Below are 72,089 nucleotides of genomic sequence, written 5' to 3'. Positions count from 1 at the left end.
GAGGTTTGCAACAAAACAATGATACACTTGAGTGACAACATGATGAAGAAAGGCTTAAAGAAAAAATCTCTAGCCCCTTCTGAGGTATCACAATCGGCAATAGCATCTACTGTAGAAACAACTAAGGAAGTAGGCTCGACTTCCAAGGCCTTAAATATGGAAGAATTGGCCACTAACCTATTGAGTCAATTGGGCTAGTAGTTTAAGGGGGCCTCTAAGGAAGGTCTTAGCAACGCACACTTATTTCCATGATGAGATAATGTATAGTGTGGAGTATGCATGGGTAACCACCCGTCGAATGAGCGCCCTTACTTTAGGGCAAGGTAGGCAATCTATAGTGCTCATTCTGTCCGTTGGGGAAATCATGATTTGATATCCTAAGGTGGTTCCTCGCAGTTGGCTTTAATTGCCCCTCCCAACAAACTGACCTTACAAAGGAGCCCCTCCTACCAAACATGGGTAATATCACGTTCAAAGCATACTCTTACCCCACTAGTCCTAGGACTTGAACTCCCACCTCTAAGGATAACTCCAATGAGTCAAGTATTGGTGGAAGAGATAACTAATGATTGGGAAGGCTTAGAACCAATCCTACCTGGAGAGCACTACACCCTATACAAAGATCATGTGGGTTAGTAGGCTAGCACCCGAAGCCACTATGTGCTGCAAGATTACCAATATGTGCTAGTCTATTAGTCGACCCCATTGCTCAGAGAGGCAGGGAGATGAATACCTTCACCAAAAGACCACCAATGCAATGCTACACTTGCTAAGGTCTACATAGGGCTAGCAAATGCCCTTATAGAGGAGTGTTTAACCTGCTTGTCTTTTGCTTCAAGTGTCAAGGTCCTCACCTCTTGAAGGATTGCCCTTGCAAGGACCTAACTCTAGTGGTAAATTCCTCAAATGTACCAGTGCCATTGTGCTCAAGGTGTGGGGTGGAGCATTTATGCAGAGACTTCCTTATGCAAAGACCCATGGCCCTGGCTACAGCCTTAGTGGCATAGCCATGTGCATCTCTTAAGTTGCTCACTATTGAGAATGGTCAAATGACCTCCATGTCCTTAAATGTGATCACTAGTATGCAAGCCAAGGCCATGAATTTGGGATTTGTGAAAGAAAACTAAATGGGATAAGGCTAGTGCTTTGCAAGCTAGGCAATTGAGTCATCCTAAGGGCAAGGATATTAGAGTGGCTAACAAAGTTGGTAGAGGCAAGGATAGGGTGGTCATCCAAGATGTGTCGGATGAAGACAACCACATCGGCCTATGATGTATAGGCCCATATTAAAGCTAACAATATAAAGGCATGGAAGCCTAAAATACAACTCATAATGTCCTAAAAGGTTGTGGGTATACTTGAGCATATGAGCATAATATGAGATCCCAATAATGCTGAAAGAAAAGCACGAATAAGCTACCCTTTCTTGGGCAGTGTTCCTTTGGTAGGGCTATGACTACACTCTCCAACTCTTCCAAACTGAATGGGTCTATGAGGTTTCTGCCCATACTCTATGTGATCACACTCCTAGTGCTCCTCCGCATGTCTCTTTGGCTTTTACGTACCCCTCCCATCAAGAAGTTGTGCAAAGAACATGCCTATAAAAGCTTGTGGCCAATTGTCCCACCTCATGAGGTCTATCCACAAAAGAGCCATCTAGCCTACTCAAATGTTTGACCCTCTCTTGAGTGTCTAGGGCCTGTGGTTTGCAAGATTTCCTAGTGATTGTATCACTTGTCTAGGTCTAGAAAGATGCTCTAGAATGAAGACAAAACTTGGACCTAGCTGCTTGAATAGATTGTAGCTCTATTGAAGCAATCTTAGCTCTCTCTCAATCCATTGACTCCTAAGAGATATCTCTTGAATTCTTTGCATAGATGACAAGAAGCCATAAGTGGACCTCTCTACATCTGTAAGTGTTGCTATTCTAGCATCTACCTCCTCTAAAAAGAGGAGACTAATCTCATGTAAATTATAGAGTTAGCTAAGCCCCTTTGCAAACTCACGGAACTCCAAATCACCACAATGGCTCCTCAACGTCTCACTTATTGATAGAAGGATCAAGAATATTGATGATATATAGCTCTCCTCTATGCATCTCGAAGAGTAGGACAGTGATCCAAAAACTTGGTGATACAAATCTTGGTGCCTACTATGATACCTATCAACCCTCTCTTTCCATCAGGCCACTTGTCCATATAAAAATGATCAATTCTTGACAAGTTGATAACTCCAACTTGTCTCTTAGCCATATCTATCAAAGAAAGGAGGTGATAGTTCATTCTCTTCAATAGGCTCATTAGGTCTGACATAGGTCACACTCTTGGAGGTAGACCTTATCTAGACATATCTATCAAAGAAAGGAGGTGATAGTCCATTCTCTTCAATAGGCTCATTAGGACTAACATAGGTCACACCTTTGGAGGTAGACCTTACCTATTTTGGCTTCATGACAATAATGGCTAGGACAGTGGGAGAGTGGGTGACCTTTATGGGCTTGCCATTGTAGATCCAATGATAAAGAATGCAAGGACTCAGACACACTTAGATCATATTACAAGAGGCAAAGAGGTAAGCAAGACATTGTGCATACGCTCTAAGGTAGATGGGACATATTTCAAGGGGACTTCGATCACATGAGGAGAAGGAAAGAGGCCTTTGAATTTCAAGTCAAAAAGTAATGAATCTCATGATCAAGTGTTCGACCAACCATCACAAGTTTTTGTATAACCTCACATTATTTTTATGTACCTTATTTATTAGAATTGTGCATGTGCAAACACTTTCTTATAAATGCATTATGAAAAGATACAAAAGTGTACACAAAAAAGCTAAGTTTTAGTCTTCTTTGCATACATGTATTACATGAGAAGGAGCATAAAGGAGGGCCAAAGAAGGCAGAAAGGAGGGAGAAAGAAGGCACCAAAGGGCCAATGGGACTTACGTATATTGAGTGCATTGAAGGAGGTGGTGCAATGGCATAGAATGTGGGCTTAGAATCCAAGGAACAATGATGAGGGAGTTTAAAAGAGGGTCTTTAAAGGATGTGAAGTGAATAAGAGGTTTTTAAACGCACACCTGCTCACCCATCCTTTGGTGATATCAAGGGGCACCCACCCCTGATATCAAGGGGCACCCACCCCAAGCCTCGCTACTGGGACCTGGGAATCAGAGAGTTGGGTGAAGGGTTTTTTGGGTGAAGGGAAAGGGACTTGGAATTTTGGAGAAATGGCCTTGGGATGTGAGTACTACACATGTTTTTATGGCAAATGCAAAGAGTACTACAATGGAGTACCAAACTCTCCCTGAGTAGTACAAGTTGTACTATCTCTATTTGGGTTCGTTAAAAGGGGGCCACGAGGGGGAGTTCATAGAAGCTTGTTCTCTAATTTCTCCTTCTAGTTTTGATCAAGCTCCTCTGGCGTTTTGCTCTCACACCATGATGCACATGACCTTCTACTGGGGCACTAGTGCCACCATTCTCTTTGATGGATGGCACACCCAAACTTGGGCACAATACATGGTTGCCCTTGGCCTCCTCTTCTCCTTTGCTGTCTTTCAAGAGTTCATCCTCTCCCATCGCTCTTCTCTCAGCTTTGCATTCTACACCTGGTTTGCTTCCCACTCTCCACGACAACCCCTCTCCACCAAAGATATGGAGTTGCTGCAGCCTCAGCGGCTGCCCTCCAGCTACGCTTTCAAAGCGCTCGAAGCCTTCCTCTTTGGGCTCAACGCAGCCATGGGATACCTGCTCATGCTCGCTGTCATGTCTTTCAACGCAGGAATCTTCATCGCCGTTGTACTGGGTTTCGCTGTGGGCTATTTACTCTTCGGAGTTTCTTCCAGTGAATGGAACTCTTCATACTCAGAGCCCTGTTGTGTGTAGTGTATTAACGTTAATTCATGCGTGTACATATTATTCCAGATTGTAATTGAGCAGCACTTTTTTAGTGACAGCCATACAATTATGTATTGATTGCTCCAAGCTCACCTTGTTGAGGCCCATTGTTATGATCAAGTCTGGAATGTAGTAACTTGTCACCAGAATCGTACTAACTTGTTACCTGGATTTGTAATGGATTTCACCTCCATCATCCGCCATTCCGTCCAATGTTGACTAAAGAAATTAGAAGAGAATAATATCGAATGATCCAACTCTTGAGGGAGGTAGAATAAAATGGTGCCTCTCCTTTAAAATATTTCGTTATGGATGGAACCATTTAGTTTGCAAAATTGTTTGAGAGGGTTCTCATTCTAGAAATGATAGGCTTGTCTCCTCCACGTTAAATAAGCTTATGCAATCTAGATTCTCACTTCTTGCTTTCATTTAGAAGCACTAAATATGATAGGCCATGGAGAGACAATGTCTCTCATCACCTAATAGCCTTTAATTTAGATTCTCACTTCTTGCTTTCTTTTAGAAGCACTAAATATGATAGGCAACATCACCTTATGCAATCTAGATTCTCACTTCTTGCTTTCATTTAGAAGCACTAAATATGATAGGCCATGGAAAGACAATGTCTCTCATCACCTAATACCCTTTAATTTGCAATATCATTTTTCTTCTTGCTTGCTCTCTCTATATTTCCCTTCCATTGTGCATGCTTTAAAAAAAAAAAGGGAGTCACGTTGTGGATTTTATATATAAAGCCAAAAATTAGCTAGAATACAAAAAAGTTTTATCACGCCTTTTCCCAAAAAGGCAAGGGCTTTAATCCTTATGTAAAGGCTCTTCTAGAACCCTGACTAGCACTTTGGCATATTCTTCATCTTGCTCAAGTTTAACTATTATGAAAACTTGGCACTTACAGTTTAACTTCCTTTGTGGACTAGAATACCTTCTTGCATAATAGTGCATTCCCTCCCACATGTATATGTAGAGCAAAACCATTCTCCTAATGTATGCTTCTTTGTCAAAGATCAATAGCTTTTGCATCATCGAAAAATCCTAGAAAATGTGCTACCATAGTAGCCTCTTTCATTGCTCGGCACATCACACTTCTAACATCAATGCCCAACACCATCCCAATTTTACCCTAACGTAGAGTTAGTTATACATCACCTTTCATTGAATAAATTGAAAATGGAAAAGAGTATAATACCAATCCAACCATACTTGTGATCATCTCTCAAGTTTCAAATTATGTTAAGCCTTCTTTTCCTGTGCTCAAAGCCCAATATGTGGCAACTACTACTAACTTGTTTAGAGATAGAGACTTAACTAGCCTCCAATTTCTAGCTCTCATGTTCAAACTATTAAGTTACATGAGACTATCAAATCCATTATAAAAAATTTGGACTAAAAAAGACCTTATAAGAGAGCCCTCAACTAGTGATATGGAATGATAAGGTGAATAAAAGTATGTATATTTTTGGCTAGTGGAGGGCAACATAGTGTTGGAAGTTGCTTGAGCTTTCTATTTCTTTATTCAATGGCCCAAGGCTGATTTAAACCCCCCACTTATGGCCTCAAAACTCTCATGGCATTTTTGAACTGTAACCAAACTTGAAAATCAAGTTTCTCAACCAAACTTGCACCATTTGTCTTGAAACCAAATCCTCCATCCAGCTACCGCACTCCTCTTAGTCTTACGTTTTTCTTCCAGAAGCATCTTTGTTTGTCCTCCCTAGGCATGGGATGTATGTTCACGTCAAACTCTCATCATTTCCCTTCTCTACATGTGTTTGCCTCCCAATTCATTTACATTCTTTTAAAAATTTTAAGGTTTTTTAGTGAAATGCACCCTACCTTCTTCTTGCTTCAATTTGGATTCTTCTCTTTCAAATCGTACCACTTCTTCCCTCATCTAAGCTTCTATCTTGATTTCAAATTGTCGGCACAGTTAAAAATGCAAGGTTTGTTACACAATCAATGTGGCTAGATGAACCATGAAGGATGCAAGGCGTTTTGAGCTTGGATGGCTAGTGGGGATGAGATTTCTTGAGAAAGAAAGAAAAAGAATCAACTTTTAGGCACAATGCTTTCTTATATATGAAAATCAATCCTTCTTTCATCCATCCCTCGACAATCACACAAATTGGATCAATTTCCCTATTACTATCTCTAGAGGGACACAATTTTAAAAGATTTGTGAAGTTTCTTGTCTATCCAAGCAACTTTCATGGAGATCGAGGTGAAATAATTTCATCAAATTTTGTGATACAACTTTAAAGAAACAATCACTTTGTAATTTGTTTAATGTAGTAATGTTTGTTTTCTTTCAGTACATGATTTCAAAGAGGACTACTGATTTGAGCTGTCATGTAAAAACGCATAGGAATTTTTAAATATACTCAAAATCGCTTAGAGCATCAACTTTTTGCATGTAAAATATTGATACCTCATTCGCTTGAGGTTGGTTCCTTTTGTCATCAACTCTTGCATTGTGCACATATTCTACATATTGCCATTCTTACTTTTTTGGTCATCTTTACAATATTAATGGAGTTCCTCCAAAATTTGCTAGCTATACATTGCCTTCTAATATCTCCTCCTTGTATAGTGTGTATCTTGTGTAAGTATCTATCAAGTACAGCTTTCTTATTGTGGGCATCACTTTTGCATTCATACCAATGTATATTTCCATCCATGATACAACCATATGTCTAATAGGCCCTATAAGTTATGGATTCCTAAAACACCTTATAGCCAGTCATCCAATTTGTGGTGAAGGATTCACCTTCTATCTTTACACCCACTATAGAATTCATCTACTCCTTTAATTCATCGATTTGCAACAACTATGTTACTTTCTTTAGAGCAATACTAGCTTGACTGATAACAAATGACACAACCTTTATGCCAGTCACAACCTAAACATTACTACTAGCAACTTGGTCACAACTGAGCTCTCACAAGCTAGATCTAAACCTTAAATCGCAATCTTTTATGATAATGGAATCTAAATAAAAGTATTGCTATGATACCACTCCATATAGGAAAAATGAATCTATAACATCTCTAAAAGCCACACAATCCATGTTAAGAATGGTGTAAATTGTACCACAAAGATATGGCATAGGTATAAATCCTACCCTAGTGGAACATGAATCTACTATAAGGACTGTACATGAATATATTTTACTTTAATTGTAATACAACATAGTATATAGTTAGTGATCTCTTGTGCACTCCATTACCTCTCCTCTCGATCCTCCAACATGGTAGTACAATCTTAGGTGCTCTATCCTTTATAGACAATAGCAAGCCCTTGCTTTGTAAGGGTAAAAGCCCTTGCATCAATCAAGGAACAAGCCCTCTCCTTAAGGGATTTGATGTTTGTCAATATCATCTTGTAGACTCTTCTTTCTTTTCGATTTGCTTTAAAAAGCTCATAATTTTGACTATGGAGAGAGAGCTATGTTCATTTTAGTATTGATTCCTTTCTTGAGTTCTTTGTGAGTTTTTCTTTGCATGAAGGCACGTGCTATAAAAGTTGCAATGTGGAAACAATAAATAATAAATAAATTCTCTCTCTCTCTCTCTCTCTCTCTCTCTCTCTCTCTCTCTCTCTCTCTCTCTCTGTGTTTGTCTATCTATCTATGTGTGTGTGTGTGTGTGTGTGTGTGTGTGTAATCTTGTATTAGGAAACATGGGGAAATCCTGTGAAATTGGAACTCTCCAAATTGGTTACGAAGTAAGAAAATATAAACTTTTATATCTTTTTTGTTCAATGGAGATTTCTTGAAGCTTTGAACTTATGTTTCTTTTATGTTAGTGTCATTTTACATGTTTCTCATGAGTTTGTTAACATAGCTAAAATGCCCAACCGGATATGGGTAAAGTATGTATGATCCAAAAAGTTATAGGCATAAGGTTGTAACTTTTGGGATCAGCTGGTTGCTGAACATGTAATCCACACAAGGTGTAAGAAGGGGATCATCTTCAAAAAACAGAGAATGTATCTGAGTAAAAAATAGAGAATATATTTGAGTGAATATTTTCTCGAAAGTAAATGGAATCTGAATTACTGTCTTATCTTTCATGTCTATCGGATTATTGGATGTCTCTAATTATCTTTTCCTAAGTTTTCTAATCCAAAATGTGTGTGTGTGTGTGTGTGTGAGAGAGAGAGAGAGAGAGACACAGAGAGAGAGAGAGAGAGAGAAAGAGAGCTTCTTGAATATGTGTTACTTCTAAGTGAGGTGAGAGATCCACACGAAAACATCGGCTCTTTGATTTGCAACCTGTTCAACCCAAACTCAAATGCAGAGTACTCAACCCTACTAATAATGATGATCCTGCGGGTTCAAAACTCAATCAAGTTTTGTGATCGAAGGACTAGATGAATGCCAACCCCACGCTATCGCAATTGAAATGGGGAATGCTGTGCGATCTTGTGAGTAGCAATGTTTACACCTGCACAGATCGAGACCATGAATGAGGGTTTGCAACAAAAGAGATACAAATGCCAAGAAATGATCCATTCAGTGTTGACAAACCTGCAACACCCTGCAAATGGCGACCTTTGGTTTGTCAATATATTACTCAAGTGATTCGGTAGTTTTGGGAACAAATTTTGCACCTTTTGGAACAACAATACCAGTTGGTTCAAATCCTAAAAGGAACACTCATTTCAAGGAATGAGCAAGAGTTGATGCTATGATTCAACTACTTCCAAAAAGTCACGTGGATAAAGAAGCAAATACAATCAAGGAGGTGACACCAAAGTCCAAAAAGCTTACTGCTTGCCACCCACAAGGGAATGGGCAAGTGAAGACAGCGAAACAAAAGCTTTGGTGCACATCTTGTACAAATTTATCAAGAAGGTGATAGCGAAAGTGAGAGAGGGAGAGAAAGAGAGAGAGGAGTGCACACGATATAGCTACTTGTACACTACATTGTATTGAACACGAACATGAAGATATACATAGGGTTAGGGTTAGGGAAAAGCTATTAGTGGAGGATTATGATCAACAATTTCTTAATTTGAATGCAAGACTCGCTTCCACGAAAAGACCAACACCAAAAACAATTGCGGAATATCAGAAGAGTCATTGGTGAGATGGAACTTCTAATGGGCAATAATCGATTCAGCACTCTCATATAGGTAGCTAAACATGCAAAAAGGTGAATTGGAACAACAAAGAAGAAGAAGAAGACAAGCATGGGTTCGGAAGAAGATTCGGATGGATAGCAGTCTGGATGACTCCAAAAGTGAGTCCGACGACACAAGCAATGACGACTCCAACAACAATTCGAACAATGATGAAAAGAAGAAGAAACGAAAGAAGAAGAAGAAGAAGGTAGCAAAGAAAGGTAAAAAGGAAAAGGTAAAAGAAAAGAAAGAGAAGTCAAAGTCGAAAAAGACCTCAAAATCAGAAGAAATAGTAAAACTGGTGGAGCAGAAACTCCAGAGTCTTGGAATAACAAACAACTGCCCACAATTTCAGTGTGATATTTGTATGAAGAATCACCCCATAGAGGTGTGTTGATATAATCCCAATGCATGGACAAATCAAGGCCAATGGCCACTACGAATCCTCAAAAAAATGGGAGCTAATGCAATCTCCATTGGGATGAATGCTACAAAAGCAGCACAACAAATGCAACAAAAACCGCAACAAGCAATTGGAATCAACAAAAAATTGGGATCAACAAAGAAATTGGGATCTGAATTTCAAAGAATGTGGATATTGCTAGGCATCGAAAGAGCACATAGACCGGGATCAAACTACCCATTATGAATGAAGCATGAGTTGGAGAGGGGGTTGACAATCACAAGATTGTGGGGGTTAAAGGACACTATGTCTTAACCCCGGTTATGTACAATACTCAAATGCATATATATATGATGGGTGACATAGAAGATAGGGTGTCCTACATCCTAATATATATGGTGGATGACATAAAAGATTAGGATGTTTTGCACCCACCAAAGCTTATGTGGCTCTCTTCTGGCTCTCCCTCTCTCGCTCACCCTCTTCCGTTCTGATTCTATTGAGAGCACTCTCAATTGGTATCAGAGCGCAGGTGGTCTATCTAATGCTTGTGGGTGGTCTAGATGGACTGATGTGCGTGCCCGGAGCCTGAAGTCTGCTACTGCAACTTTGTGGGAAGCTCTGTGGGTGATTTTATATGTATTCTCGTGTGCAGAGACCTAGAAGTAACCTTTGGAAAAGTCGTTTGGTTTTTCTGAGTGGTTTTGGAGTAAAAAGACGTTTTTTGATAATTCCCTTGTTCCTTTCAACAACTGAGAGTCCAGAATGACTTGTAGAGGCAACCATTGCCTCCTTTTGGTATCCATTGCACTTTGGGAGTTGAAAAAACCCTTGATTCTTCAATTTGGGATCATTTCATTGGATTTCTGACTCACTGTCTCTGCTTCAACGTTTTTCTGCTAGTGTGTTGGAACTCAAGTTTGAAGCAACCATTCGTAGATCTGTCCGTTCCAGTGGGCTCAAGATGTCCTAAAACCTCTATAATGCTCATCATTCGCACTCTAGTGGTGTTTACAAATAGATAAATTTGCTAAAATGTTTTTCAATCTATGTGTTGGGACCTGGTGATTGAGACCATAGTTTTTAAAATTATCTATTCCATTGCATTCCAAAGACCTGAAAACTCCTATCTGTCAGCTCTTGCACGATTCCGTGGAGATATGGAGGAGTTCCATCTTTCTAAGACCTCGAATCACCTATTTCTCTGTCAAAAATCCATTCAAAGGTTCAAGACTTTGAATTTTTCCGCATATGGCACATTTTTAAGTGAACCTGAGGCTTCTAAGGTTTTATTTATAGGTCAATTGCAAGGGTTGACTCCCTGTTTTCCATTCATTGATTGGGATTTTAGAGTTCCAACAGGAAGAGAGATACTTGTAGATTGTCTTATTGAGTCCGATTATACAATGACACCTATGTTTTGAGGCCTATGTCTTATTTTCAGTAGCGGTCATTGCTATGGGGCCGTAATTTTTGGGACATACCTTATAGATGTTACTTTGGTTGTAGTATGAGCCGTGGGTGCTTATTCATGGTTTGCATTGGGTTGCTTTACAGGCCATTTGGATGCACTGCAATCCTTGTTGGATGCGTTGATAAGCCCATATTGCCTTGTGGGATGCTTTATTAATGGGCATTTAGCACACATATACTATTTTATGTTGAGGGACAGCTTTGACACATTGCAATTGATGCGCTAGATAGTGCTATGCTCTCTTGGATGAGACATTATTGATGTTTATGCCCATGGATGGTGTTTATTCTTGAGACATTTGGATCTTATTGGCATTGAGTTTGCCATTGTTTTGTCATTGCACGTTGGCATTTTCCTTTGGGCCAGATTTGCTCATATGGATGCATAGTATATGCACATGAATCAAACACATTTTGATGATTTGAGGTTTGAGTTTTGATTATATTACCCTCCATCGTGGCATACTATTTGGGTACACCTGGTATTTGGTGTGATTCTTTCTTGCAAGCACTAGCATTTGGGATTTTGCTTTATTTACATCATGGCATCCTCTTCCATGTTTGAAAAGGAGTTTTGCAGCATTAAAAAGTTTGATCGGACAAACTTTTCTCTATGAAAAGAACAGATAAGGGATGTGCTTATTCAAAAGAAGTAGATAAAACCCTTGAAAGGGATTGCAGCTAAGCCTGTAGTTATGTATGAGGATGATTGGAATGGATTGGATGCATTAGTAAAGTCTATTGTTAGACTTCATCTTGCACAGTCAGTTTATTTCATAGTAGTAAATGAGTAGACTACGAAAAATTTGTGAGAAATTATGTGCCACTTATGAGAAGGAAACTATCTCCAATAAAGTTTACCTCTTGAAGAGGTTATTTAAGCTATTTAGGCGGGGCTGAATACTATGTGACATTGATTGAGGATGCAACTAAGAAAGTATGGGGTTATGCCATGGCTCAGAAGAGCGATTCATTCCAAGTATTTCAAAAATGGCTGGCTTTGGTTGAAAACTATTCAGGTAGAATGTTTAAATGCCTATGGACTGACAATAGTGGAGAGTATCTCTTTCATGACTTTCAACATTTTTGTGATACTCGTGGGATCAAGAGGGAGCTCGCGTGCCCTCGTACTTCAGAGAAAAATATAGTTTTACAAAACTTGAACCGCACCATTTAGGAAAGGTTGCAATGTATGTTTCCAATGCAAGTCTTTCTAGTGGTTTTTGCGCTAAGGGAATGAAGACTGTAGTGCATGTGATCAATAGATCACCTATTTAGAGTTTGGATGGTGGTATTCCTGAAGAGGCATGGAGTGGCAAGCCTTACCTCTTACTCTCATTTGTGTATATTTGGGTGTGAGGCATATGCACATGTGCCAAAAGAGTTTTGAAAGAAGCTAGATCCTAAGTCTAGGAAATGCATCTTTCTAAGTTATGGTGAAAGTGGAGAGATGGATGATCATCTCTAGGATCCAAAAGCCAGATCATACAAAGCCATGATGTTGTCTTCAATGAGAAGAAGATGCATAAGACATCCATGAGGGATGTGGAAATGAGGAGAATCACTTTCTAGGATGTGAATCCGCCTGCATGTTGATAGATAGCAAGTTGTCCATGCATTGAATGTGTAGGAAATGGTGCCCCAGGTACTCCCACTGGTACACAATCAAGGGCAGATGATGGATCATGTATTAGTGAAAATGATGAGACAAACATAACTGATATGCAAGTGGGATAGCAAGCTGAAATGCCCTTGAGAAGATCAGCTAGGGGCAGACTATGTAATGCTTACTGATTGCAGGGAGCCTTCTTGCTATAGGGAGGCTATGGTGCCTGAGGATCAACACAAGTGGGAGTATGATGTGCAATTAGAGATGATTCACTCATGAAAAATAAGACTTGGGACTTGGTTTCTTTGCCACATGGAAAGAAAGCATTGCCATGTAAATGGGTCTACAAGATGAAGGTCACGGGTGATGATGTGCCTAAGTACAAGGCCCGTTTGATTGCTAAAGGGTTCAAGAAAGAGAAGGGTGTGGACTTAGATGAGATCTTCTCTGCGGTTGTGAAGATGACCACACTTAGATGCATACCTCGACTTGTGGTAGTAGAGGATATGGAGCTTATGTAGATGGATCTCAAGACAACCTTCTTGCATGGGGATCTGCATGAGGAAATTTGCATGATATAACCGGAAGGCTTTGAAGAAAAGGGCAAAGAGAATTTGGCTTGCAAGCTGAAAAAGAGTCTCTGTGACCTTAAGCAAGCACCTAGAGAATGGTATCAGAAGTTTGATGCTTTCATTCGGTCCTAGGGTTTCAAAAGTAAGATTGATCACTGCCTCTACACTAAAAGGGGTAAGGATAATGGCCTGATACTCATGGCCCCTAATCAGTGGCCACAATGGAACTGATATAGTTGGATAAAGAGAGCACAACACAATAGATTGGTTGTCATGTTAACCTACACGAGGATCACATATATTTTCTCCTTACTCTCTAACTTGGGGAGACAAACAATGGGAGTGACGATGGCACTGCTAGATGGCTAGCTACCTCTTGGAGACCACAGATGAGGATTGAGGGGCCTAGTCACCTAGGCAAGCTACCTGGGTTGTTGAGCATCTTCTCCTTGTTGAGGATGGTGTAAATTGCACCATACCTCTAAGGCATTAGGGGCAAACCCTAACCCTAACCCTAAGGGGTTCACATGTATATCTTCATGTTATGTTCAATACAACTTAGTTTACAGGTAGCTATATCATGTGCACTCCTCTCTGTCTCCCTCTCACTTCTGCTATCATGGTATCAAAGCATCATTCAATCCTCATCATTGAAACCACCTTCTGATGCATTGTAGCGTACCCAACCAGCACATAAAATGAATTAAGATAAAATTATTTTGCTGCATTTGATGCTTCGACGTGTAGTCGCTAGCATAGCCATAGACGAGATTCAACTCCACCAAGCCAAGTGAGCCATTGCCACATTTCTTGATTAGTTCCCACCAGCATCAGTCCCATTGGATCTATCATCAGTATACACTTTCACACATCTGTCAGTACTCTTGGCATTTGGTAGCTCATCACTCAGTGTGACACTTGGCAAAGTCATCTTTCTCAAATTCAAAATTGTTGCATTCATCTTGCACACATGCCACCCATGTAAAGTCACACATTATTGACTCTTTTTTGGCATTGGTTCCTACACATACACATCAGCCTTGTACAACCTCTTGGCTACGCCCGACACTCAGTTGTCATCTTCATTTTATAGACTTGATCCTTGGCACATAGTTTGTTTTCACATGACTTGGCTTTGACTGTTTAGCATAAGCCCCCTAGTGGCAGCTCTCACACAGTGTTCTCATGGGTCGACCCTCTCATCGATACACGGACCCTCTTGGACAGAGCACTGGACTGCCTCCAGCATGAAGTTATTCTCATCACACAATTGATGATACACCAGTCATGACTCTAGATGAGATCCATGAGTGGAAAGAGAACCTACTTTGACCATGTATTGCCACAGAGTATGAACCAGTCTATGATGCAAACTTGAGCCTCATTCGTCTTGAGCGATTGGACACAGATGTTCTAGATATTAGCATGGATCAACCTATAGTTTTTGATCATGCACATTTGTTGATAAGTCCTCAGCATGAGACACACTTGACGATAAGCCTCAGTAAAAGGTAGTCCCACTGACATCAACATAGACTGATTCTTATGATGCACAACCATCATTTTCATGCATGGATTTGACTCCATTTACTGTCACACCAGATGATGTAGATACAGTTATGATCATGCAATTATTCAGTAGGTAAGTCCTCAGTACAAGGCACTCACATCTCTAGCCGCATGCAGAGATATATGCCATAGTGCATCCAACTCTTCAAGTGATTCCATTCCATCATCCTTAATGCTTTCACCTCTGACACGAAGCATATCTTGTACACATATTACATGACCAGTATAGATCATCAGACCAGTCTCTAGGATAGTGTAGCATTAGCTCAATCATGTCGCATTGCACCACCCTTGGATCCAGTTATCACCACCTTTGATCAATAGATCATTCCTCAGCATGAGGTCATGTATGCATCAGTGTTGTCCTGTCCTAGTGTAGTGGACATCATCAGGTTCAGCCATAGTGCAACCTGGGGAGACTCAGTGTTTCAGCATGCACTTATGGCTATAGTATATAGTCCTTAATTGATGCAAATCAGTGGTCGGTTGGATCAACGATTTCAGATCAGTCCCTACAGTAGCATTTGGCACCGCATATGCCTCAAGGACATCTTATATTTTTTCGGTTGTATTTTAGGCGACTAGGCCTTTATACTATTCTCTCTTCTTGAAGAGCCTATGACAGATGCTACATCCCATGCTAATGGATGTTTAGCCATGCAGACATCAGATGACCTTCAGCTCATGACAGTTAAGCATACAAGTTTGACAGGTTGCTATACCTTGTCATTTGCACGGGCCTCTTCTTCAGTAGAGCAACATATCACACCTATACCTTTGGCCCCAGATTTTCAACCTTTGGATCATTCTGTCCACATCAACTATGCGGTCTTCTTTGACCCCGCATCATTCGACAGGGATTATAGCTCTACTACAGCATACTCCTACATTGTTGTTAGTTCTTTTGGGTTGGTGACACTCTCGTATGTCACAACCTACCGGATCACATCTTCACAGCTACAAGCTGTGACATGTTCAACACACAGCCATACACACCGTTCTTCATGCAATCTTTTGATCAACCAGTCTTTGATCCAAGTGGACTTTGCTTTTTGCATATTTCCTTCCTCTTCCCTTCTTCCTATCTTCTGGTTTTTATTCCCAAAGGCGAAGGATGATCCACAACATAAGAGGGGGAAATCCATGTTATGTATAAGATCTAGTAAGTTGTACTCATTGTATATGCTTCTGCCATGTAGTCACTGTGCTCACAGATGCACACTACTCTAATTTCTTTTCAGTTTTGGATGCTATCATATGCACCAAACAAAACACAAAAAGATATTGTACATGCACCCTCTACTTACCCAATGCAATTTAAGAGGGGGTGGTGAGGATGGTGTAAATTTCACCATGCCTCTAGGGCATTAGGGGCAAGCTCTAACCCTAACCCTAACCCTAAGGGGTTCACATGTATATCTTGATGTTAACTTCAATACAACTTAGTGTATAGGTAGTTTTATCATGTGTACTCCTCTCTCTCTCTCCCTCTCTCACTTCTGCTATCAGTCTTCCCGACACGAGCATTCACCAGAGCCATTGGTGGTTGAAATTATCTCTTTTATCCTTAGGGCGGCTAGCGAATTCGGTCCCCCAGATAGCATATAAAGGTTCAGAGTCCTTGGTGGACAGCTAACCTATCATTGCCCTTGCAAGGATCCCTCATGACCCATGGCTCTCATATCGATAGTTATGCCATGCCATTGTGCCCTTCCATAGGGACATCACGGTGTCCTTATCTACCTCTTCTTCCCATCATGATTTAGTGAGTCCAACCCATTGCCTTTATTGTATTTGACTTTCTTCAGTATCATAGTACCGTTGGTCTTTTCAAGACTTTAATAAGCCCCTCCCCCCCCAAAAAAAAGGAAAAAAAGTAAAATTAAGGAATGAGCACAAGAACAAGGTATAAAAGCTTTGTACAGCTTCTAAAATAAGTGCAAGAAGGAACGTATGTAACATTAGGAAATGAGAAAGTTTCAATAAACCATGCTTGTGCTCCTTTACAGATGTCCATCTTGGGCACCTTGGTTCTCTAGGACTAGGGATGGGCAAGAAGAGGGTTTTTCGAGTGAGTTGAGAAGCGAGTTTTTTTTGCAACCACCATTTTTTGCTTCACTTATTCCACTTGTGACACCTCTCTCTCTCTCTCTCTCTCTCCTATATATATATGTCTGTATCTATCTTTCTCTCTCCCAATTTGTATGTTTATTTTAATGATCCCCTACATGATGTGTATGCACTAATTTTTCCAATGCATTCATTGTCTCACAAATGTAGACAAAAAAATCATGCGCATGCTCATTTTGAAGCAACTATGGACAAAAGTCCATGCTACTTATATTGCAGTACTTGGAGGTGCATACAAAAAAATTTAATTCACAGTTCCAAACAACATTACAATTCTGTTTCTTCTTCCATGGGTTGCACATGAAAGGGATTTTGGGATACAAAATCCTGGAATGTTCTAGCATAGGTTGCTAACTCTCATAGATGGGGTAATAGGCTTGATAGGAGAACTATATCCATGGGGTCCCCCATAAAAGTGGGGGGGATTATGTACGTGTTTGTGGGATTTTGATCCATCTTCTCCACACTATCATCCACAAACAACGTTGCCAAAGAGTCAAAGTGTTGCCAGTCAATGTCAGTTAAGCGTTTCCAAAATTTGGGCTTCCATCCTTTTCCCTTCGCACGCCCCGCTCCTCTTGTTGCATCCATAGCCTGTGTGGTACATCTACTCTGGCTATACTCAAAGACAAAGAGGGGTGTGTGGCTGGTGGCTTGGCGACATTCTCTCTTTAGGATGCCCAACAATCTGTGCAGATTGCCCTACTCTACCGAGCTCTAAATAGCCACATCAAACTGCCTCCCCACCTCCTGTAGGAACTCGGCCACACTAGATCTCAAGAGGACTCAATGACTCCCCAGCTCTAACCCCTTGATCAATAAGGCACCCTAACTTTTCATCCTCCGGTGCAGCAGCACCCCATTCAAATAAAAAATAACCATCATCCTCAAAGTTGGGGGCAACTTTTCACGACCACAAGCTCAATGAGAATACAAAAGGGGAATATTGCATACTCAAATTTGAACAAAGATTCATGCACATGTCAATTTTGAATCCATACATTGCCCCTTAAAAATGGTGCCTCAACATGCGATCCGATGAGGCACAGACTCTTCGCCCCTCCTACACTATGGGTTTCGCCAAATCCTCACACCACACATTGAAATCAAGGATTGTGTCTCCATGTTCTGAGAAGGCCTGTAACAACCTCGTCCAAAACAAATGTCCATGTTGCATGCCACCTGCCAAAACACCAAAAATCATTTCAAGCCCGCTTGTTTGTTTTAAGCTATGGCAAAGTCACTACACAATTGCCAAGCAATACCTCGCATGGGCCTTTCGTCCCCATCACACACCCATTCCGCGGTGTTGATCTCATCCTCCATGAAGTCATCCAAGGAGGTGGCCCTATACTCCACATCCGCATGCATGTACACCAATACATGCATTACATGGACCTACATATAACACATACACAAACAAATCAGAACATCTGCAAGTAGCTAAGGTGCCACGGAAAGCTCTCTTGTAAAACCCTTTCATGATCAGAGCACATACCTCTGTTGTGCTCCACACATATTGTTGTCTTTGAGTGAACAAAACTATGAACAAGTTAATAACCGATTGAATTCAGCACATTCTCGCTCAGTCTTTACAGCCTTTCCTACCTCGAATGGATCGAATATGAGGCCCTGCCATTATGGCAGAATGTGGTCAATGGATGTCTCCACGTGCATAGTTAGCAGTGCTTTAGCAACAAATTCTTGATTTGCATGGATTTTTTTGCATGCAAACCATACTTATGCATGCATTTTATTGCCTCCAAGCCATACTTACAAGTGGATGGCTTGTGCTCTCTTTTAGCTCCTCCTCGTTCTCTTTACATCCACCTGATGCTTCTATGTCTTCAGTTGTGGCTACAGCGGCAACTCTTGAAAATTCCTTATTAGAATGTAGTTGTCTACAAGCAATAACAAACAGAGGATTATGGTACTTGCCTATTGGGATTGGATGGGTGGATTCAGTTGTACCCACCCCTACATTGGTGATTTGAGGCATGATTGACATCGATCCCATTGCACTACCAAAGGTCACCAATTCATGTAGTGCCTGAATTGTTGAGTCCAGCTTCTCTGCCACACAAAGCCCCCAACCTTGGTTGTGATGGGAGCAAGGAGCGGAAGCAAGAAGAAAGAAAGAATAAGGGTGGAGAGAGAGAGCTAAAAGAGAGCACAAGTTTTGTGGGAAGCAAAAGTCTCTAATGACTTCCCTTATTGCCTTTTTTATATAAAGAAGAGGATAAGGTGATGACATGGTATAGTGACATGGCAGTACCACTTATACAAGGGATAGCACATTGTGCCTTTATTCCCAACAATCTCCCACTTAAAGGCCAATGTGCCTAAAAGTAAAAGGGAGGAATGTACAAATATATATATAACAAGAGAAACTCAGCATGAGAATCTCAACCAACACCCATCTGTCCTCTTCAATGTGCAAAGCGTTGCAGATTAAGACTTTTGGTCAAAAGATCTACAGGATTGTCATCAGTGTGCACTTTGACAAGCTGAATGCGCTTATCATCAAGCACCTCTCTAATAAAATGATATTTCACCTCAATGTGTTTTGTCTTGGCATGAAACACATGATTACATGCTAGCTAAACAGCACTCTGGCTATCACAATGCAAAATAGGAACCTCTCTTGATAAACCAATATCTCCCACTAGATGAGATAACCATATGGCTTCTTTGCACGCCTCTGTGGCTACAACATATTCTACTTCTGTGGTAGATAAAGCAATGCATTTTTGCAACCGAGAGATCCATGAAATAGCACCACCCCCTAAGGTGAAGACATATCCAGTAGTAGACTTTCTTTTGTCTACACATCTTGCAAAGTCTGAGTCTGTGAATCCATAAAGAACCAAGTCTGTCTTCCCAAAACAAATGCACACATGCATTCTGCCCTTAAGATATCTCATGATACCTTTCACGGCTTCCCAATGCTTCTTGCCAAGTGTTGCCATGTATCTACTGAAAACTCCCACTGCAAAGGCAGTATCTGGACGTGTAGCCACCATTGCATACATGAGACTGCCAACCGCGGATGCATAAGGAATCTTGGCCATTTCAGCCCTTTCATCATCTGATTGTGGGCTGTCTTTCTCACTGAGTTTCACATATGGAGGCAATGGAGTACTAAGAATCTTGCCTCCCTCCATGTTGAAACGCTGCAAAACCTTGCCAATGTATTCCTTCTTAGACAAATAGAGCAATTTCTTATTTCTGTCCCATATAATACGCATCCCTAAGATGTGATTTGCATCACCAAGATCCTTCATATCAAAGGTCTTATGCAGTCCCATCTTCAATGCATCAATCTCATACCGAGATTTGCCCGCAATAAGCATGTCATCAACATAAATGATGAGCAAAATAAGGCTACCATCCTTTGCTTTCTTGGTATAGAGACAGTGATCAACATCACTTCTCCTAAATCCTTGAGATTGCATGAAAGTATGGAATTTGACGTACCACTCCCTTGGAGCCTGCTTCAACCCATATAAGCTCTTTTTCAGCCTGCATACAGACTTTTCTTTGCCTTCATTGACAAACCCTTCTGGTTGTACCATATAAATCTCCTCATGAAGATCGCCATGAGGAAATACAGTTTTGACATCCATCTGACACAAGTCCATGTCCTCATGTGCAACCAATGCCAAAACAGTCCTCAATGTTGTCATTTTCACCACAGGAGAAAAGATTTCATCAAAGTCAATGCCCTTCTGTTGCTTGAACCCCTTGGCAACCAATCTTGCCTTGTATTTGTTCTCAGCATTAGCAGTGACTTTGATCTTGTACACCCATTTGCATGGTAAGGCATTCTTACCAGTTGGTAGTTTTTGAAGATCTTCTCAGAAAAGGATATTCCACTAATATTATTGAAAGAAAGGCTTGCATGGCACACTTCCACTTGCAAGCTGATCTAATTGTCGGCTACGAGAAAGAGGTGGAACATAAGACGATTGGAGATGATGACATGGAAGATCTTGATGGCTCCCAAGATAAAGACGAAGGTGATGCACAGATGATTGCATGCAATGACATGGATGATCTTCCTGGCTCACAAGATTATGCAAAGAAATCATGGACATATATCCTGGTATGACCCTTTACTTTTCTTTTACAAGCATTACATTTACCTATAACCTATCAATCTCACAAGCTTTTGTATTTTTTACAGACGGCAAAGGGGAAGGAAGAAGAAATGAGTTCATGTGGATCTAAGGTCAGGAAGGCCACAATATTTCCTTCAAGTTTAATCAATATGATGATTGCTAGAAAAACTAAAAGTGAAATATTTATGACAATAAAAGGATCACCGAAAGACTTTCCTAACATAAAGAGTCAACTACATCGATTATATGGGAACTCAGAGCATAGGATGATGGTGCGGCTCACACTGAAGAATTCTGAAGATCTTTCTAAGCTACAAGAAATAGGAAGCACCAAATCCCATGTTTTATTTTTGATAAGAGAATCCATCTCTGAATGCATGGCCTTCTCCCACTTTCTCTTATCATGCCTTCTCATTGCTTCTTGATAGCATGAAGGCTCACCACAATCTGTCAACATGACAAAATCAGCCACATAGTTCTGTCTTGGAACAAACCTATCAGAAGGTCTGGAAACTCTGGTGGATTTCCTCACCCAATCATCTTGATTGATTGGTTGTTCAGCCTGCGAATCAGCAATATTTTGTGGCTGTACCACCTCCTCTAGCTATCCTACATCACCAAGATGTGGCTCTATCTGTGGCATATCAAAGGCAATTTGATTGGGCTGATTCTCAGCCTCTATTCCCTCTGCATTAGATGGAAATCATGTGGGCTCTGCCCGCGCAGGTTTCAGCTCTTGGCTTGCCCAATCCACAAGGAAGAAGCCTGCAACAATCACCACTTACATCCAACATTAGAGACAAACACTAGTTTCTAGAAAGATAGTAGAAACAACATGAAATAGTGCTGTAAATGAGATAAACTTGACAATACAGGCTCCCTTCGTGACTTGACCCTTTTGTAGATGAAGTCCTTGATGCCTCTGAAGCTACCTTGGGTGAGGGGAGTGTGGAAATGGGGCTGGAATGAGAACAGCTTAGAAAAACAGCCTGTAGGCTAGAGAGAGAATGCTTTTATGGAGTGAGCTGTAGAGAGAGAGTGCCAATGTTGATCCCAAGGGAGGAGATGTAAGAGAGGAGCTGTTGCTGTTCCAGAGGTGCACAGAAAGGCAGATTTCTGCAAGGGAAATGGGCTGGAACAGTAGAGAGAAATTCTGCAGAAGAGAGAGAAAGACTGCAGCAGGAGAGAGAAAGGGGCTGTGGCTGCTCCAGCCTAGGTGAAGGAGAGAGGATGCTGCTGCTGTTCCAGAAGAGCTGAGAGGGGGCAGATTTCTGGAGAGGAGAGGCTGGAACTGTAGAGAGAGAATGTGCTGTTGTAGAGAGAGAAAGTGCTGCTGAGGTGAGAGAATGGCCTGGGGAGAAGCTCGCTGCACCCAAGGAGCTGGAGAGATTCTGCTGCATCATCCAAAAGGAGGGAGAAGAAAAGTGACGAAATTTTCATGTGAGGAATGAAGGGGAGAGGCCTTCTTTTATAGGCTCAGCCCCCCCCCTAGACCTAGAGTGGAAGGTGGACACTTGTCCCAGATTTTTGGTGGGCTGCAGTCCCAAAGAGGACAACCCACCACTTGCCCTAAATCTACCAGATTTGGGGCCAAACACTTGGCCTGCATGCCCTGCCACTTGCCATGCATGCTGCCACATGTGTGGGACAGGTGGACTGACCTGCCAGCTCAGATTCCATGTGGCAATCTGCCACGTGTCAGCTGCCACGTCACTCCCAAAAACCCTAAAATTTCAAAGTTGTCAGAATTTAATTCTGATCGCACCCACAGGTTCCTAACAGCTTAGACTATCTATTGACGTACTCTAAGGTCATAACTGAGCCATACTGAGCTCATTTGTTTGTCGTCTTATCTTGTATCTCCATTACTCTTGGCATGCTGCCAGGCCCACACCCAAAGCTCAGGGAACATTCTCTTGAATGGTTCCTAGGTCGGTATGCACTCTGTGCATTTGATTGGTCCCATGTTTGGGTACTCAGGTGGGGTGTGGTTTCTAGATGTCCCTCTCAAAGAGAGGCCATCACTCTTGTGGGTCACTAATGCCCATAACCCCAAGCAAGGGGGTCCACCCTCAAATGCTAGACCTAGTCCCCATTGTCCGTAACTGAACAAAAGGAAAACATTTCATTTCTTAATAAGCATACTATTGAAAAACAAAAAGAAATAGTACCAAGCAAGTGGATACATGTTGAAGCAGGATGACAATTAGGGACATTTGCGACAACACCTTGCTGCACATTATTGGGCATATTTTGCTGTCTATTCACATTGATTTCTTCTATTTTTTGATTTTTGTGTGGGCTGCCTGTGCATGCTTTCCTCATGAAAAATCACATCATTGCTCTGCGTATAATCTTCCTTCCAACGGGATCCCACAATCTATACCCCATTTCACCAATGTCACCATATCCAATAAAGATACATCTAATTAACTTTAGTTGGAGTTTGTTGCGCTGGTCTTTTCGTACGTGCACATATGCATCACAACCAAACACTCTCAAGTGTTTATATGAGGGTGGCTTGCCATACCACTGTTCCTCAGGTACTTTTCCATCCAACTGCTTATTCAGTGACCCGTTGATGATATGAGCAGCTGTTTGAACAACCTCTGCCAAAAAACTATGGGGTAAAGTAGCATGAGACAGCATACTATGGACTCTATCTTGAATAGTCCGATTTATTCGCTTTGCAACTCCATTTTGTGAAGGATTATGAGGGCTTGTGAATTCCCTTTTTATCCCTTTCTTGTCACAAAATTCCTGAAATCTTTTGGAGACATATTCTCCTCCATTATCAGAGCGTAAGCATTTCAACTTCTTGCCTATCTGATTTTCAACCAACGCGACAAACTTTTGAAATGGATCAAAAACTTCATCCTTCCTCTTGATGAAATAGACCCACACTTTCCTTGTGGAATCATCTATAAATGTAACAAAGTAATCATGACCACCCATAGACAACTGAGGCATTTGACATACATCACTATGTACCAAATCTAAGGGTGTCAATCTTTGTTGCAATGTCACTTTATGTAATGACTGTGAATGCTTACCAAAAATGCAATGCCCACAATGTTTAAATTCTGAAAATTTCAGAGACAGTAAATAACCCAATTGAGATAGTGCTTGCATTCCTTTAACACTCATGTGTCCTAACCGGCCATGCCACAATGAAACCTTTGGCACCTCAATTACGACAACCACATGATTCTTTACATCAGAAACATGCAAAGTATACAAAGTATCACACTTGTACCCCTTTGCAATGACTCTGGCTCCCTTGGTTATCTTCCACCTACTATTACCAAACACAATGTAGTAGCACTATAACTCCAAAACTCAGTGAAATATGCCTGCAAAACTGAGTGTAACTCACTCAAAATTCTGTCCCAACATGTGACAAAGGTAGAGGCATCCAAAACTCAGAGAAACTGTCTCAAAATGACAGTAAAAACAGTCATAAATCTGCAGCAAACAATATTATTATTTTTCTCAACACAAAGGCATAACCTCTGGCATCACCCTTGAGGAATATTCTTGAAATATTTTGATTTTTCAAAAATTTCCTTTTCCAATGTGTCCCAATTTGAAACTTTCTTGCCCCAATGTGCAAGAGAAATTCCTACAACAATACCTCACATCCACTTTGGGCAAGATAACACGCTATCCCTGTTTTTGAATAGCGATATCTTTTCAGCAAAAGACCGGATGCCAAAGCTATAAACAGCAAAGTTGTAGTTTGTAGAAAGATCTACAACTTGTCAGTTGACCTCAAGAGCCAAATCCTTGTGGATTCTCATATATTATCACTTGAAAACAGCTTCCTGCACATTGGTCACAAATAGATAGTAGACTCCAACTTTTTGTGGTTTTGCAGAGGTTGTAACTCCTGCAGCGTATACTGGATTGACTTGCTTCCAAAAGCAAAGTTGTAGTTTGTTCTACGAACTACAACTTTCCAGTTCGGCACAAAATGCAATTCCGCACCAGGAAAGAGATATTCAGTCCTGAAAATGACTGTTTTGTCATAAAAACAGCAACAGTAGCTTCCTTGTATGCTTGCTGCCCTTTACAGCACTCATCTGCTCTGGCAAAACAGCCCCAAACGATGCCAATCTGACAGGATCTCAGTACATCACCGTACCACCATATGTATCCAACATAGGCAAATAACCATGCATCAAACAAACTGTCAATGCATCTCAACCAGGCATGTACCACTGTCAAAGCATGTGTGAACTTTCAAGCATCTGATCAAGGGCCTCCATGCGTGAAGAAGGCTCCAAGAGGCATTAGGCACAAGGAACGTGCTTCTCTGTGTGAGCCATGGCTTGGAAGTAAACACTTAATGATTTAATCATTAAGGTTACTAATAACCTTATCTCAAACAACTGGCAACGTCTACAGCAATGGCGGTGAAACAGGGGACATCCAATGGTGGTGTGAGGCGGTGTTGGACTGCCACAAATGCCAGCTGCTTAGTCACCCCACTCGACTATTGCTGGTTATCTGCCATGTGCCCAATGGCAAACGGGTGCTGCCACAAACCCGTATGCTGTTTGCATCCCCAAGAGCACAATGCTCAAGCGCCTGCTCTGCTGCTCAATGGTATGCTGTTGCCATGCCTTTGCTGTCGGGGCTATCGCCCACCAAGAGCTTGCTACAAGCTTGATTGACCTGCTCAATGCTTGCAGCCTGACTGTCGACGCCTTACCTACTGATCCCTTTGCTCCACACTGGCTCAACAAATCCACTCACTGTGGATAACATTGGCCAATGGAAACCAAAAAATGCTTCCCAATGATGGCCGAGACTTGAACCTTGAGCTATACCATTATCAACCATGGAGAAGTCCTTGCTCCCACACGCCGCACTCTGCCAAGCACATCCTTGAGCTCTAAGCTCCTCTACTCCTCCGAACCCGGATCTACTGCTGCAGCAGCTATGGCAGCCCCAAGCACCAGCTCAATCCGATGCACTCGTCTCCGTGCACACCGCGTGCACACTCAACGTACACACCACAGACTCGGGCCGTGGTGCTCTGATACCAGTTGATGGGAGCAAGGAGCAGAAGCAAGAAGAAAGAAAGAATAAGGGTGGAGAGAGAGCTAAAAGAGAGCACAAGTTTTGTGGGAAGCAAAAGTCTCTAATGACTTCCCTTATTGCCTTTTTTATATAAAGAAGAGGATAAGGTGATGATGTGGCACAGTGACATGGCGGTACCACTTATACAAGGGATAGCACATTGTGCCTTTATCCCCAACAGGTTGTTTGCAAGGACATCACTCACAATAAAAACACAAGAATAAAGGTTGCGTTGAAACCCCTATCATGGTGGCACCTTGGTAAAATATGTCAAGTATTAGAGGGCTAAGAGGCCCTTGGCACACGCATGTGACATGTGGAAAGTGGGTATAGAAATCCCATATATAATAGCGAATCATGAGGGTCCTTCCATATAAAGAAGACTTGAGACTCTCCCCACTATCCTAGCCGGGGCTCTTTTTGGGAAGTGGGGAGATGTGCGTGGCTAGGAGGTGGGGGTGTGGGACCCCCGTACTCGGTGCTTCCCTTGTGCATGTGGCAGCCATGCAGAGGATGCCTACAGCTCCATGGCAGTGATGTCACGCTCCTACTCAACTTGCTCTCCACGTTCAACTTCTCCCCCTACGAGAGAAGTTGTTTGATCACAACTGTGAGAGGCAACCAATGGGACCATTTTTGTAGAAGCCAATATATTATTGATTAATTAAGATCTTGCTCTATTAAAAAACAACAACATCCAAATGTCGAGACTGTAGTCTTCTCTCGTACCTTTGGGTATGGGACTGTCCAAGTGTATCAGATTGCTCTTGCCTCCCAACCATGATTTCTACCCCATCATGCTATCAGCCGCTTTCTTGCCCCCTCTAGTAGATGCACACGCCCCCATCGTGCTCGCTTCACTTTCCTGTAGTGTAGATGTCCACTTTGTCAATACATGAAATTTTTTGGGAGATGCAACATGTTGGGGAGAATGTGTATGTACCATCATTAAACGCTTTTGTGGTTCTGTGGGCCTCCGTAGTGTATTGTTAGTCATGAAAATTTGTTTCTCCTCATGTGGGTGCTCCCCTTTGGGGTAGTCCAAGAATAATGGAATTTCTTGTAGACTTACTCTGGCCACTTTTGCTCCAACTGGAAGTGTACATTGACATGTCCAGATCATGTATCATGGACCACTCCTCACACACACTCGGCAACTCACTCAAAGCCCCCTTTGCCACTTGTGTGGACATGAAACTATTGCATTCAAAAGTACAAGTGTACTAGGTTAGAATCTCCACTGTGAAACACAAACAATTCATCTCTCTAAAAGTGTGAGCCATCAAAGCATACCGATACACGTCTCCAGCATGCGAGTTTGGCAGTCCTCTGGCCTATCGAGGCAGTATTGGCCTTGAATTTTTTGTGCAGGTGCATGAAGAGGCGCTCCCTATGTTTGCACTTGGTTTCCTGCATGTGTATGTAGACCTTATTCTCGTCGCGTTCGATCGAGTAGAATGAGCTCCAACAATGCAATAATTCAAGTCCTGTTTCATGTAGCTGGGACCACAGTGTCTTCTGCTTCAGCCAACCCCTGAAACCCGCATTCCCATCTGCAAAAAAGTGACAAACACATGTGCAAAAGCAAAAGAGTTCATCAAGGGAGCAACGATCACATTGTTTAGAAGCAAAGGAGACTATACATCTTGGGATGTTAGGGTGTTGAAGCCTACGCTCAAGAATGCCCATCATGACATGTATCCCCTTGTCGTTGCTTGCCAGAGCTTTCACAGACTGCACTTTGTCATCCTCGTTCATCCTCGACGATGCGAGGCTATACAGCCTCTCCTCATTGATCGCACCCGGGGGCTTTAACCCCCACTCTAGAGTGGTAATAGCCATGCGTTCAGAAAGCACTTACAATAAGCAAACATTTCGTACAATCGCATTTCATCGAATCTTTCCATGCCAGGCATTATCCCCCCACTTCACTTACTTGTACCATCTTGGCCCTAGGGCAGGGTCGCATAGCTTCATGAGTCGATGTGTTCACTTCACAAGCTTGACATTAACATTGTAGTATGCTTCACTCCACTTTCTCTGAAAGTCAGAGTATGAGAACTTGTTGCACTTTTGTATGATCAGGCAAACAACCCTATCATTCGTGTCCTCCACAAGCATTTGAAGCCATGTGATCAAACATAATACGAAAAAAGAGAAAAGGCAATGCAAAAGTGTCCCCTTCTCGCTCCTTAGCTTCCACATCACCTGCGCGATGATTGGAAGAGGAGACTTGTACCAATGCGAGACTGTAGATGCCTTCTTCTTGTGGGTGTCCAACCACTCTTTTTGCTTGGGTGACAATCTTCGGTAGATTGACACCTTAGGTGCATCGCCTCACACTTTGGCCTCGCAAATAATGTCTGCATAAGTGGTGGTGATCACTCCTTTCTATGCTAGCCTGATGCCGAAAGTAACATATGAAATGCTCCTTTAGCAAGGGTGAGCCAACACGACGAGTGCTTCTAAAGAAATAGTGTTGATCATTAATCATCAAACTCACCTATTTGTCCTTGATAACATAGACAATAACTCTCCTTCATCTTCTTTCAAGGGCACTTCTACAAAATGGCATTGGACACGAATATGTCGTCTCTTGTCAAGAGAAAAATCTGCCAGGAAACAGTCAAGACAAAATGCATTAATTGCTCAAAAATGCAACATTAGAAATGCTCCTTTAGCAAGGGTGAGCCAACACGATGAGTGCTTCTAAAGAAATAGTGTGTTGATCAATTAATCATCCAACTCACCTATTTGTCCTTGATAATGTAGACAATAACTCTCCTTCGTCTTTCGAGGGCACTTCTACAAAATGGCATTGGACACAAATATGTCGTCTCTCGTGATGAGAAAAATCTGCCAGGCAACAGTCGACAGAATGCATGAGTTGCTCAAAAATGCAACATATGAAATGCTCCTTTAGCAAGGGCGAGCCAACACGACAAGTGCTTCTAAAGAAATAGTGTGTTGATCATTAATCATCAAACTCACCTATTTATCCTTGATAACGTAGACAATAACTCTCCTTCGTCTTTCGAGGGCACTTCTACAAAATGGCATTGGACATGAATATGTCGACTCTCGTCAATAAAAATCTGCCCAGCAATAGTCAAGACAGATTGCATGAGTTGCTCAAAAATGTAACGTGGCTACTAATTTAGAGTCACCCAAATCAGTAGACTATTATACTTACAGGTTATGATCTTGGTCATCCACCCCGTGTGGCGATGGTTCCCATTCCAAATGTACAGCATGGAATTTGACAAGAACACCCACTCTGTGTTCTTGATGTCCTCCTTGAATTCTTTGTGCTTCCTGAGCCAGTGTAGATTCCACTCCTTTTTCACATCCTCGTCCACATCTCACTTTGGCATCTTCGGTGTAGCCGTGGACATGATGAAGACACCCATTCCCGACATGTACCCATGCGAGAAGAATGTTTGCACCATCTCTTGGGTGCGGGATGTGATCTCACAAATGGTGGGCATTAGCAACATTTGACACAAGAGTATCGAGGGCAGAGCAGTACAATCGTTCGCAATCACTAGTTTGAAGTTATAGAAGTTCAAAAGACCTAACCACTCACCGTGAATGGCTCCAGCACCAACTGCTGGTACTCAATGCAGTCCAACACGATTGTCTTGTTGCATGAGGCTGTCAATGCCGTCTCCCCAAGTAGACCCTCCTCATTGTCCTCCTCTGACTCCTCTATTGCCCGCCACTTTGCAGCGCGCCAGCCTTTACATCTATCGTGTCGCCCTCGGGATGAGGATGCGCGCACACTTTCGCTATGCTCACTGGAGGAACTATCCTTGCTTTTCTGCTCCTCCTCCCCTTCCTCTTCGATTGTACTCTCTGGCAGTATTATTGTTCTCTTGCCTTTGGCCTCTGCAAAGGACGCCAAGGCTCCGAGAATTTCCATGGACATACTTTCCTCCATTCCCATGCCAAGAAGATCCTGGACATCCGAGGGGTCAATATCAATTGTCCTTCTTCCTCTCCCACTTCTCGTGGAAGTAGCACCCTTGGGAGCACGCCCTCTCCCTCTCGCAGAACCAGCACCCCTACTCAGAGGCAAGTCTTTATCTCCGGGCTGGGCTATGTTGTCAATTAACTATTCACATAAATTGGTCCAATGGGGTGAGGAAAATCCTACGAGAAACACATTAAGCAAATGAAAAGGATGAACGACATAATAGAACAACTCACCACTTTGTGAACGGGCTACATGAGTATCGCATTCTCTTTGACATCTACTTCGTTCCCCTCCTTGTTCAGTCCTTTTAGGGGGGCTTTCTCATACATGCAAGAAATCACATGTCAGGCACGAATGCCTTTTGACTCGAGTGTTTATTGTACTCGCACTTGAGCAACAAGATTGTGTTCATCGTCATACAAGAGGACAATGTCATCTTGCTTGAATGAGCATGACTCCATTCTTGCAAGGATGCAGACTCAGGGTATGGTCAACAGTTCGAAAGCACAAGATTCTAAGGCTGGCATTCATAACCAAAAAAACCATCATTACATGAGAAAGAGAGAGGGGTGGTAGCAAAAATGACAAGAGAGAGAGAGGGGGGGGATGAGATAGAGAGAGAAAGGCGAGGAAGAGGGGGAGATGGACAAAAACTTTTGTCCGACTGGGTGCCCAAAGGAGGGACCCGGCCCTCTTCCAAGTGCCCAATTTGACAAAAAATTTATGCAAAAGTTCCTATTTAGAAAAAGAATTACACATGTTTAAACTAAAAAATGTCGAGAAAAGAGAGAGAGAGAGAGAAAAGCTAAATTTTATGTGCTTTAAAAAAAAAACTAATGAGAGAGGAAGAGAGAGAGACAGAGTGAGAGACTTACTTGGAGTCCTTTGCAATAACCCCCCCTCCTTGCCTAAATAAACCTCTCTCTCTCTCTCTCTCTCTCTCTCTCTCTCTCTCTCTCTCTCTCTCTCTCCCCCCCCCCTTGAGGCATCTAGGTTTGTTCCCACCACCTTAAAATTGCTCTTCTTTTTCTTCTTCTTCTTCTTCTCTCTTTCTCTCTCTCTCTCCTTGAGCATCTAGCTTTGTTCCCACCACATTAAAATTGCTCTTCTTCTTCTTTTTCTTCTTCTTCTTCTTCTTCTCCCTCCCTCCCTCCCTCCCTCCCTCCCTCTCTCTCTCTCTCTCTCTCTCTCTCTCTCTCTCTCTCTCTCTCTCCCCCCCCTCTCTCTCTCTATCCCTCTAGAAATGGCTGACGGTACAAACACATGGTTGAGCGACATGAACGAAGTAAGAATCTATTTGAAGTCCATCTCGTCAGAGCCAATGATATGATATGCGACTAGAAAGACTACTATTCTCAGTGACGATGACCCCGACATAGGCAAGAACATTCGGATCATGGCCATGACACATGTCAATGGCTGCATACGAACAACGGAGGTGGAAGGCTCACATGGAAGTGGATTGGGGCTGGTATATGTGCTCAACATGGAGTTGTCACATGACTATATGTTGGAGAGAGAGAAGGCCTCGGTTGCACAAGCTCCAACCACAATAGATCTCACGAGGAGCCCAATTAATCCGAGGCCGACACCAAGCGACTTTGGACCATCATTCTGAGTTGGAGAGAAGGCAGCGGAGGTTGCGCAAGATACACCCACCATAGATCTCAATGGAAGCCCATGCAGCTCAAGACCAACTTCGAACCATCATTCCGAGGCCGAGGCATAGCAGTGATCGAGGATGATAATGGTCGCAACAACGGAGGTGCCACTGGCAATGGTCAACATGGTGTCGTTTGCTTCATCAACTATTGGAGAACTCCACTAGCGTGGAAAAGGTGCTGGAGGTTCCTACAATGTACAATGGGAATGTCGCGTTTGAATTGCCACTTACGTCGCATAGTACGTGTTTGATGGATGGCATGGAGCAAAAGTACGACCACCATTGGTGGACGAAACCATTGTCCACAACAATGACATTTTCAGACACATTTTGTTGAAGCAGGTGTGTGGGGGAGCTAGAGTGTCCAAACAAGCATTGCTCTGGTAGGTCAATCAACGGATTGCCGAACCATGCTACATGGATAGGTCCATTGTTGAGCCATACAGAAGCCGTACATTTTTTGGCTTAACGTAGTCTCTTTGGTCACACGTTATAATTTGTGTGTCATCGTATGTAGGGAAAATGAACATCATCATTCCTTCTGTTGGAATGTGGGTCTCCAAGTAAGCAGCTACAACAGGCAACTTTACAGCAAAGGCGGAGCGGACGTTGATGGCAACACTAAGTTCTGTCTGCTACTGGCCTAGGGACCTTGGCATGCTTCTATTGCAAAAGGTCTCCCATTCTACTGAAACAATGCAATTGTTTGGCGTACTATGTGATGTCAGGTCCTAAAATGATGAGGCTCTTTATCCACGTGGGCATGGACATGCACGATGTGCAAAGAGGCACTTGCAGAGCCCATGTGAAGGAGCTCAGGTGCACAGTGGAAGACATGGTGAAGGACTTCAATGCAATAGGTCCACAGCACCTCCAAATGACAGTCAGCCAAGAAACTAGTAACGAGTGATCGCATGCATGACCAAGGCGTCTCTTTCACAGGCACTGAGTTGTCAACAATGCTTGAGGAGCTAGAGCCTCTCATCCAGAAGAATAGGTAATGCATCGAGGGAAAAAAGGTGGCGGATAAAAGTGTGTTTTATATCCCATCTCACAAGCATTGTGATAGGTGCTAAAATGCATTTTCTCCCATAAGTTCAAGCATATGCTGCGAGGTGCTCGTGCTGAAAGTGAGCAAGGCATGGAGTCCAGACTCCTAAAACTGAAGCAAAGATGCGCTTACCATTTTTTTCATGGGAGGGAGCCTGTTCCCCGGCCAAGCTGTTGATGATGAAAGTAGGTGCTTCATCTTCAAGATGTCAACAACAGGGCCTGTTTTAGGGGTTGATCTAGTGCACCACATGCAACGCACTAGATGTGGAGATCTGCGCAATAGTTGGATCTATTTTGACCATGTGCGACATGTATGTGGAAGGGCAACCATGGCTGCACACGTATATGATCCAAGGTAAGGAAACAATGGTTTTGTTCCTAGCACCTTCGGCAAACAAAAGAAGGATGGTTATGCCTCACTTACTTATATGTATGATGTAGTGTCCAAGAGCTGATGACGGTGGCCATATGTGAGATGAAGGCAGAAGACACTGAGGCTCAAGTCCTATTTTGGTTGAAGCTAAATGACATCATGGTGAATTGTGGGCAGCCCCCTACAAATTTCAAAGGCTTCATGGCAGATGAGGCTGGTGGAAACTAGAGGTTCCTACAAACTCTGTGACCGAGGTAACATGGGAGGCAGTCGACTATACTAACTAGAGGCCCATGGCGTGGATATACAGTGCCACCTCGGAGTCGCGGAGAGCTTGGTAGCTAGTAGCGTTGTGATAGTACAACTTAAAGTCTTTCGTGCCACAACGGTATTGAGAGTGGACCACCACTCCTTCAAGAGTTTGCAGCCAATCTGCACCAAGGGGCAAGAAACAAGTGATTTGCACCCTCTGCTCCGTGAAATTTGCAATCGTGTATGCATCCACAATATGACACTTTTTTGTGGGGTGGGAGTGTTGAGCGGACTGCTCAGAGGCTTGGGATTTGGTAGTAACTCAAACGGGTCCATTTGAGAGGGGAGGGAAACTGAGATGCTGTGGGATCTAGATGGTGTGGTAGAAGGCAGGAAGAAAGAGGAGGCTTTGCGAGACTAGGGATCTTGCACTTTAATTCAAAGATAAACTCGTCACTTGAGAAGAGGTCGTCTGCCCCCATGAGATGTGTGGAGTTCTTCAAACAAAAGTCGGGGAGTAGGGAAGTAGCTTGGAACGTAGGTGATATTGTTGAAAATTTGCAAAAAAATCGACAGCAATTCGGTACAACTACTAGTAGCAAACTAAGAAGGAGAGTTAGCTCCTTATATACAAAATTGGTAATGCAATAGGTTGGTGTTAGCCTTATCGCAGCGGGTCAGTGTTATATCGTAGTGGGTCAGTGTTATATCCCAATAGATTCAGTGTCACTGCATTGGACTTATAGCTGCATCATAGCATTAGCAAGGTCGCTGAGTCATCCAATTGTGGCTGCATTGTCCTTATTGTAGCGATCAGCGTTATATCCCAGTGGGTTTAAAGTCGCTATGTTGCCCATAAAGTTGCGACTTGGGTGTCCCTGTGTTAGCCTTAATGCAGTGAGTTGATTTTTTTGGCCTTTTTAGGGTTTTAATTATAATTTTGACCTTCCTAGATTTCACCTATGGACTTGTGAGTGCATGGGGAAGGCTTCTTGACACTGTGATTAAATTTCATGTGGCTGGAACAACCTTCCTGACATTGAGTGTGGCGAGAATGACTTAGGGATCCTAAAACTTGAACTATGCATAATCCTAAACCCTAGTCACCTAAGTTGACTCATGAGATGTTGATCCACCTATTATGGGCTTGTTGTGCTCGAGTTGGCCTAGGACCAACGAGAGGGTACTATTTTCACCTAGGACCCGACAACTCCGTTGTGGCTACATCATGTTTTCACCTATCCCTTAGACTTCTTATTTTCACCTAGACCCTATAATTTGATAAATGAAAACAGAGTTGGTCCCTTCAGAGTAGAAGCAGCAGTAGGTTCTTGTGGGACTACTCCCTTTTTAAGAGTAGGTTCATGTGGTACTACCAAGCTTGATGTTGTAGTGGAATCCATAGTGGAGGCAAAGCGTAAGGGTTTGCCTTGGGGAGAACCCATCGGGGCCGCCGGTTGGTTTAACTTCTGACTTGCCTCGCGATGCAACAGGCTCTTGTGTCGCTGCTCCCTTTTTAGGAGTAGGTTCTTATAGGATGCCGCAACCTTTGATGATGCTTTTACTTATTATATAAGGATTCGAGGACATAGTGATGTCATCTATAACCTTGTTGGGGTGATCCTTTCCTTTGATGGGCAAGCAATAGGTTCTTGTGGATCTATCGCTACCATGTCATTTGATGAGGCTAGAGATTGCATTGTGCCTTTGGGGTGGTTGATGGAAGGCAGAATATCCATGTAGCAAGTCCCAGGTATCCAATTAAAAGCATTATCTTCATAGTAGCACTAAGCTTTTAGTAACTGCTTAGGGATCCACCTTGGGTGACTTCTTTGTCTTTTCTTTGGGGTTTCCTTTGTCTTGGAGCTTGAATCAAATTTCGGCGAGCAAAGTAAGGGCGGAAGAAAAGCTATACATTAAGGCTCTCCCTAGATTTCGAATAGCATTGGCTTGGAGAGTACCCTTGGGATTTATAAACGCTTTCAGCTTGGCCGCTCGCTCTGGGGTAGTATGGAGTGTATTTTCTATGGACAATGAGGAACTCTCATGAGGATGTGAATTGTTTCATTTACCAAGTGAGTCCCTCAGTCGCTCACAATTTCTAGTGGGGAGGCTGAAGCGTGATATGGCATTCTCATAAAGGAATTTGGCCGTCACTTGAGCGCCAAACCTTCTTGGTTGCCTTGGCCTCTTCCCAATTGGTGAAGTAGTTGGACGCCATGATCATGTATCAGGCTTGTGTCTCTTCCGTTGCTGGATTGATAGGTCCTATTAAATCAATGTCCCATTTTTCAAAGGGTTGGTCTGTAAGAACTCCGTAAGAGGCATATAGTCTTTCTTCTGGCGTATAGAAGTTCTTTGGTAGGGGTCACAGCGCTTGGAAAATTTGGCTCTGTCTACAAAGATAGTGGACCACCATATTCCGACTTGTAGCACCTTACGAGCCATGAGCTCTCCAGCGAAGTGTCCCCCTACAATGCCCAAGTGAGCTCCTTTCAATACATTAACAAATTCATTTTCATGAACGCAGTGGTGCATTATTGCATCCTTACTCATTCGGTATAATTAGCTAGCTATTGATTAATAAGGTGTTGCATCCTTGATAAGTTTTCAGACCCTATCTTTGTTGAAGGTCTTGTTTGTGAAAACCAAGGATTACCAAAAAGTGAGCGACAAAAACCGAGCGAGCCGAAAAAAGAGAGCGATACAAAATAATAAAAGATTTATAAATCCCCTATTCAAGTGGCCAAAGAATATAATTTATTCAAATTCCATATGCTAGAAGGTTAAATACGCATATAACTTTAAAGCCACTAACACTAATTTCACATCCCCCATAAGAGAGTTGGTATGTTTCATTGTTAATTCAGCATTAGTATTAAAGACAAACCCTACTGCAAACATTTTCTCAATGCTAGAAGGTTAAATATGCATATAACTTTAAAGCCACTAACACTAATTTCACATCCCTAATTATCACATTGCAAGAATTAGAAGATGAGATAAACAAACTAGCCCTATAATGCAAGTTTAAAGTGAAAGATAAAATGACAATTTGCATATCAAACGTGAAGATAACCCCAGAAGTCCTCATTCAAGAAGTCAACACTTGAAAGAGAAAAGAACAATCTTTGAAAATATGATAAGGAGTTTCCATGTAGGCTGCCAACTTTTATAAATGGGAATATGGTGTGCGTCATGTTGTTAATGCAAGAGGACTAGGAGTCCATGAAACTTAGAGAGTTCATATTTGTAACACCAAAAGGATATGTGATTGGGAGTTAACGCCAAGAGGGGTATGACAGATTTGTGTCAGGCATCCATGAAAAATGACAAGCTGACTCAGATTTGTCTGCGCAAGCTAATGCATACCGAATTGCTATGCTGCAAATCCCCAATACACATGGTAATGGACAGGTTTTAGGTTGTAATGAATGGTTGTGGATGCAAAAGCACTGTAAGATATTTGTGATGCGAAAAGGACATTGTGCCAAGGGCATGACGGATTGGAGTTAGCCATCCATAACATGGCAAGCACACTCGAATTGGAAGGTTAATGCATATCAAACTGCTATGTTGTACGTGCGCAAGTATGCATGACAGCAGGGTCATTGGGGCTAACACACATAATTAGGTACATATGGCTGGGGGAAACCTTAATCTTGCACATCTGTTTTGAAAACCGTCTGCACTATCGAGAAACTCAGAAGCTCTAGCGCAGGTAGTTTACAAAACAGATGTGCAAGATTAAGGTTTTCTTGAGCCATATATACCTTATTATCTATATTAGCCCCAATGACCCTTCTGTCATGCATACTTGGGCACATACAACGTATCAGTTTTCCATATGCATTACACCTTACACATTTGTTAAATATAATTCACCATCTATGATAGATTTCCTTCAATCCAAGGATACTGTTACGTTGCAATAGCACCCATCTGTTATCATGGTGGCACGAAGTAGTGTGCATGTCCATCAAAGGGATGTCAAAAATTATGCCACTCTGCACAAATAACCAGAGACTACATAAAGAGGCTAATGCAGCAAAGAGGAAAATGCTGTCAATTGATTAGATGACAATATCAGCTTAAAAATGTTATTGTCGTACGAATTAGTGGCAGAGTCTTTACAAGATGCAGGACAAGATCAAGGCCTTTGCTCAAGATGACATACTTTCCCAGATGTCCATCAGGTAATTCCATCTACAATAAAGGGCTCATAATTAACAGCTTTCACAAACCGTCCTCGTACTCGCTGTCTGACGTCTGCTCGAGCTTTGCGTGATGCGTACCGAATGCATTTGTCATATCTAATACACCCAAAAGGGTCGGCATCATTTTAGATTGAAAAAAAAGAAAAGAAAATCTTTAAAGGATGACAGTACAAAAATGTCACAATAAGGCTTGCAAAATGTGAGAATTATTATGTCCTGATTACCAGAATCAGGCAACTCAATAAGAAGCCACTGTTGACATGCAAGAATCACAAGACATTCGCCAAATTGAAACTTACTTGCGTGTCTTTTTCTTCTCCTTGTATCGCATCATTGCATTATCCCTAGCTTGGGCCAGTGCTTCAGTATCGGGGCTTTTAGGCACCCATGAAGAATCTGCCTTCATACAGGTCAACGGTGAGCTGTTGTCAAGAGATTCAATTGCCTTAACTTCTCTTTGTGGTTTGAGAGACAAAAGAGGTGCCACTGAATCAGATTGCTTAACACGATCAGCGACTCCATCCTGGAAGAGATGGGATTTCAAAGCATCCTTGGAAAACTTTTTGGGCGACTGTTGAGGAGATCCAGGGCCTGAGCCTGCTGCTGCCAGAACTGTGTTCCATGTCCCAAGGGAAGCACGACTGCTGAATGGCTGCACAGAAATCATTTATGTTAGCCCTTGACATGCTACTCTAAAACACTGAATATAACGAAGCACAACCTAGAGACTGTAGACACAAGAGGGTCGTGATTCAAGGCACTCAAAATCCACAGCAATGCTCTTATCCATTTGGAAGTCTAACAACATATTTGGTCTTACTTATGTCCATTCTCTACTACACAGCGCAAAAACAGGTTTCTCAACCAAAAATTTCAGCGTGCAATAATCATCTTCTCCAGTGAATCATTCCCCCGTCTACTCCAACGCTCAGATAACAAGCACTATTCAAATAGCCAGACAACTAACCATTAGCAAAAGATTGCATCTAAGATTTGCTACCTGATTTACACAACAGGGAAGAACGTGATTTATAGTTTTGGCCAAATGAATCTACTAACATATGATGATACCAGAATGATGCCAAAGCAAAGTAATTCTAGAATGCTGTTAGGACAAAGTGCAACCATCATTGATGACATGGAAAAGCCTCCCCAAAACACTGTTCCCAAACATGTTTTGGAACACGGAGTTGGAAATATGTTGGAGCACTTCAGCTGCTCTTCGCAAATCTACAAATAGCAGAATTTTCAATACCAACTATATCTCATGTGAGATCCACTTCTGCAGGTACTAAAGACCCGCTTGTTAAGCATGATAGTTCCCACCAGTAAGACTACCCTCCTATGCCTGCCTTCATGATTGTGTGTGTAATAACACGAACATGTGTGTATCCTTTCACCTAATTGTAAATAGGATTACAGCCACAAGGCAACTTTCTGCTCCACCTGCGCCTAGCCCCCTTGCTGCCTTCCTTCCCTGCCATCTGCTGTCAGTAACACTGGCCTCACTCAGCTGACCCCCCCCCTCCAATTACCCCTTCCTCTGCTGCTGCCCCCAGCTGCCAATTCTTTCCCCTTTAGGCACAGCCTAGGGAGGACAGTCCTGCCGACTTTTGGTGGGCTACAGCCTCCTCACCCACAGGCTCTTCCCCCCCTCCTTCCACCCCCTACCCACCTTCACCAAGCGGCACCCTGGGCTGAGACGACATCATGTCTCATGTGGTCTGTGTGACCCACCTTTGCTCTGTCGTTCCTGGCTCCCAAGTGGAAGACACCCTCCCTTTCACTGCCCATAATCCTTCACCCCTTGGGCTGGTGGGAAAAACAGTCTCCCCCCACCCTACTGATTCGGAGGCCAATGAAAGCATCTCCCACAACACAGTTGGTACTGGACATTCCTTCAGGTGGAGTGGATTTCAGTGAGGGATAAGGGAAGACCTACAGTCAAGAGTGCTTGTGTTAGGCTTGAAGGAGATTAGCATGAGAAATCTGTCGACGTTGCACATTACGGAAGCATACACGAGAGAGAGAGAGAGAGAGAGAGAGAGAGAGGCAAGATAGCTTTGTTTATAGCATGGCAAACAGTGCCAACCAGAGGAGGATGAAATGGAACACCTAAAGAGTAGCAACGGAACCCCATAGTAACCCAGCCAACAAACCCACCGACCAGGTCTGTGACCTGGCCGGCTTAACCCAACCAGATCTGGTTGGGTTGACGTGACCCTGCTCCGGGTCCTGGGTTGGCCTTACTCCCATTATCTGGCCTGGTGTACAGTGACCTATACCACGCCCTAAATAGCCTCTACCAGGCCCGCTAACTCACTGAGAAAGATCTATTTGACTATACCTATCTCTGGGCAGGCACACCCACGTAGAAGCCCTCACTCACCACACATGAGATGAAATATATTCTAACACCCTCTCTGCAGCTCATAGTGTGCAAATAGTTTGAAGAAGAAAGCTGATGAAGATGCAACCATGGACCTTCCAGCAGCGGGAATACTGGAATCACCTCACAGAGAGTACCTGACAACCTGGTTCCTTGAAACACAATGCTACCACGAACAACAAAGAGATCTACCAGTGTGCAGTGAATTCCGAGTAAAGAATGCTGAGTTGTAGAACAAACCATGCCCAATATCCCCTGGTGAACACATCACGTCCAGTACAATGAACTCAGAATACATCCTGTCCATAGTCTCTCCTACACCGAGGAATAAACTTCAAACACTCTAGATCATTGCTCTATCTACAAAGCTTATCTTACCTGCCAGATTTCAGTTTTATAGGAGCTGTACTCATCCCACTCTCCTACCCACAAGCCCTCTCTGGCTGTGGCATGTGGGGGGACTCATACCTTACTGCTAGAAAGCAGGTATGGTCTGATTTTCCTAAGCAAGAACTGCCCTCAGCTCATCTGACCTGTCATCATGTGCCTGTGTTGTTGAAGTTGTGTCCTTGTCTTTAGATTTGGCCTTGTCCTTCGATAGACAATCTTTTGCCAGGCGACCTCTCTTCTCATAGGCATAGCACCAGCTCCAACCTTTCTTCTGCACTGTCAAAAGTGCCTGATCACCACCATGAGACACGTTCAACTTACCCTGGGATAGTAGACTAGAGCCCTCCTTCAAGAGAAGGGAGTAAATATCATCAAAATCCAACTCATTTGTCGTGACCTGGCCGCAAGGCTCAAGAAACCATATTATACTCTTGTGGAAGCTTCGTGAGGATAAGTACAGCCAACTAAGTGGAGAATAAGGCAGAACCTATTGCCAGTAGCTGGTCATGAATGACCTTCGCCTTCATTAAGAATGACTGCATCAAGCTACCTACAAGAAACTTAAGACTTAGAGCTGACCCTGTAAAGTGACAACCCACATAGAAGAATCTCGGGCATAGAGATTGTCCAACTTGGACCACACTTCAGAAGCACTAGTCAAGGTTTGCACTGCCGGAGAGACCTCCTTCGTAATGGTCCCAACCAATGCCGAGTGTACCGTAGAATCATGGTCCTCATCCTATGCCAAAGGTCTAATACTTCTAAGTCCTAAGTACAGCTCCACTCCTGCGAATGCTCCCACCCCTCCCCCGCTCCCATCTACCCCCCCTCGTTTGAGCCCGGAACCGGTGGCCCAGACGGACCCCCCCCCTCCATCAGCCTACCGCATAACACTGACAGAGCATCACGTCTCCTTGGTGAAGCAGGCCGCCACTGACTTCTCCCAGACGTCCGTTTATGGGAGAGTCATTGGCTACGCCCCTTCACGAGCAGACATCAGGGACTGTTTGCAGTCCACCCTCTACCTTGAGGACAGCCACATTGAGGAGGTCGCACTCATGGGACATGGTATCTTCTGGCTCAAGCTCTCCTCAGCACAGGCTGTGAGCGATATGGTCAGACGGTCCCCTACTTCTGTGGGTGGGAAGATCATCCTTATGGTCCCATGGTATAGGGGTTTCAGTGTAGCGGACTTCGATGCCCGCTTCCGCATTCCTCGCCATCTAGTTACCCTCATTTTCCCAGGCCTCGCAACAGAGCTTCGCCCGATCATCAAGGACCTGGGGGCGCACTTTGGCTGGCTCATGCAGGACACCTTCATTGATGCGGCGGCAGCCCAAGGGGTGCCACGTGTCAAAGTGGCAGTCCTAGATCCGCAGAGTATCCCCTCGGAATTCGAGATTGAGACGGACACAGGTGTGGTGATGTAGCGCATTATGGTCACTGGTCGCCCAAATCAGTGTCTGAGATGCCACGGCTTCGGGCACCAGGCGCGCTCCTGCCCTCGCTTCACGAGGACAGAACCTTAGATGGCCCCCATCCAGGCAACTCCCCCGCCACGCATCGACACCCCCTCCCGAAGGGGAAGGCTGGACCAAGGTCAAAAGAAAACGGAAAGGAAACAAAACAGGACCAAAAAAGCCTTCCCATCTACAGCAAGAGACCCTTGTGGTCACCAATCAGCAGCAGCCCGGTAAGGGGAAGGAGAAAGGGAAGGAGAAGATCAGCCATCCTCCCCCTCATCCTTCACCCCGCCCCCCCCCCCCTCCCCCCTCCTCCTCGGTCCCCCTACCTCCCCCCCCCTCCGGGATCCCCCCTAGCACCTTTGGTTTCAGCCCCCCTCTCTCCCTCGAGCATGATCCCGAGGGAACCCCCCCATCCGCCTGCGGCCCCAAAGCTAGCACAGACCTCCTCCGCGTCTATCCCTCCTGGCCCGGTGGAGGGGAGAGGCCCTTCCCCGCAGATGGCCAGCACCACTCCAGCTCGTTCGACAGCCAGCACCCCTCTGTCTGGTTCAGACTCCTCATCCTCGTCCCCACACCCAAGGGCAGCTCCTAGAGCTCTACCTTTGGAGTTTTACCGAGCAGGACCTTGGGATTATTTGGATGCAGCTGGTATTGGCTCCCTCCCTGCATGCCTAGACATCAGCATCTTCTTCCTCCGAAAGGGGACGGAGGGTAAGGTGTCCGTCCTTGCCCCCCATGAAAGTCCTAGCTATTCCTTCACTATCACCAGTGACGGGAATGAGCAATGGACGAATGAAAATGTTTGGGAGACGATTCGAGATCAGTCCCAGGAGCAGGTGCAGGACTGGATCGGTAGCAGAGCAGCGGAGCTTCTTCAGTAGCAGTGGAAGGAGGGTGACGTTCGTCTGAGATGGCGCCACAGCGCCAAACAATTCCGCCTTTTGGACATCATTCGACCGCCTCTGGAGTGGATCTACGCGGAAGGGCTCCGCCCTTGGAGGACCTCAGAGGTAGCGGGCTTCTACAGTATTTCCCTGGCGGAGGCTTCAAGTTGGTTAGAGAGAGCTTACCACCACGGGACGAAGGGCCTCTCCCCTCTGTCAAAGGTTTTAGAGGATGGGTCCGATGATCCGGCCTCTCCTTCGAAACCCTCACAGAAGCACCTTCGTCTACACACTGGACATCCTCCGACCACCTCGACATCGACCGCAAGCAGACAGCTGTTTGTGGCCCATCTCCTCTCTTCATGAGTATACGCATTATCTCTTGGAACGTCAACGGGTTCAACTCATCAGGAACCCGCGGCCCCAGGAAGATGGTGCTCAGACAGGAGCTCCAGCTAGCCTTGGTGGGAAGGGTAGATGTGCTCCTATTGCAGGAACACAAGCTTTCGTCTTCTCAGACCAGTAAGTGTGGGAAGGTCCTCACAGGACGCTCCCACACCTACTGGGAACCTTCGATTGGCGAGCAGGGGAGGAGCGGGGGTGTTTGTACCTCCATCGACGCTTCTCTAGTTCAGCATGTGTGTGGTTTTGGCACCTTGATCCCAGGACGAGCGCTTTGGGTGGGCTTGAATATTGAGGGATCCCGCATCGGCATCCTCAATATCTATGCCCCGATCGACCTCAGACGGAGAACTGCTTTCTGGAGCTCTTTGACAGACTTATTGCCAGAGATAGATTCTTGGATTGTAGGAGGGGACTTCAATAACCTTGAGACTTTAGAGGATCAACAGGGATGGGGCCCAGAGTTCCTCGATATAGCTCAGGCGGAGCAGGCGGATTGGGACTCCTTGTTCGCTGTGAGAGGTCGGGACAGTTGGAGGGAGCCTTCCTTTTGCAGATGGACAGGAAGTCTGGACTTCTCTTGGGGTTACAGGAGGGAGGGAGGCAGACTTCTGGAGCGGTTGGACCGTTTCTATGTCAGCGATTGGGTGCTAGGCAGAGGTGGAGAGTCAAGAGTGGTTCCAGGGACGACCCTCTCTGACCATGCCCCAGTCATCCTAGTCCTGGACTTAGCCTCTCACTCCTTACCTCCACGCTCGTGCCGGATCCCAGACTCCATCTACTCCAGAGCAGCGGTTCGCAGCAGGATAGTGGACCTGTGGGAGCAGGATTGGGACCCCATGGGGGATATGGCAGCTCAGGTAGCTCAGGTTCTTGCCAAGTCTAGTCTCATCTGTCAGCAGGAGGCGATTCAGGTCAGGCAGCAGTGGTGGGCAAAGGAGAGGGGTCTCAGACGAGATCTTGCCTCGATACAGCAGATGCAACAGTCTTCTCCAAGCTCTGAGGAGCTCAGACGACAGGAGAATAGAGCCCGAGCCATGCTAGAGGAGATCACCCAGCGATGCTCACAGTTCTCGTTTCATGCTTCCAAGTCCTTTTGGTCTAGGAAAGGCGACAGGATGTGCAGAGAGTTTTTAGGACTCATGGCCAGAGGTCAGCAGGGGAACAGCTCCGATCTCTTAGAGCGTAGGATGGTAGTGTCAGGACAGATCCAGACGAGGTCCGGGACTTGGCGATAGATTTCTACAAATCCCTGTTCCAGTAGGAGCCCCCAGACCCTCGTGCCCGCCGTTGCAGGAGGAGGTGTGGAGGTATACACCGTCGCTCGTGCAGCCTAGCATGAGTGAAACCCTTCTCGCCCCTTTCACCGTGGCAGAGATGCAGGATACGGTGAGCGCTATTGATGGGCAAAAATGCCCAGGTGAGGATGGGCTCTCTAGAGCTTTCTTCACCACCTTCTGGGAGCAGGTCCACCAGCCCTTGCTCGTAGCCTTCCAGCATATCTTCTCCAGCGGACACATGCCAGAGAGCCTTGCTACAGGCTTGATTTGCCTCATCCCCAAAGGGGGGGACCGTCAGGAGATCAGACAGTGGTGCCCTATCACCCTCCTCCCGTCTGCCTATAAAATCCTCGCCAAGATGATCAGTAGCCGCATCCACCCCCTGCTACATGACTTGATCCATGACACCCAGACTGGTTTTGTCCAAGATCGCAGCATTTTGGACAACATTTTCACATTCTCAGAGGCGACGGAGTGGGCCCAGCACAGTGGCCAACACCTTGCCATACTCCTTCTTGACTTTGAGAAGGCGTACGACAGGGTAGACTGGTCCTTCTTGGAAGGTACACTCTCTCGGTTCGGTTTCCCGGACGAGTGGATCAGAGGTATTGCTAGTCTCTACAGATCGGCCTCCAGTCGGGTTATCATCAGTGGCAAGATGGGGGAGAGATTCACCCTCGAGCGCTCGGTGCGTCAGGGCTGCCCGCTACCTCTTCCTATTTTTTACGGAGGCCATGACTCACTTCCTACAAGCCCGTACCACTGGTGTTCGAGGGATGCGCCTCCCTATTCGGGACGATGCAGAACTTCTGGACTCCGAGTATGCAGACGACACGGCCCTGTATGTGCAGGATGATATCGAGTCACTGGAGCGAGTGAGACTGTCTTTAGAGGTTTTTTGCCTAGCCGCTGGGGCGAAAATCAACTGGCATAAGTCAGTTGGTTTTCTTACGGATCCAGGAGCCAGCTCACAGTGGGGTATTTTCCTGGGGTTTCGTTGGATCCCTAGAGGACAGACGACACATTACCTGGGATTCCAAGTAGGTCTGGATATCACGCCGGCTCAGCAGTTCTTACCGGTCCTAGTCTCCATACGACGGAAGCTAGCCTTCTGAGGCACGGCTCGGCTATCTTTGGCAGGCAAGGCCCTTGTGGTCAATCAAGTCCTTCTTGCCACCGCTTGGTACGTGGCATCTTGCTGGTGTTTCTCGAGATCGTGTGTAGCCCAGCTGAGGAGACTGGTGCGGAACTTTCTTTGGTCTGGCTCAGATGGTTCCGGCACCACCAGAGCCCGGGTCGCCTGGCAGACAGTCATTCTCCCCCAGACAGAGGGCGGTCTTGGCATCATAGATCCAGAACTGCAGAGTCAGGCATTACTTGGCAAGTTAGTCATCCGCGGTCTGACGCCAGGAGGGCAGACGTGGAAGCTCTTGCTTCAGCATGGTCTCAGCGCGTGTATCCCCCAGAGAGGGGGTGATTGGCAGCCGTCTATCCGGTGAATTTTCACTTCAGCCCCACTGACTCAGCCCCGTTCCCCCTTCCTCCGTGGCCTCGTCTCGGTCTGGAGGAAGTTGCGGCACAGCCTCTCTCAGGTTCCCCCCAGCTGCCAAGAGGAGATATACAGACAGCCCCTGATCTGGAGCAGCCAGGTGACAGATGATACAGGTCGCCAGCTTGGAGAGAGATCCCATATCCCATGGGCACTCTGGGCGCGTGGGCCTGCGCGCTCGCTTCGGGTTTGGAGGGACGTCTATAGCCAGTTGAGCCCTGGCGAGCTGGCAGCAGCAGTAGGTACGGCACGTGGGATCCAAGCTCGGCGAGCGGAGATCGATGCTGCCATTCCTGCAGGTTGGAGGATTCCCATGATCACCAGACAGCTCCTCCCGGGAGATGAGAGGTGGCTAGGGCAATTCACACCTCGTGGCATTCATTTGGTGGTTGTAGGCCTTTTCTCGGACTCCTCGATTCACTTCTTCTCCGTCGCCGATGGTAGCCGTCTCCAGAGCAGAGAGGCCATGATCGACCCCCAGCTTCCCTGGTAGCGCCTTCGCATCATAGGGCTGCAAGGGAAAACGTGGCATATAGACCCCCTGATTATGCAGGACCAGGATTGGAGACTCTGGATTTGGGAGGGCCGCTCCTTGACAGAGGTGGAGTGGGACCCAGTGGAGTGGCGCTGGCCACCACTGGAGACCTCAGAGAACCCTGCCCCCTTCTTCTCATACAGTGCGCGTACTGTAGGCGTGCTCTTGGGGCTCTCCAGCGCAGGCTACCCACAGAGGCACATAGTTGGTATGGCCAAGGGATATCTCTGGTTTTTCTTCGCACATTCTGGAAGACTCTTTGGGCAAGCTGGCGGCCGAGGAAGATCTCTTACTTTCTTTGGATGGTGGCCCACAAGGGGCTACTAGTTGGCAGATGGCTGAGGCAGATGGGGTAGGAGGGGCACTGCCAGATGTGTTTTCAGGAGTCGTCGTCCCTGAAGCACTGCCTTTGGAGCTGCTCGCATGCTCAGACAGTGTGGACAGGAGTCATGGGGATCTTAGCGAGGGCTGCACCCGAGCTAGGACCGGTCACTTGGGGAGCCGTTTGCTAGTGCAGCACCGAGATGGGACATCGCTTGGCTTATGAGTTCTCTAGGCAGGATCCAGTTTTCTTCATCACACAGGCCACCTGGGCATACATGGACAGCTTCCCTTGGCTTCTGACAGAGACAGATGTAGGAGTGATGACTCAGCACCCAGTTTGGGAGATCATAGGGAATATTGTAGGCTGGCATATCTGGACTTCCAGATGCGCGCAAACCTTAGGAGATCAGGCTTCTTCTGCTACCCAGACCCTAGCGGCGGACATTTGGAGCACGATCATTCACACGCTCAAGGGTCAGTGGGATCAGATTCAGGGGGAGTCCCGGGCAGGGAAGGAGAAGAGACGGCGCTTCCTTCGCGACTGGGACCATCAAGAGCTGTTCTTCCAGCACTCTACTCAGAGTCTTCAGTGGCATTACTCCCCCCCACCGTGGCTGTTTGTCCACACTCCGATGATTATGCCCTGAGAGGCTTGTAATTAGTCTTTTGTTACCACGGGCTGTATCCGTTTTGTGATTACAGCCCGCTGGCCTTTAGGCCCTCTTGTACTCTCGTTTTCAAGCAATATAACTAGCACTACTTTTTGCGCAAAAAAAAAAAAAAGAATCATGGTCCTCCCAATCTTGCAATTCCTCAAGAAAAGCTTCCTCCCAGTTAGCCTCCGATCTTCATGTTCAGCTTCTAATGAGCATAATTGGATACATCAAGTTTTTCCTCCTTGCGCATACACGAGGGTGCCACAGATCCACTCCTTGGACTCACACTTTCTGAAGGTCGCGTAAGCACCCCATGAGCAGCCCTTATGAAAGGGAGGGTGGGTGGAGAAGAGATAGGGAGGGTGCTTGGGGAAAGAAGAGAAGGGAGGCTAGATGGGGATATAGGAAGGGGATGAGGCTACTACGCCGCCGCCTTCCAAAAATTCTGAATCGAGTCCATGCCTGCAGCAGCCTTCTCCAGACAGTTGCCCATGTCTCGGACTAGCCACGCCCTCAGATCACATTTGACCGTGGTTCACCTACTTCCCGAGCCTGTCCACACCACACAATCAAGACACAGGCGATGGTTTTTTCCATACACAATGCAACAATAAGAGTGCGTGGGATATGGGCGGCAATAACCCAGATTCGGCGAGCAGCAACCTCTGAACCATTCACACCTGCTAACAGTAAATTGTGTCGGCCCCATACACTCTCCAGGTTCAAGCCCAAGCTTCTAGACGACCTGCAGCCCTGATACCATGTCAACGTTGCACATTGCAGAAGCATAATCTTGAGAGAGAGAGAGAGAGAGAGAATGAGGCAAGATAAATTCGTTTATAGCATGGAAAACAGTGCAAACCAGACGTGTGTGTAAGGATGAAATGGAAGAGTGGCAAGGGAACCCTATTTATAGGGGAAACCCAACCGGCAAAGCCATCAACCAGGTCTGTGACCTGCTCGACTTAACCAAACCAGATCTGGCAGTTGACCTGACACTAGTCTGGGTCCTGGGATGGCCTTAATTTCTCCATTATTTGGCCTCGTCTCTGACCCATACAGTGGCCGATACCAGGCCCTAAATAGCCTATACCAGGCCTGCTAACTCACTGAGGCAGATATATTTGACTACACATCTCTCTGGGCGGGCACAGCCATATAGAAGCTTTCACTCACCACGCATGAGATGCAATATATTCTAACAAAACCATGGATAAATCTTGTCATTGATCCCACCCACATAGACGCATTCACTCACCACAGATGAGATGAAATATACTCTAACAAAACCATGGATAAGCCCTGCCTAAAGCAGATGGGAAGGATGGCACATCATGGCTATCAGCCTTCCACATGAAACCATACAACATGGGAAAGATGGCACGTCATGGCTATCAGCCTTCCACATGAATCCATACAACATTGCCCTTGGATGTGCCATGCAACATCTAAGTTGCCATCTCAGAGCAGGAACAGAAGACTTTTAGACATTCGTGCAGTTCTACAAGGCCTCGCCTGCAGAAAATTTCAGAATACCAACTCCATATGTCACTATTGAAGTAGCACTAGAAACAGACTCCAGAACGTGCAATGGGTCCTATCCATGCAAAACCATAAACTACCACCAAGACTTGAAAAAACCAGATAATAAGTCACCAAGAAAATTAGCCACCCATAGAAGTGGGAGAATACGCACAGTCTTTGAAAAAAATAAATCTCTTGTCGATGTGTGCACTTTTTGGCCTGCAAGAAATCTCTGTTCACTGAGACAGGAGGAGGTTGGAGGTTCCTGATTCTCACATGCAATTGCTTGTAAAGCTGATGGCACACTACCTCTGCTATTGCCAAGTACCAAGCTTCTATGTGCCATGTTCTCTCCTGTGTATTTGCCATGCCTCTTAGGTGCTTCATCCTCTGCTTCATCCTCTGGCAACTGGCCAATTGAAAAGCATATCAGAAACCTAAATATGGCATGAACCCACTTGATCATAAATCGACAGAAAATGCAAAACACATCAAAACATCTCGTGTTGTTCATGCCTTGAATGTTTCCAATAGAGAAAGCTTTATGTAGATGAAAGACACGTTTACTAGCTCCTTTGATGTGTGGTGAAAGATTGCAAATATGAAAGTGCAAGTGCACAGTACGCCTCTTGGAAAACGAGTTACTGCCTACACAATTACTTAGATATAAAGGTAACACTGAGCTTGTACAACCACATCCAAAACTTGACTTGCCTTAGTTCTCATGTTGTGACTCCAGAGACACTGATTTTGAGCTGACCTACCCTGCTCCAATTCGGACAGCAACAAAGAAACATAGTTAAAATCTTGCTGAGCAGGGGCTTGCTGTTGCTGGAGCAACTTGTCAGAGGTCTGTTCTCCTGGACCAGCAAGTTCAAAAGAAGATGGCAACTGAGTTGCTTCATCTCCCTGACTCTGTTCACCTGCCTCGGGATGACCTCCTACTGAGTACTCTGGGCGCTCCGACTCTTGCAACTGACCAAGTTGCTGCAGGAATACTTGCTGGTAAATTCTGTATCTTTCTTGTTCTCCCTAATTAGGCAGCAAAAGAAAATTAAAACCTTAGGGTGTGAAGAAGGGAAAATGTGACAAAATGAGCAGAACTTTACATCCATTTTGAAAACACAACCTATGTTATGGACAATCCTAGAGTTGATAACTTGTGTTCAAACTACCGTACTCTATGAGAGAACATGACATTACAGATATATATGTATTTTGCTCAACGCAGGTTCATTAATAGTTGAGAAGGGAAAGGGTTGCAAGGGATGAAATATTTTATTCATGCAAAAGGGAAAACAGTAAGTTTAGGATTTGTCAATGTGAACAAAAACTCAAGAACGATACATTTGAGCTACACAGTACTTCAACTAGAATATAGAACATTAAAAAGACACAGACATCCAGGCAGGAAAGCAAAACTTGGAATGTTGTCAGCCTACAAGCTGAGTTGAGATGTGGGTTCTGCGCCTTCATGCAACCCATTATCTTCATGAGTTCTGATTTCCCTTCATGCAACCTGTAATGTTTGTGAGAGTATGACAGAGATGTTTCTTTGAATTCAAAAGGCTCTCTGCATGTTTTCTAGGTAGGGGTGGGGATGGTTTGTGTCTCTGATGGTCATGATTTAAAGAGCCTTGGCGATGACCTGTCATATACAGGAGCACCTATTTTGAGCTCCTCATTCAGAGAGTAGAATTTTGCTATGATACTAAAAAATATATGAGATTTAATAGCTTCTCTCTGCAGCGGAAGTTCTAATTTCCCAAACGGAGTTCAAAAAGAGTACGAACGACAATGAAGGGAAAATAAAGTGCATATGTACCCAACGGTGAAGTACCTCGGGCGACTGGTCCAAGCCGTGCAGGCATAATTAAAATACCTACAGGCAGTAAGTACATTGGGCAGTTGAGTTTCCCTCTCGCCACAAAGGCTTCGATTTGTTAGAGGCTATGAGATACTCCCTTTCATCTCCTTAAGGTCCTGATTCGTGCTCAAGTAGTTACTATCGGACTACGATTTGAAGAACGGAAAGAAATAATACGTTAACAAATTGAATGGCCAAAGGCGGACTTCTTCTATTAGCTTGATCAGCAGTCTGGTACGCAAATATCGAAGTAGATCGTCCACGAATGACGGAAATACGTACCGTAGCTACGATAGAAGGAATCATGGTCCTGAAAGATCCTGGGCCAGCGACAGAAGAATCGAGGTTGCTGTTCCAAAAGCCACGGTCGTGTGAGGACCCAACGAAGCCATGGCCGGCCACAACGCAATCCAAAGAACCATCCGACACGGGACTAGAGCTCCAGCCTCCAGAGAATTTATTTTCGACGTTGCAAAGCAAAGAATCAATTCCTGCTACAGTTACGCTGCGTGCGTCGCACAACCGGAAGCTTGCATTTACGTCCGAGGGCTCGGTGAGATAAGGCCCCCAGGAATGGGCGAGTTCAGCAAGAGAAGGACAGCCACTGTAAGATTTGGCCTTTGTACGTTCGTGTTGCACTCCGACCCCGCTTGTTTCATGGATTTTGATGTCGCAATCTTGGCAGAGAAACAAATTTTCCTCCTCGCATCGCACCGACGCTGCTCGCAAGGCGCAGTGATCACAAACCGCTGTCCGAGAGTGTTTGAACGACAAGGCATTGGCTGCGTGCACCTGATGATCGCAGACTAAGCAGAGGCTAGCAGAGTCAGCCTTGCAATAGACAAACGCTCTCTCTTCGCCACAAAAATCACACACAGGATCTGCTTTTGGAGGCTTCCCCATTCTTAGTCACTCTGTCAAAAAGATGGCTCTCCGGTTTCAGTCGTGGCGGCAAAAGCTGGAAACGCAGCTACAGAGTAGAACCGGAATCGCCCATGCGGAGCACGCATTCTATTGGAAACAGAAACGGAAAAGGAGCAAGCCCAAGTAGGGGGAAAATTGAGATAATGCAGATCTCGGCTGCTGAACTTTGTGTCTACAACAGGAACGAAATGGAGCAGGGAGGAGCTGATCAAAATCCGGAACTGAGGTGGTGCGAGTTAGCCTTGCTGAGGCAGAGAGAGAGACAGAGAGGAAAGGGCTTCACCAAAACAGCAGGTCAGGAACTACAGATTTGAATGAAAGGAGAAGGGGAAGAAGAACAGAGGTGCATGAAAGAAGACCACAGACTGCATGAAAGGAGAAAGGAGGACGACCCAAAAGAGTACAGGACAACTGAAGAACTACAGAGAGTACTTGGAGAGAAGACGAAGAATAAGAAAAAGAAGAAGAGCAGCAATTAAGGCATGTACACAACAAGTTCTGAAGTGCTATAGGGGATGATAGAAAAGGTCACTAGCTAGCTAGCTAAGTAGCTTGCTACATGTATGCACAAACAGGAAAGACAGACACAGGATCAAAGGTACCAAAAGTCCATTCTGATGTGGGTTCCACGAAAAACCCCTAAAGCCTCGTTTGCTGTGCATCAGCCTCGCAGAAATTTAGAATGTTCACAACAGCACAAGCTCTCTCGGAGCTTTTGCAGCCACCCCTGCTATCCTACAGAATGTGCCGTGCTCTAGCATAAGCTATATGCTATGCTTCTTCTTTTGACAGGGCAGCTGAAGAGCCGTTCTGCCTAGCCACAGAAAGGATGAAGCCAGACTCGGAAATTAGAATGAGCATATGTTTCTGGTTCTAAAGACTCAGAAATTAGAATGTGCAAATGGAAAAAGAAGCTCTACACAGAAAGTAAATCCAGAATAGTCGTAGAGCCATAGCAAAATTGGTTAGACTCAGATATTAGAATGTAAGCCTCTTTTGTAATAGCCAAAGCAAAATTGGGTCAGAATAAGGATGTAAGCTTCTTTTTAAGAGAAGCTTGCACAGAGAGTAAAACGAGCATTAGAACCAAAATAGCCATAGCCAGGTTGTGCTAGTCTTGTTGGGTAAATAGGGTGAGACAGAGATAAGAATGTAAGCTTCTTTTTCCAAATGTTAAAAGTCATGTTGGGTAAAGTGGTCACAATATATGCAGTGTTGGTTCAGGGACTTGAAAATTTGATAAGGGGGGACAGAAAGTGTATAAGCTTCACGATCCAGGTGTCCCCTTCAAGATTTTCACGGCAACAATGTGGGCAGGGGGGGGGGGTAAGGTTCTTCTTCCATCTGTTCCCTTCACCATAAAATCACTGCCCTTCCTCCCCTGCCAGCTCTGCAGTCTCTCCAGCTGTCTAAAAGTGCTGACCCATCCACACGCACGGATGATGCAACGGCTCACCTCATCCCCTTCCCTATCATGGGCTCTACAAACGCCAGTCCTTGGATGCCTAAAATATCCTAAACAGTTCTCCTCCCTACTCTCTCTTGGTGTTGACCCCTCATGACCTGATTTCCATTGGCATGTCCTGCCCCCCTCCCCTTCCCGCTTTACCCATTCCCTTCCTCAACGTTCACTCATTGGCTCTTCTAGAGCACATCAAATCCCCATAACCCGATGGGATCTCTAAGAGTGCTTTCACGAAAGCAATGACCGTCATTACACAAATACAATGTACCCTCAAGCTTGCACTTTAAGCTTACTCCTTGCCTTGTGTTTAATCACTATTTATATTAACATCCACATGACTAAGACCTTGCCTTCCTTTTGCAAGAAATGGCCTCCTTACTAACACCCATGTCCATCATAATGCAACCCGCATTGACTTTCATGTTTAACTTCTATAGGTTGCTTAGTGGGATCACTAGTCCTCAGCCTAAGGAGATCCATGGATCAACACTAGGGAACCACCTTGAAGCCTACAAATGTCAATCTTATCACACTTACCAATGCTTTCAAACCTCATTTGTCAAACGAAGCTTCCCCCTCTCTTATTTTGTCCTCTTCTAGCATTTGCCAAACAAAAATTCGTTGTTTGATGTCAATAGAAAGGAAGTTTTAAATTTTGGGCTAAACTCTGAATAAAAGCAACTTATCAAATCAAGGAACACAAAATTTCTAGTGTTCATAAAGGGTGATCACCCACCCTTTGCTCCTTGATCTAGACTAGCAACTTTTTTGTTTCAACGGAAGTGCTTGAGTCAAAGCGCTAAACTATGGCCTCCCTCACGCAACTGCATGGGTAATGCAATCACCATTGGCACACAACATTCCTGCCAACATGCCATGCGAAGAGTTAGTGGGGATGCATATGTCCCCCCCCCTCCTCCTTACAAAGGTTAACGTGGTGGGTCTAGAAAATGGAGGACTACAATGTTCAGTCCTTAGTTTGGAGGCATATGCCACATCATAGACAGTTTCTAAGCAACTACCAAAGTGGCTAGGTACACTACTAGGTACATCAAAAGCCCACCAACAATGCAAAATCCAAATTACTACTATGGAACACCAAAACCCCACCAACTATGCAACAAGGGCTCATATCTCACAAAAGTTGCCCATGCATCTTTCTCTCTCTCTCTCACAAAAAAAAAAAGTGTGTGTGTGTGTGTGTGGTTATGGGAAAATTGAGCTCGTTAGCCTCACTTTTTCTATAAGTGGACATGAGCTCGTTAGCCTCTATAATTTATTTATAATAAGGGGTATCTTGGGTGTTTCCAATAGCACTTAAACCATCATGAGCCTAATAATGACCATCATAATTTTTGTCTCTATTTCATAGCCATGTCTTACATCACTCTACATACAACGCAACAATCACAACATTTTACACTCCTGCATTTTCATGCCCTCAACTGTTCTTAACGTAGTCTTTGTCATAATGTGATCCCAACTACTAGACTATCCATGAAGGTCAATTGTCCAAAAGGTTTAGTCAATAAGTCAATCCCTCTCTATTCAAACAACTTTGTTTCTTAAATTCAAAAAACTCAAACTAAATCATGTGTGGAGAGTAAAATAAGCCTAAAAACAAGGTCTAAGCATATGGAAGCCATAAAATTTGTTGTTTCCTATCTTATACTAAAGAAATAGTTTTTTTTGTGAGCAATAGTTGTCTAATTTGGGACAACACAAATCACTTATTTATGTTCTTTCATGGGATACACTGTGAAGTGATCCATGGAAAGAAAAACTCAAGTGCCACTTTTCTTGAATTGACAAAGGTCTATTTACATTGCATTATCACTTGCGTGAGCTTGATGACATCATCATGTGCATCATTGCCTTCAAGAATTTAGGGGTTTGGAGGACATATCTTAGAATTTTCCAAGCTCTGATTTATTTCTTAAAGTAACCTTAGAGGACCCTAACATTCAATGTTCGTATTTTTATATTCTAATTCTACTACTCATATATTCATATTTGTATCACAATCACTTGGAAATTGTAACAAAGATAAAGTGCCTATAAATGGAGGAGTCATTATCTAGATTGTTAGCACGCAAATGAACTAACTCTAATATTCATAAATGCATACTTGTAACACAATTAATTAAAACTATAACAAAGGTGTGGTACTTAAATCTCTTGTAGATGGAGGCCTCATTTTCTAAATTGTTACCACATTAGTCTAAACAATGAGTCTTAGTCTTAGATTGTGATTATTGTTGGGCTATAGATACCATGATCATTGGGTGAACCCAAGTACTTATGCCCGTATTGTTCTTCTCATTTGCCATATTTACCATGAGGTTAATTCCAAATCTTTATTGTAAACAATATCATTAAATGAGGTTAATTTAACAATGAGAGAGACATGCTTACATTTTAGGCTCTACCAATAGTTGCAAGCACATCCTAAATATAAAAGCCTCATAAAAAGACCAAAATTTTGGTGATCATCAAATGAGTTGGATTGATCTGGCACATCTACATAGAACTTCCCACTTTTTATTTTGTTTAAAATCAACCTTCATACTTTTTAGTAGTCATCTCAACCAAGCCTTTGAATGCTACAAAGCTTTAAGAACTTATGCTAGCAAATTAATGTATTCCCATTATATGCCATTGCCAATTCCCTCGTGAAAGTTTACAATTGATTACAAGGTATCATACAATCATTTTATATTATCAAAGAACATGCTTCAAGTAGTTGATGCCTTGAGATCATCAATGCATTTATTTGTTGTATTATTTACTAGACTTGAGATATATCCTCAAATATTAAATAGATTTTTTATGGATAATATTATATTTACATGATGTGTATGGATCCAAGTTCTTTGTTAAGTGAAATAGAAAATATACCACCATAGGCTTGAAATTTGTAAATTTTGAAAGTTCAAATTATCATTCTTTAATAGAAAGAATTTTAAGCTATGTAATAATTTCATGCATGATATCAACAACATTGATCACAACATGAAGTTATTATAAAATGCAAACATGAGATTTTTTTTCTCTTTGCTTGACTCTCTTAAAATAATCAGTATTTATGTGCCCTGTATTGTTATTAGAATGTGTTGCAATACAAAATTTGCCAAGAAAGCTAATGGTTTTTTTTGGGTTTGCAATATATAGCTACACACAATATTTAAAAATCCAACTACCCTACAATGGCCTAATTTGATAAAAGTCCCCCATGATGATGGCATGAACTCCTTCAAATAAGTTATTGAAATCTTGCCTTATTTTCCATAATATTTGGTCGATAAAATGGATATTTCTACCCCCAAATGTATCACTTTTCCACCAATATTGGATGTTATCTTTTGAACAACTTCCATCAACCATCTATTTTATCATTTGGAAAAAATTCTAGAAAATTATTACAAAGCCTCAAAAGACTTTGCATTAGTAATTATAGTGGGAATATTCTTCTTATCCTTGCCCCTCCTACTAAGGAAAGGTAGCGAACATCAATAGATGTATGCATTCTCTCATGAAGATAGTGGTAAATCATATAGTCTACTTATTATTAGACTTAATATTTTGTTGTCAATATAGCAAGTGAAAATACTTTACAATTCTATCCTACTCCCAAAAATAATTCTTGTTACATGAATTTTGAAAGGGTACTTTAGGGGTACTTTCCAATATTACTTTTGTTATTCTTTGTAATAACCATTTTTTATGTTGTAGTCATGATTAGATGGTGAGGTAGTTCTCCTCTTTTATTTGTAACATGTTCAAGATGATAACAAAACATAACATAGATGCTTGAGCAAAGATCATTGTATCAAATTGATGAAATTTTGGGGATTTATAAATACCCTTTGCTTTTCGATTCTTTATCAAGTAGTTCTGCCTTTAGTATTTGTATAGGGGGCTTACTCCCAAGTTTCTTGTATTTAATAGTGGGTTCCCCCACTTTTTAAAGGTGTCTCGCTACTTTTAAGAATTTTCCTTCTTGGTATTTATGTGGCGATTTAGTCTTGTGTATTGATAATTATATAGTGGGTTGCTCCTACTCTTTCAGGTGTCTCCCTACTTCGAGAGCTTTTACTTAGTACAACCTCCAATTGCCTATGTTGGCTTTGTCCAATTGGAGATCATTTGGATGCTTTAAGCCTCCTTATAGGCATAAACTTTTTGAGATCCTTATAGCATCCCTTCCAACATAATAGAGTAAGTCGTCATGCGAATCGTCATGCTAGCAAAACTTTCTAGTGATTACCATAGAGGTCCCTTTCTAGGAAACATGACTACGAGATTTTAGTCTTGGCAATATCAAGATGCATTGCACATTGTTAGATTTCTTAGAGTTGCTCTAAGCATGATACAAGTAACAACAACCCTTTGTGTAGGAGTACATGATGCTTTATAAAAGCCTAAGTGAGATGATTCATAAAACTCAAGGTACAAAGCTTAGGATTGTGCTAATTCATTCTTAGTTATGCTAGCTTCGTTTCAAATCTTGGCACCAATCAACTGTAGCATCTCTCAAATTCATGGGATGTACAAGCATAAATTCATAGAAATCTTAAAGTCTCCTCTCTAGTATTTACCTAGAGGTTTTGGATTGTTGTTTGTGTCCTCCATACAAGCCGAAAGCACCAATACATGTGTAGCATCACCCTTTTAGATCCTCTTATCTTTCAAGGACATAACTCTCAAAATGCGTGTATATGCATTTTTCATCTTAGTGTAATCAGCTAAGAGTAGCCATTTTTTCGATCCTTATAGGCCATCACGTTCTAGTGTATCTCTAGGCATTATGCAACCATATAGGCTTGGCTTTTCTAGCTCTTAAGGTGAGCTATGGATACTATGGAATCCATCACTGGTCATCCGCTTCCTAGCCAATTTTAGCATCAATATGATTCTTATTCACCCATGTTCATTTATTCACTCCAATGGTCATGTTATCTCTATCCCTAGGCAGATGCTTATGATATGTTCAATGTCTCATTGATATGCATTTCCTCTAGCAATTTTCAATGTCTCTTTAACATTCATTCTCTTTGATTGTTCAAATGTCTCTTGAAGAGGCATTCCCTCTTGGAAATTGTCCATAGTGCCGCTTGAACATACATTCCCTTTTAATATGATTTTAGGAAGCTATTATATTATCTTGCACTTTAGAGAATTGTTCAATATGTCTCAATCACCCATCCGAGCATGCATCCTCTCTAGTTATATTGGTCAATGAAAAGACAAAGAATTTCTTTCATATGCTTAACTCAACAACAAATGACCTCAATCCATTGGCTCAGACTCTCATCATGACTCCCACTTTGTCAACCTTAGTTTTCAATGGAATTGTAGCTAAGGTTGAATAGCCTCTAGGCATCATTCAAATGCTATCTGTTTGTGGTGCCACTCACCTACTGTCGTAATATTGTCCCTTGAGAATCTTACAACTTTGTGCATTCCCTCTACAGTGTTATTATGTCGACATTTAACCTTTGGGAACCTTGTAACTTATGTATTTTATATCCTAATTACATTTATCATTTAAATTTAACAAAGTCTTGGGGAACCTTGCAGTTTTGTGCATTCCTTTACAATGCCACCATGTCCAACGTCTCTTGAACATGGATTCTACTTGTTTATTCTTTCCTAAAAATGTATCCCATTCGTCATTCCATCTTGTGAGAAGCTAGCATCTCTAAATGCTTCAAATTGATCCTTTCTCTTTTTATGAAAATTCATCCCTTCCCTTTGTATGAAAATTGTGTTATTCAATGATTGCTCTTAGCTGTTCAACCTAAGGGGAACAAGTCTATATGGATACACAAATTTATTCTCATGTGAGAAGAGAATTCAGTCAAAACGCATGACAAATAGTCACATTATAACATCTTTCTATGCATAATCTCCTCATCATCATGCAGACACTAGCTCAATGTCTCTTACTAGCATAGTCACCTACCTAATGAGTAGTACCCTAGGAAGATAAATCATATAAAACAAAAAGAATACAATGGGAGAATTTCATTTCAATTATACACATTGAAACATAGCGTTCACTTCTCTAAAAGGAGTTCTCTTATAAAGTAGGAAATGGGGACGTGATCCATGCATGCCAGGTGCCTCTCCTTGAGGAGAGGGGAAGACAATTTATACCATAACGCATTTTTCGCCTCTTAAAAAAGGATTCTCTCATAGCAAGTGGGAAATGGGGACATGGACCATGAAATATAGGTTACCTTATCACATTTCTCTTAGTGTGATGGTTGCTTTTTTGCGGAGACATCATGTGGGAACATCAATTTAAGGAGAGGGAATTGCAGTGACATATCATTCATTGGGAAAGTCCACATATTGTTCATGGAGCATGCAAAACCTATTAGTTTCCTCACTCTCTTTCTCAATTTTATGAGGGATTAAAAAAGCTTAACCCTTTTTCACAATCATGCAAGTAAATATGTCTTTAGAGAGGCTATCGATAGCAGAAATGGTGAATCGAGAGGGATAGGGGAAAGTGGAAAAGATTGTTGGCTACTTGTAGAACATCAAGGACAAGGGCCTTGGCTATTCATAGAAGAAAATCTTACTTGTACTCTGTTACATTTGGCTCAAGTTTGGTGATATAGTTTTATTTTATTATGGAACACATATAGTTGCTACTTTTGAATATAATTTTAATTTTGTAGTTTTATGATTTTTGAAAAGGAGGTAGAAAAACAAGTAGGAAAATTTTAGAGATGAGACATGGCACAAGGTCCATCAAACCTAGTCCTCCTTATAAGTATCAAGGATAGTTCTTTTATTATTCCAAAGATTAACACTTTTTGAAAATTAAAGCCCAACGAATACATGAATTGAAGCCCAAAGATTAACACTTTTTGGAAATTGAAGCCCAACGAATACATGAATAAGAGATTGCCCACATGATCTTGTGAGTTCTCCCTTTGATAACATGGAAGAAATGATCACTGTGACCTTTGAGATATAGTTAGCTAGACTATGATCATATGAATGTCAGTGTTATTGTCCTTCGATTTCATATGCGCAATCATCATTTCTTTGGATTCCTTAACTCTCGCTCACCGTCAAGAACATGCATTAAAAACAAGAGAGCAAGTTTTATAATCATAAATTTAAGTTTGAATACGGTGTAAAAATAAAACTCCACTTATTATAAACATAGAACTCCACATATTCTATTAATGAATAGGAAGATCTTTCCTTTTTAGAAGCCCAAAATAATAAAATACTGAGTATTTAAAAAGTGAGAAAAAAGTTAGAAATAAGAAAGTTGTAAGACAAAGAAAGAAAATCCATATGTGATGTATGGGGAGAGGTGGCATTTCCTCTTCGATTAATAAAATGAGAGAGTGTGCCCCTCTCTCATTAGCTTTGGTTTCATTTCTACTTTTAGCTATGCTTTCAGCTATGTTTTCTACTTAGATTTTTGTTATACTTTACTAAGTTTAGATCTCAAAACTTTAACTGTAGTGGTTTGCTCGTATGTTCCTTTTGCTGATAAAAATTGTGTTTAAATGAATACTTACATAGCAACAAAACACATTTTTAGCAAATGAGTTCGATTATTGATAAGGAGAAAGACTTGTTTCCTCCAGTTTTTGCTAGTCCACAAAATCAAAGATTTAATTTTTTTAAATCTTTAAACATTCCTTGAGAAGAAAATTGTCATAACTCCAACTAAAAGACAGTAACCAAAGGACATAAAATTCATTTCAAAATTAGAGATTCAAATGCCTTTCTCTAGAAGAAAATTGTCATAACTCCAACTTAAAGACTTAGTAACCAAAGGACATAAAATTCATTTCAAAATTAGAGATTCAAATGCCTTTTTCTATAGCTATTAAGATGGACCACACCTATACCTTTGGCAAAATATGGAAGAATCACAAGCCCTTAGCTATTAATCTTGAGTAACAATCTCTAGTAAGCAATACCACAACTATGTGGTCTTTATAGCTTAGAATATAAGATTCTAAAGAAACAATAAATGATAGTGTAATGGGAAGGGTAGCAAAGCAAAGGTCTAATTTTTTTGGATTGCTATTGAGGAGTGCTACACCATGACTACATACGGTTGCAAAGATGAGAGACCACCTCTCCTCAAAGTGAAATGGTCGGGAGATGTGAATATTGTTGGGACTAAAAAGTTTAAATAAAACCACATTGATACCAACATAAGGATGTAATCACTTCAAAAAAAGAAAAGGATAAAAAGATTGAATCACCTGACCGGGAAAAAGGCATGCATGTTCAAACAGGACTACATGAATGTGCCAAAGGCAACAAGAATCCTATGAAGTCACAACCATCAAGCACCAAAAAGCTGCACCATTTTTGAAAACCTATATTTGTTCAAGAATTTCTCACAATCTATAGCTTATGTTTTACAGCTTCCATATTTAATCTGATCAACCTCAAGAAGTTTGCATGAGAGAGAAAGAGAGAGAGGTTGTCCATTTTTACATTGTATTCTCTTTGATCACATGCCCTTCAACAAAGGATCACTGATCCTACAACATGTGAAAACCCAAGGATGATGCTAGAGAAGTTGGTTGAGTTTTGCAGTTTTGATCACCTCGTTGCATCAATTTCTCTTAGTCTCAGAGGAATGTTATAGATTTTAGAAGCATGGATATTGATAAATTTTTAATGAAAAACAATCATTTTCCCTAAGATACGAGGGCTTGTTTTCCTTTTAAATAGGAGGCTACTTTGAATTTTCGTCAACATGAGAGACTTGGTCTATAAATATCCCTTCTTTGATCAATCTCTTGCTCTTCATCGACCTCAACCAACCCCATCATCCAAGCAAAATTTTGTAGAGCAATCTGATTTTGCTACGGAGTTTGCATTCCATCATCAATTCTGGCAATGGGCCGAGTACGCACCGCACTCCCCAAAAAAAGAAAGATGCATGCATGTTTACTTCTAGTAATAGCTCACTCCATTGCACCTCAAGCTTACTAGGGACTTGAGGAACACAACACTTTGGGGACGTGACAACAATGTATAATTTTCCAATTTGCAAATACATGCTTTCGATTGGTGCAACGATGCCTGAGATGGAAAAAGATACTACCTCAAATGTGATATTCAATTTGATCTGGAAGTCTTAGGTTTCTACATCCTAATGATTATGTAAGGCAAGGATCATATGAGTAGGAGAACTCTTGGGAGGTTGGTAAAAGCCCTTTAGAGCCCATTTTCACAAGATAGAGGAGATAGAGCCTAGTTTTAGGGCCATTGATGGGAAGGAGGCCTTAAGGCAAGGAACATCATCTTGACGACAAATTATTTGGTAAGGTAAGCAGTAGTGTGTAGGTTTGATGGGTTCGATTACAAGGCAAGGTGAAAGAGGAAGTGCAGGTAGAAAAATGAATCAATTAAACTCACATGAAAGAGGAATGATTACTCAAGGTAAGCAACAGTGTGTAGGTCTGATGGGCTTGATTACAAGGCAAGGTGAAAGAGGAAGTACAGGTAGAAAAATGAATGTTCAAGCTCAATTAAACTCACATGAAAGAGGAATGATTGCTCAAGACAATATTTTCAAACATGGCAAGGAACTGGATGGAAGGGTCATAGTAAGCTATGTGAAGTTTGCATGTATCTCTTTGCCTTTAATTCTGGAATTAGGCTTGCGCCCCTAATTTCAATTTTCATTAATCATTTTCCTAAAATTTCCTTTCGATCTCCATTTTGAATGCTTTCCAATAGACTATCATTATGCATTGCCCTCTAAGCTACTAATTTGATTGCTTGTACCTACTTTTAGCAGCATGATGCTTAACTTTGAAGCCTACATATGTAGTGCAATATGCTCCATGTCTGATTAATCAACCTTAACTTTGTTTCATCTCCCATGCAAGAAATGTAATCTCCATTTATTGTGATTCAATCCAAAGCTTGTGAATTACATGTTCACGCTTTGTTCTATGCTTGAATTCCATTTCGTTGGTGCATGCACATATTGCTGTGCAATCTTGGCTCACTCTTGCTTCAATTAGTGAAAGCTAAATATGTGAGATAGCATTCAAATCCTAAACAAAACCCATTCATTTTTTTTAAAACAATGCATAAAGAGTGTCGCAATTATGATGATGCTAGTAGGGAACAATTGCAATCTGTAGTGAAGCTGGAGTTGGCAGATGGAGTAGCCTTGAAGTAGTTAGAGAATTGTTAGCTCTTTCCCACGGCTTCCACGGGAAGAGTAGGGCATTCTCAGTATGCAAGGTTTCGAGGCTTTTTGTCACCTACAGATATATCGGGGTTGTCGTTTGTAGTATACATGTAGCTTAGGAACTCGAGTCATATTCCAGTGGGAGACGTAGGCTTAAGTGTGGTAAGCAAACATAGTGCATGCATGTGTAAAAGGAACGTGTATCATCATGATTGAGGTCATGAAGGCTTTCGTCTTCATTGGGGGTTGCAGGGTTTAGGAGGAGTTTAAGGGTTAGGAGGAGGTTCCAGGGTTTAGAAGAGGTTCCAGATTAGAAGGAGTTCCAAGGTTTAGAAGGAGGTCTAAGGATTAGAAGGAGGTTCCAAGGTTTAGAGAGAGGTTCCAGAGTTTAGAAGAAGGTTCCAAAGTTTAGAACAGGTTCCAAGATTTAGAGTAGAGTACATGGTAGAGAACTCATCTCCCTTGTAGATCATGGAGATTAAGGGTTGAGGAACTAAGGGTTTAGGGGGAGCATAGGAGTGGGAGAGGAAGAAGATGTAAGAGCATGGGGGAAAGAAGAGAGAGGAGGGAGGAGGAGGAGGAGGAGGAGGAGGAGGGAGGAGGAGAGAGGAGGAGGAGAAGGAGGGAGGAGGAGGAGGAAGAGTGAGGAGGAGAAGGGAGGAGGAGGAAGGAGGAGGAGAGGGAGAGGATGGGTTGTAAGGTTGGAGGAGAGGGGAGGAGGAGTTGCAAGGTTAGGACATGCTTTTGGACGTGGAGTGCAAGGAAGCATGGACACTTGAGACAATTGCTTGGAATACCAAAGTAGAACTCAACACAAAGAGTGTGAGCTTCATTCCATTATGGGGTATTTATACAAGTTGGAAAGCTTCTCTCTCTACATGTAGGAATTGTAAGACATTCTCTCTCTACATGTAGAACTTACATATAGAAGTTGCATGTAGGAGTTGCATGTAGAAGTTGCATGTAGAACTCGCATGTAGGAGTTGTATGTAGAACTCGCATGTAGGAGTTGCATGTAGAACTCGCATGTAGGAGTTGCATGTAGAAGTTGCATGTAGGAATCGTATGTAGAACTTGCATGTAGAACATGCAAGTTGGATTTCTAAGAGGGATTATTTGTAGCCTTATGCAAGTACAAGCGGAGCTTTGCCACCGCTACTCTACACACACATTCTATTCTACCTAAGTCCATGTTGGCACAGAGACAACATACTCCCGGATCCATTTTATTACCCGTCCTCGGGTTATGGCTTATTGTGAGCATGGACCTGGATTGCCATGCCTTTAGTCCAGTGGTTGTGGAACTTGTGTCGTGCTAGTCGATCCTGCTATAAAGCCTTGGCACCATACAATTTTTGCTCAGTTTCCAGGTAGCCTATATCCACCATTTGTTTGAACAGAGATATGTGGCATCGTGCTTCTAAGAAGATCACTCTTTGATAGAGTCGGCTTGTAATTTGAGCATTGACCCATTCATTGGGACTGAAATTGAGTGGAGGCAAATGGGTATCGAGGTAACATGGGACCTCCATAATGAATTTCAATGTCTTATAGAATATAGCACTTAGGCGAAGGAAGCGATCAAAGTTGCCACGCATTATTTGCTCATGCTACTGAAGTGCTCAAATCATTATGCCTTGGATATTCCATTCTACACCAGATTATGGTTTGATCATTGGCCAATTAATGGTTCGATCTTCATCCAAAGTGTGTATGTTGGCTTCCCATTTTTTACGTCATGGAACTGCATAGAACTTGGGATGGGTTCTGAGACATGGAGGTGCACGTAGGTACTCCTTTAAGAAGATTACATCAAAGAGCTTGGGATAGCACCAATCAGGTTGTGGATCCAACTTGCTTATCCAACCTTCACTTATTTGACGTTGACGAAGGTTGGTAGTAGGAAAGTTGTCCAAGGTCCATCCACATCGAGTTTTCATATCAGGATATTTACTCCAAAATTCCTTGATGGGGTTACCGGAAAGTGGTATCTCATCAAAAATCATACCCATCATTGGAACTTGGCATGGGAGTATGAATTGGATTATCCAGATCCTGATATTCAAAATCAAATACTGTGTCATTTTCTGCTGATGGAAGCACAAGTAGTGTAGGAGGTGATGACGAGGCAGGGAGAGAATCTAGGGACAGGGGGGAGAAATATGGAAGTGTTAGTTATGGAAGGGGGAGTAGAGGGGAGGGGGGGAAGAACTAGGCAAATGGTTTGAGTAGCTTGGTAATCCTCAAGGGTAGGATTAGCAAGGGAGGGGAAGAAGCTAGGTGTGAGGGCTCGTAAGTTTGTAACTATTGGGTTAGTTGAAAATGGTGAGAGGCATGAGCAAAGAGACGATGGAGGGAATAGATGTTAGGATGGAGCTTAGGGAAGGTTAAGAGGGTGGTAGCAGCAAGGGTAAGTGAGGTTATGAGGTTGGTAGAAAGAGTGGTTAGATATGGGAAGTTGGATGTGAGATAGGCCTTGTCATATTCCGACACTTCTTTTTGCTGGTGCGATGGGATCATCAACTGCATGGGTGGGATGTCAGTTATGTCATGCCTTGCAAATAATAGTGATGGCCTTTGTAGCAATGGCAACAAACCTGCAATAACCCTGAGGGGAGGACTACCCATGAGGCATACATATGCAATGAAAGCATACGTCTTGAGTGCTATAAACCTAGCATGTGTAGATAGGCAGAATATATTTTTCTCATCTTCGAACAAGTCTTCGCAAATTATGCGTAGGGTTTTGGTCCCTATGGAATGTTCCCATTTAATTGTTGGATGAGCAGATATGATCCTGATTTGGAGTTGCTTCCATTGGATAAGCACGCATGCATTGAGGTGATCTTCCACTTGTAGAGCAGCCACAAGCTCTTGGTAGACCACGGTTGTGCAGTGTAGTGGGGCTTCATTGGTGTTGTCTTCCAATGCCTCATTGTTGTGCATTAGCAATTAGAGTTCAAGCTTGGAGATGATTATCTTTTGGAAGTGCATCTCATTCATTTTTTCTTTGTATTGTTGGTAGATGGTTGTATATGCCTCCTTAAGCTTTCTCATTTGCAAGATGACCTTTGCCTATTGAGGAATGTCTTCAATGGTATTGGACTAATGGTCCAAGACTTGTGCTTGTGACATGCTAGCCTCTTGAGCGGTAGCAAGTTGGTCCTTTAAGATTCTGCGTTCCCTTGTAAGCTCGTCAATGCTAAAGGCACGTACTGCCAAAGATTGTTTCATGTCTTCAAGCTTGTCTTTGCAATCCTGGAGCTCTGCTTTTTTGCAAATTAGAGTGAGTCGAGTTTGTGCCACTACCTCCGTCTGTTGAGCATGTGCGGATGTCAAGGAGTTATAGTAGGTCTATAGGATTGCCGTTGCTTGTACTGCTGCTGTCAGCTTTTTTTTTACTTTGGTGGAGGTTGGAGGTCACATCCCTCACTGCCTTCTCTTGAGCTTGGAGAGCTTGGTTCATGCACACTTCTTCTACCTCCTTCTCATCTATCTGTGCCCGAAGTGCCTTGACCTCTATAGCGATTGCCTAGAATTTGTCTTTAATTTTTGTTGCAGTCTGTCTATCCAATTCTCTTACATATTCTTCCTTGGCCAAGCTAGTGAATAGTTCTGACATTTGGATCATTTGGCTAGCTTGATGTTGGAGAATGATAGATGGTGATCAGGTCTGGTGATACTGCTGATAAAGTGGTGCCCATGTAGCCATCCTGATGATTTTGTAGTACTTGGGGGAGGTTGTTCCAATGGTATTTCAGTCCCTTGTATACAATAGTCATACTGTTGATCTGGCACTAGCTCCCCTTGTGGCTCATCGACTAGCATGGCATCGATGGGTGGTTCTAGTGATGATGTAGCCTCAAGCTCTGCTACCAATCTTTCCTCAGGTTCTGGCGCCGATCTTGCCTCGGGCTCTGGTTGTTGCTATTGTTGGAGATATATTGTTTGTAGTTGTGCACCGAGCTGTAGCATCTCGTGGGGCAATTCCTCAATCCCGACCTCCAGAATAGGTATTTCTTCTAAGGCATCTGCACTTATCAATGTGATAGTAGGAGAAGCTAGTAACAGCTCCCATACTAGTGAGAAGGGTATGTCCGACTCCTCAATTGGTTTTGGTGACTGGGGCAGAGTTATTTCTCTTTCTTGTAGCTCTTTTTTTATGATTATAGCCAATAAGTTTGGAATTTTACATTTTTAGCTTCCTACTCAGCAAAACAAATGTGTGGAGTGGAAGGGATCGATTCTTGCCGCACTTAACCCCCAAGATTGTGGATAGGAATTGTGCTGCTTCCTTGAGGCGATGGTTAAGGATTGTTTAAAGCAATATGCCATCCCTATGGAACAATGTGCCCTTGGTGAGGAGAGATTGTACATCGAGAAACTTTGCATCGGCAGGCCATGTAGGGTATTTGGCACCGTGTGTTGGTAGTAAGAAAGCCCTTTGAATGACTGTACTATGTTGAGGATAATGTTTAGTGGGCTCTGATGTACAGTGATTGTATCGTACTTGCCAACCTTTGCATTGCTGGAGTGGTAAGAATGGAGAAAGTCCCTGATGTATGTGGTCATTGTAGGACTGTCCTCCAAGGTTTTTAGGCTCTCATGCAAACTGCCTAGACCCCTTTGCTCTAAGTAAGATGTTGCTTCCTAGGAAAGAGCATAAGTCAATGTGGGTGGCCAAACAAGTTCCAATGACTGGGCCCCCGTCAATGGTTGTGTAAGCTGATGGTGACTAGGGTGGCATTTGTTCTTCTTTGTCATGCACTAAATCCTCTTCGAAGCTATAGCTCTGGACCACAAATGCCTGTGGTCATTGTGGTTAAGAGGATGTAGATGGCTACGAACTTTGGAGGGGGTCTCGTGGTTGAGGCGGTGGGCTCTTTCTACGCATCCTCTTTAGTGGTGGCATCTTTTCTAAACTTGCATCCATGTGCATGTGGTGTACCATTTGATCATTAGATTGGTTGGCATGCAGGTATGACCTTTCGGTGTGTTTGTGGGAGATCTTATTTTTATGCATGCTTTGAGAGTGTGGAATGAAAGTGTGTGGTACAATTATTCATGCAATCATCTATATCTAAGTGAAAGCATGTGAGCGCACGTGGCCTAGTAGCTAGATAGGGACTAACTATATGCTTTTTTTTATTGCTGGGATATTCATAGGGCAGCTAGAACTCAGGCATCACTTTTAAGCCCTAGGTTAAGCCCTAGGTTAAAATCGATTGATGCTACCTATATGTGCGAAGACGTACATATGCAAGTGAGTGCTCGTGATACAATCTAATCCTAACTAAGGAAGACTTGGTTTCCCAAATCTTCATTTTTGTCGGGGATGGCTTGTGTGTTGAAGTAGTAGTGCTTCAGTCAGCTCCTGTTTATTGTTGTGTTGAATTGGACTCCATCCAATGTTTCTAGCAGCACAGCCCCAATGGGATTCATCTTTCTTACTCGGAAGAGTCCTTGACCAAGATACTTCAGTTTCCCCTTGTGTACTTTAGCATTGTATAACAGGACCAAGTCACGTTCCTTGATGTCTTTAGCTATAAGATTTCTGTCAAACCATGCCTTTCTTCTGCATTTTTCTATTGTCATGGCATGGTAGGTGACTAGTCTTGTTTCTGTATGCTTCTCCTACTGATAGAGTCTTTCTTTCAAGGATTCATGGTCTCCCATGCATTCCTGTACTACTATGCATAGACTTGGTATTACAAATTCTAGTGGGACCACAGCTTCAAGGTTGTACACCAATTGAAAAGGTGTGTTCCCTATACTGACCTTGAGTGTGGTTCTATATGCCCATAAGGTTGCATTTCGTTTCTCTGCCCAATCAAAACACTGTGGTTCTACTACCTTGGTGAGGATAATGCATATTATTTTATTAGTGGATTTGGCCTGTCCATTCCCTTGGGGGTAGTAGGGTGTGCTTTTTCTATGGATTACCATAAAGCCAGACAAGAGTTCTTGGATTACCTCATTGACAAAATGCATCCCTCTATCCAACACAATTTCAATGGGGCATCCGAATCGAGTGATCACATTTTCATATAAGAATCTTGCTGTGCTTTTGGCATCTACCTTTCTGACTACTTTAGCTTCAGCCCATTTTGTAAAGTAATCAGCCACAATGATGTAGCGTGCCTGTGTTCCTTTTGCTACTGCTGGATGTATGGGACTTCAATCCCCCATTTTTCAAATGCTTTTTGTGCATCAACTGTTGTTAGGGGATTGAAGTCTTTGTGTTGTGGTTAGTAGTCTATTGGCATACATCACAGCCTTTTACATATTCATAGGCATTTGCCCACAGTGTTGGCCACTAGTAGCCTACGAGGAGAACTTTTCTTGCTGTGGCTTCCCCTTGGAAGTGTCCTCCTGCAATGCCTTCATGGACTTCACTCAGGATTGGCATGATCTCATGAGGCATTACACATCTTCTTAATATCTGGTCCTTGCCCATCTTGTACAATTGTGGTGCAATGAGTTGATAAGGTGCAGCCTTTAGAATCGATTTTCTGGCATCTACTACTTTCATTTCAGGGGGTGATCCTCCTGCCATTAAGCACCCAATGATATCTCCACACCACTTTGGAACATCATCTATTTGAAATAGTGTGGCATCTGGTAAGTTGTCTTCTACTCCAGTGGCTTCTTCTCCTAACTTGACACGAGACATGTGATCGGCAATGTAGTGTTGGGCACCTTTGCGGACCACTATTTTGAAGTTGAATTCTTGAAGCAAGAGGAGCCATTTGGTTATTCTTCCTACTGTACACAGACAGTTCACAAGATAAAGCAATGCTTGATGGTTCAGCATAGAAGACAAAATCATTTGCCGGTAGATAGTGCCAAAATTTCTTTACACTATACACCATTGCTAGGGCTTCTTTTTCTGTGGTATTATAGTTGATCTCTACATCATTGAGTTGTCGAGACTAGTGGTGAAGTAGAATGGGTAGTCTTTCTTATGTTCACCAGGTTGACAAAGCACACTCCCAATTGCATACCTGGATCCATCAATATGAACATGAAAATCAATATCCCAATTGGGAGATATAAGGATGGGTGCTGTGTGATTAGGCACCACTTTAAAAGCTCAAAGGCTTGGTCGCACTCTTCGGTCCAAAAGAATTCCACTAATAATTTGTAAAGTGTCTAGCTATCATGGCATACCATAATATAAATCTTCTATAATAGCCGGTATGTCCCATAAAGACCTGTACACCTTTGGAATTTGTAGGAGGCAATTCCATGATGATTTTGATTTTGTCCATGTCAGTTGCAATCCCATGTTGAGAGATGATGTGTCCCAAAAGAACTCCGTGGGTGACCATGAACTCGCATTTTGTTGGATTTAGGGAGATGCCATACTCCCTGCATTTGATTAGTACTACTTCAAGAGATTTGAAGTGGTCTTTTTTGTTTAAATGGATGCACAAATCTCATCCAAGAACACTTGTAAAAACTTATTCAGAAATGGATTGAAAGATGTGAACATGACTCACTGTGGCTGGGGCATTACAAAGGCTGAATGGCATGACTCTATATGCAAAAATACCCGATTCTGTAGCAAATGTTGTTTTTGATTAGTCTTTTGGAGCAATTTGCACTTGGTTATAGCCACTAAAGCCATCCAAGAAGCTATATATTTCGGAGCCTGCCACCTTTTCCAACAATGTTTCTGTTAAGGGTAGGGCATAGTGATCCCTAATTGTGGCAGCATTCACATTTCTTAAGTTTATGCATATTTTGAGCTTCTTGTTGCATTTAGGTACAATGATGATGGGTGAAACCCAATCAGTGTGCTCTATCTCGTAGATGAATCCGACATCTAGGAGTTTTTCCAGTTCATCATAAACCATGGTGCCATATTTAGGATTTGTGCGATAAGGTCCACATACCTTAGGGTGAGCACCTTCCCTTATAGGTATCGTGTGTACTGCCACTTCTGATGTGGCCCAATGCTCCCATGTGACAGATAAGCCGACATGGAAATATGCCATGTGCCGGCGGCTGCTAACTTAGCCCAATGTTGGTGACATGGCAAATAAGGACGTGGCAGACTTCTCTGCCATGTATCACAAGCCTAAGGGACCAGAATCTTGGGGTTCCAATGAAATCTCTGAGAGATTCCATCTTTATCGTTGGCGGCTTTCCATCGGGTCACTGTTTTTATCTCGCAGTTGTTGAGGAGCAGCTTTGGCCACTCGTTGAGATGTCATGGAAGTTGAGGCTTGCCATGTTTCTGGCTTGTGAGACTATTGTTGCCGACTAGAGAAGAATTTGATGTGGAGCTCAGTTGAAGTGCTGCTGAGAAGGCTAAGAAGGGAAGTCATGCCAGTGGAGCATTCGTATGTGGAAGCTGTTTGTAGAGGTAGGTGGAGCTGGATGCCGTGGTGGCAAGGCTTCTAGATGGCATTGGAGGACTCACCACATAGATGTTATCGTTGATGGTGCGGCATGTGTTGAGCAGTTGGCATGGAGGCATCCAAGCTCAGTTCAAGCAGGCTGCCCATTGGTGGAGCTACTGCGCTCAATTGGAGGGTAGAGTCAGAGGTGTCAAAGGAGCTGCTGAAGACTCATTTGCTGCAGCTAGTTCGGCCATTTGAGGAGCCGCAGAGCTCGTTGAACTTATCGTGGGTGTGTGGATGGAGCGAGACTGCAGTTTTAAGGAGCCATTCCTATGAGCTGCCTGC

The 72,089-nt window shown here is 43.2% G+C and overlaps 2 protein-coding genes and 1 pseudogene across 3 annotated transcripts; 1 reads left to right on the top strand and 2 right to left on the bottom strand.

Moving 5' to 3' along the window:
- The first annotated feature begins 3,413 nt into the window (after positions 1-3,413).
- Positions 3,414-3,975, top strand: LOC147895871 (copper transporter 5.1-like). The gene has a single exon (XM_087383089.1). It carries the CDS (start codon positions 3,440-3,442, stop codon positions 3,884-3,886), a length of 447 nt encoding a protein of 148 aa, XP_087239215.1. The 5' UTR covers positions 3,414-3,439; the 3' UTR covers positions 3,887-3,975.
- Positions 3,976-27,992: 24,017 nt separating this feature from the next.
- Positions 27,993-29,949, bottom strand: LOC147895870 (uncharacterized; annotated as a pseudogene).
- Positions 29,950-37,360: 7,411 nt separating this feature from the next.
- On the bottom strand, positions 37,361-52,324 carry LOC147895869 (zinc finger protein CONSTANS-LIKE 14-like). Of its 2 annotated transcripts, none has more exons than XM_087382476.1 (5): positions 51,086-52,324; positions 49,647-49,968; positions 49,109-49,329; positions 37,837-38,189; positions 37,361-37,633 (listed from the first exon to the last, which is right to left on the bottom strand). In XM_087382476.1, exons 1-5 carry the CDS (start codon positions 51,704-51,706, stop codon positions 37,513-37,515), a joined length of 1,638 nt encoding a protein of 545 aa, XP_087238602.1. In that variant the 5' UTR covers positions 51,707-52,324; the 3' UTR covers positions 37,361-37,512. The 2 variants fall into 2 exon arrangements, with proteins under 2 accessions (XP_087238602.1, XP_087238601.1); XM_087382475.1 differs by having other exon boundaries at positions 49,109-49,345; positions 49,651-49,968; positions 51,086-52,323.
- Between the last annotated feature and the right edge of the window lie 19,765 nt (positions 52,325-72,089).

The sequence above is a fragment of the Dipteris shenzhenensis genome, chromosome 12, assembly GCF_047967505.1.
Source record: "Dipteris shenzhenensis isolate YYH24624 ecotype China chromosome 12, Dip_SZ_1.0, whole genome shotgun sequence".
NCBI classification, from domain to species: Eukaryota; Viridiplantae; Streptophyta; class Polypodiopsida; order Gleicheniales; family Dipteridaceae; genus Dipteris; species Dipteris shenzhenensis.
This window is presented reverse-complemented; position numbering and strand designations above follow the sequence as displayed.

Bases quoted from the DNA above. Each gene is read 5' to 3' on its own strand.
- LOC147895871 (XM_087383089.1), top strand. From the start codon at position 3,440: ATGATGCACATGACCTTCTACTGGGGCACTAGTGCCACCATTCTCTTT.
- LOC147895869 (XM_087382475.1), bottom strand. From the start codon at position 51,706: ATGGGGAAGCCTCCAAAAGCAGATCCTGTGTGTGATTTTTGTGGCGAA. The intron at 49,969-51,085 runs GTACGTATTTCC...CTGCCTAATTAG, and splicing joins TTCCTTCTATCGTAGCTACG to GGAGAACAAGAAAGATACAG. The intron at 38,190-49,108 runs GTGCGTATTCTC...ATTTCTGTGCAG, and splicing joins ATTTATTTTTTTCAAAGACT to CCATTCAGCAGTCGTGCTTC.